The 72089-nt window shown below is 45.4% G+C and overlaps 1 long non-coding RNA gene across 1 annotated transcript; it reads right to left on the bottom strand.

Annotated features, from left to right (window-relative positions):
• Nucleotides 1–15480: 15480 nt before the first annotated feature.
• Nucleotides 15481–41772, bottom strand: LOC128350689 (uncharacterized). Its single transcript, XR_008319393.1, has 3 exons — nucleotides 41703–41772; nucleotides 26027–26095; nucleotides 15481–15556 (listed from the first exon to the last, which is right to left on the bottom strand). It is a non-coding gene; the product is annotated as an uncharacterized LOC128350689 (long non-coding RNA).
• Between the last annotated feature and the right edge of the window lie 30317 nt (nucleotides 41773–72089).

Below are 72089 nucleotides of genomic sequence, written 5' to 3'. Positions count from 1 at the left end.
CGCAGGGCCCTTGAGTCCAGTAGTAGCATCTGGGGGTGGGGTAAAAATTGCCCCTTGTTCATGTGAGCATCCACATTTGAGAAATGAGATCACTGCATGTGCACACCATTAGTGAAGATATCATCCTGACAAACTAAATAGATTTTACTATAAATGACACCTGATTGTCATAACTAGAGTTAAGAACCTGCCCTCCCATTTCCTTCTTAACTAGTGTTAGGGGAAAAGCGAAAGAATAATAGATGGCTTGAAAAGGGACAAAACTAGCTGAATCATTAAAAGATTAAATGGGCTGTTTAAGGACTAGAGGAACTGCAAGATAGAAGATGAGCTTGAGTAAGTGAAAAATGGAGCACCACTAGCACTTGAACCCCAAATGCCTTTGCAATCTATTAGCAGCTGCATTGGCCAAGGATGAGCAAACCAGGTGGTAGAGCACAGATGCTGAAAAATCAACTTATCTTCCTAAATAGCCCAACAGGGAAAGGTTAGAATGAAAATGTTTTCAATATTAATTGAATGGAAGGAATATCTGAACCAACAGGGGCATCACCACTGGGAAGAAAGGAAAATGTTTCCCGCTACAAAAAGCTATGGTACATCTGAAATTAAATCAATAACTCTTATTTATATGGGTCTTCACTATAGTGAACAAAAATAAGCAGTGCAACATATAGTATTCATTCAAAGCATTACGATAGCTCACTGTGTGAGGCTCCCAAATTCAGCAAACCACAAAGTGTCCAACTGTGCAATTTCCCTCTAGTGTCAAATTGCAACTATATTAAGCCATCATTTGGGTTAATTTGCAAAATAAAGATAGACACATTTCACCACCTTAGTGCATAGCTGCATCACTTGAGTGAACAATATTTATGCTATTGAGTTTCTCCTATTCTATTTATTTGCCACTGTTCAACCAATGCATAATAAGCAAAGATAGATCAGTGTGATTCTTTGTTCTTGATAAATAGCTGCAAAGGGTCAGCTTGGAACGGTGGCAATAACACACTGGGACCACAAATCAGAAAATAATTATTTTGTAAGCATTAAAAAAAAAAAGTTCAGCTGGTGAACTGACCATTGCAGTTTTGCTGGTGAACTGATACAGAACTAGGAAAGGAAACTGCCATGACACAGTGTTGTGGCCACAAGGATGGAGGTGAAAAGGATCCTGAAGGTTCTTTGAAGAAATGATGCTGTCCAAGAAAAATAGATTTCCCCCTATATCCCATATGCAGAACGCTGCTGTTAGGACAAAGATCCTCAACTATATGCACTTGTAGGAGACAGTTGTATGTACTTAGATTATATTGGAAGGGGGGGGGGATGAAATTTCGAGTTGAATGAAATTTCTACATGAAATTTTGCACATTTGTTTTTGCCTTAAAATGTTCTGGAACTCAAATTTGGAAGCAGTTTTAAGGGTTAATAGGCAAAACTAAAGGTAATTTAGTTCAGCTATTGGAACCATCAATAAGATGGTACCAAGAGCTGAATTTGTAGTCAAAACTGATGCATTTGATCGGTCTTCAAGATTTGCCATCACTTTGCCCATATTGGCCAATTCCTTATATTAAAGTAATGCCCCCCTCCCCTGGACTCGTGCTGAGGGGAGGGTGATTTGTCTCAGCCCCTAGCACAGGCCCCAGAAAGCCCCTGATTGGGCCACAGTGTTTGGTGGGGCGGAGCTAAGGTTTCTGCTTCTGTGGCTCTCCGCCCCAAGTGTTCAGTTTGGAACTGAGTTCCTTGATGGGAGGAGCTCACTCGAGCGGCTCCTCTAAAGATTGCCTGGGTGATCTTCAGGGCTCCAGCCTCTGGCTGCGGGCTCCAAGTGGAGCTGGTGCAGCGGTGGGCCACTGGCAAGGGAGTTGCTGCAGCCGACGTGGCAGCAAGGCCTGTCTGAGGGCTCGGAGGCAGCGGCGGCATCTTCGTCATCGATGGAGCCACCATGTCCAACGGCGGCATGTGGTTTGCTGTTTTTTCTGGCCTTTTTGGCCAGCAGAGAGGGGAGAGTTGTGCGGCTGCTTCAGCCGTGGGGTGGACCGGCGTCGGGTGGCCATGGGACATCGGGCGGCAGCAAAAGCAGGGAGGTTGGAGGCCTTGGCCCTAACCCTGCCCCACCTGGGTTCACTTTCAAACACATGTGTGGGGGGAACTGGTTCCCTCTGTAAGCGGCACGTATATGGCACTGCAAATGAGCTGTGCCCAACTTGGGAAGGACTCAGTTGCCAGGTCCACTTGCAAATGCACGCATGTACAGCATTCACATATGCACCCACAAAAGTGCATAGTAATTACGTGCATTTAACACCTGTACACATTTCAATCTCAGAGTTCCTTCTTCTATATTTATTCAGGAATAATGTTTGTAGAAATTTATCCATTTGGGGGGGGGGGGGGGCTTACATGGGAAGTTGCAGGGCAATAGCCAATGTCTGGACTTTCCAGCTCTGTAGAACATTTGTATAGTGGTTGGAGTGCTGGACTAGGGCTGGTGGGACCCGAGTTCAAGTCCCCATTCAGCCATGATACTTGCTTGGGGCCTCTGGGCTTGTAGTCACTTCTCTCTCAGCCTAGCCTGCTTCACAGGGTGGTTGTGCAGAGAGACTTTATTAACTTCTCTGCTAGCTACATGCTAAAAGTTCAGCCTTGGCTGTACAGATAAGACTGCGCCCGTTGTCTGAAAACAGGGTGTGGTTATCTGTTCTTTGCAAGTAGAGCTGATGCTGATGTGCCGAAACTGCTATCGCAAGAGCAAAGACTAGACCCCCACCCTTGGGGTTGGGGGCCGGTTGCAAACAGATTATAGACATGACCAGCACACTTTGGATGCAGTTGCTAAGGTCTACTGTCTTATCTGGGGCAACAGCTTGTATGCAATAGGGTTGTTTGTTGCTTGGTATTTAAGGGTCAGGCCCTCCCATGTTGGCGCGGCTGCCTGCCAGAGCTTCATTTGCAAACCCTCTCAATAAAGCTCTTTTTGAAACTCTGCTTCTGGTGTCCAGCAAATAACCTAACCGAGAGAATGAACCAGGGAAATTGGTTCCCTTCCATCAAGGGGGATATTATTGTTGTTGTTATTTATTTATTTATTTAAAAAATGGGTTTCCTGTATGTGTATATAGAGAGGACAGTTGTTAGTCGGTCAGTCATTTATTGTTACAGGCACAGCCCAGTGCCATATGAACAGTACATTAAATAAAAGATTAGGAGAAATTGAACTACAATTATATCTAAAAGTTGCAAGTAAGACAACGATAATTTTTATCGATCACTCACTGACGAGTATTGGTAGTGGCTGCACAGTATCTAGCAACTCTGTTTGTAACTGAGAGCTTAGAGTAGGACAGTTATAATGCCTTTTAATGAAGAATTAAGCACAACATATCTATACACACGTACATAGTCATGCGTGGAGCATCTTCTGGCCTTGTGCCTTTGTACCGGGGAGTACTGGGTGGAATTCGGGTGTGGAGAGCTGGTCTTGTGGTGGCGGGCATGGCTTGTCCCCTTCCCCTTGGCTACGCTGGGTCCGCCCTGGTTGCATATGAGTGGGAGACTAGAGGCATGAGCGCTGTGGGGTGTTCCCCCTTTGGTGGAGGGAGGTACTCCGGGAAAGGCAGACGGTTTCACAAATGCAGTGAGTGCTTATGAGTAAATCACTCCAACTCAATCCTAATTTTACAACTGGGGAGGGGAAAAGATGATTGTGACTTACTTTACAGGAGTGTTCCTACTGGGATGGGGTTGCATGGCCCACATAACACATGGTTGCAGCTCTCTGAGGACTGAGCAGCCACAGTGCTCACAGCAGCCAGGTGTCTTTAGCCATGGGAAACTGGTGCAGCCAGTTCCTAATGACTGGGACCCCCTTTCCCCTTGGTGTTGCAGCTTGCAACACAGGGGAATTCACACACAAAGCAGTTGTGGGCACTGCCAGTATTGCTCAATGGAGGAGAGCATGCGGAGTGGATAAGCCATGCTATAATGGGCATTTTCTACATTATATCCAACATGCTGCTATTGTGTTGCTTTAAGACCATCTAAACCACTTCCTAATGTCACACCACAGTATGCTCCAATTGTATAGAAGACATCTGGACCACGACACCGCCACACCTGCACCTTGGCAACTGAAGGGGATAGCTTCATCTACGGCATATTTGGTTGGTGTGCCCCAAGTTACATAGCGGAAGCTGGACCAGGACATCACCATGCCTGCACCTCAGCACCCAATGGGCATGGGCTCATCGCTGGCGCACCCAGTGAGCAAGTATCTCATGGGTTTCTGTTGCCGGGGACTCACCCCCCACCCCATGGGCTTCCTCCCACGTCCTTGATTTAGGGGTGCTGGGTTCCGGGGCAGTGTACTACATACGGAGTAACCGCAGCAACCTGGGATATGAAGGCCAAATTTGCCACCCTGTCCGGGGAACGCTGTACATAGGAATTAGGATATGCATAGCGGGTGGCGTTGCACCAGGCCTTAATCCAGTTGATGTGTTGCATGCTTCTGCCTGTCATGTAGTAAGGGGGACCGCTCACATTCTTAGGCCAGTGTAATCCCACAAATCAGAGCTTAGTTGACACTAACCCAGCATTTAAGTGGTTAGTATAGTTAGGAGACGGAACCTGAACAGGTTTTGCATGTGAAAAACATGCAGCCCCGGCCTGATGCCCCATGAAGGGACAAGGCATGAAAGAACATCAGCCTTTTTGTGCAGGATAGCCTTGTGTTTGCAAGGGATTTTCATGTGGCGCTAAGTATCGCTGCAGTGCGATGTTTAAACACAGGAGACTTTGTGTCCATTGTCTCAGTAACTCCACCTGGACCAATTGGGCAGCATGGGGTGACAGTAGGCATTCCGGGGGGTTGGGAGGCAGGTCTGCCACCTGCAGAAGTCAGATGCTTTGGGTAACTCGTCCATGCCTACACCGTTGAAGTGTGGTGTGGGGGGGCAAGGATGGGGGATATTAAGCTGTATCCATTATCAGCACTGCCAGCACTAAGCCCCGTTCGTGATTGAGCAGGCTACCCCTGCCCACTGGGTATCATTTCAGCGCTGGAAGGGCTACTTGTGGGTCAATTTGGGGGGCTGCTAAAAGGGTGGCCCATCCACCCTGCCCCTTGAGGCAAGGCTTGGGGTGCTCGTGCTTTCCACATGGGCTTATTTGCCCACCTTTGCAGTCACGGAAAGAACAAGTTCCTTTGACACAAGGGTTTCCGAGGGCGAATTGCTCCCATTGCAGTGGCAGTTAGAGGGTTCTCAGGAGCGACAGCTTTGATTTGGCGGTGCGCAATGATAGGAGAAGGCCTGTATCTCAATTCTGGGCTGAGGGTGACACAGAAGGGTGGGATGCCAGAGCGGTGTTAGAAGCATTTTTGTGTAAACAGCTGGGTGCAGGCTATCCCATGGAAGGCTTGAGGAATTTCCTTATGAAGGGGCCCATGAGGCAGGGATAGATAGGGCAGATGAGAAGCCCCTAGCTAGTATCCTGCCCAATGCCTCCCTTGGTCATCAGGGTCCCGGGAGAGCAGGAATTCAGCAGTTGGGATCCCTATGGGGCCCATCTTGAGGCGGAAAAGCTTTAAGCCATTTGGACTAATTTTGTTTCGGGTGCCCTTGCTCTTGGATATCTTCACTCAGCGACTAGGACCAAGGGTTGGGTTTTTGCTTGTGCAGGCTGTCCCTGGCCGTTCTTGATAGTGGGGGAGAGGGGTTATTGCCAGGCTGGTCAACAACATACAGAGGCTGGGGGACGAGCCCTTGATTGCTAAGACTGGCTGTGCTGCCTTATACCCAGTTGGAGTGCTGATGCAAGCTGTGCTCTGCCACCCTCTTGGGGGGCCTTTTTCGGGCAGGTGGCACCCAGCCTCTGGGGCATGTCAGTAGGAACGGCGTGGCACAAGATGTTTCTTAACAGGATGCGCCTGCTCGCTGCTTGGCTTGCCCTTGGCCCCATGGAGCCCTCAGGCTGTGGAGGTTGGGAGCGTATGAGGCAGCTGAGTCTGCGCATTTTTGAGGTGTGTAAGTACGCTGATTGGGGCACCCCCTGACCTGTTCCTGGGCATTACACTCCTTTTGTTCCTTAGCAGGTGCTGGCGGAGTGGCAGCTCTGGTGCAGATCCCGATCTGGGGCCATATCGTGGTCTTTGATGGGCCTGCATTCTGGACAGCTCCTAGCGATGCACCCTGACTCAGTTTGGGGGCAGTGGGCCAGCATGGCTGGATGGACAGCAGGGAGGTAAGCCTGCTGGTCCTGGGGAGGTGCTGGTGGAGCAGCGGCTTCAGTATGTTACTTATCGGCGGCCGTTTGGGTTGGTTGTTTGGGCATTTGAGCGGGCCAGCACCTCCCAGTTTGGCGCCTCATGGCAGATGTGCCCCCAACTTGGTTTGGGGGCAGTGGGCCAGTATGGCTGGATGGACAGCAGGGCAGGTAAGCCTGCTGGTCCTGGGGGAGGTGCTGGCAGAACAGCGGCTCCAGTATGTTACCTATCAGCGGCCAGCGTTGGGCGTTTGAGTGGGCCAGCTCCTCCCAGTTTGGCGCCTCATGGCGGATGTGCCCCCAACTTGTTTGGGGGCAGTGGGCCAGCATGTGCTGGACAGATGGCAGGGCAGGTAAACCAGCTGGTCCTGGGGAGGTGCTGGCAGAGTAGCAGCTCCTGTGTGTGTGCTGGTTGGAGGCCAGCGTTGGTCATCAGGGCGTTCGAGCAGGCCAGCACCTCCCATTTTCAGACCCAATGTTGGTTTGGAGGACCGGCCAAGGGTACTGGCTGGAAGGCGGGGTGTGCTCCGGAGTCAGCTGTTCTTGGCAGTCTGGGATTAGGTAGATAGACACAAGTGGACTGGGCTCTCCTTTGTGGAGGTGCTGGAGAGTGGTGGGGCAGGAAGGTCAAGCGAGGCTAACCTCCCTGTGTGGCAGGGACAGTGCAGGATGGGTGGTAAGTAGATGGGATGGAACATTGGTGAGCACCCTTGGACAGTTAAAATGGGTGATTGGTCAATCGCTCCCTTGTGGTTTGTGCGGCCCAGGGAGGATGATTCACCGTGAAACCTGCTTCAGGCACTTCACATACCCATGGGCTGTGCGGTCCAGAGTGTGCAAAGACCTAGAAGGATCCAGGCCCCCTTGGGGGTTGGCCATGAAGGGGAGGGAGCAGGTTTTCACCTGCTGCCTTCCTGAGCCAGGGTGTGTTGCCCAAGCAAGGCACGGGGGAGGACACTGTAGTCCAAACCCAGTCATTGCTAGGCCCCGCACTGTCTTGGGGAGGTGGGCTTAACTCTATCCAGTCCACTAATCCGATTATAGTTCATCAATAAAGCTGTGGCCCTTTTTACCCACTACATTGTTGTCTATGTCTTCTTGGGGCCGGGGTCTGGGGACAATAGCTGACATTACTGTGTTGAGGGCTGCTTTGTGCAGAAAATCAGGCATGGAGGGAGAGGAGGAACGGTTTTTACATCTCTTTCCTCCTCCAAAAGCTCTTTCTGCTTCTATAAATATGTTCCTGAGGATCGCACAGTACACTATCGAAATCAATGAGATAAATCAATGAGATAAGTTAGTTGTGAGGTTGAGATAGTATGACAATCTTGCTTTGGATAGCCCAGTATGGTTCACTATTAGTGTTAAAATTGTTAGTCCAGTGGGATATGAATAAAACCAATTTTATTTTATTTTTAACAAACTTGCCTGGCAATACTCTTTTTCTGTCTTTTTCATAGTAGGTTTTGTTAAAGGTAACTTAGTCCAATTCCAAAAGTCATGTAAGGCTGACAACAATGATTTCCGAGATTAGGCAACACATATCCATGCCATGATGAAGCAAGCAAATAAGTTAACAGTTCAAGATCTTCACTTAGTATTTAACATTAACCATATAATACAGTTTTGGGGAGGGTGTCTTAGGTTCAGACCGAGTATACCATTTATCCATGTCAGAATTTCTTGCCAAATTCTTTCAATAATTAGAGATGTCCAAAACACACAATAAATAGCAGCTTTGGAGTTGCTCACTTTCAACAACATAAGGTTTGCAAATCATGTACATGTCTTAATATATGGCAACTAGTATCATAGTTTAGAGAAGCTTTATGAGTTAACATTAATAATCTTTTGCCACATTTTCCCACACCCAGATTACATTGAGTCTCCTTTTTAAATTCATTACAACACCTAAAGAAGTCACAACATTTCTGTGCATCACTTCAACTAACATATACAATTATTTCACAGTTAATGATGAAGTCAAAAAGTTCCTCTGTTCAAAAGTATTGCTCCTGTCAAGCTGTTTCACAACTCACCTCAAAAGCAAAGGTCTCTAATTTTCCACCTGTGTTAATTTATCACAGTAAAAATACTATATTATCACATTTCAAATCACTTCAAAAGCTCATCACCAGAAAGAGATGGAATTCAAAGTAGTATGTAACAATAATAGTTTCCCAGTTAATTATAAATAGTAATGTAATTCATGATTAGGTAAGTTCCATGGTCTTACGTTAACATGAAAGCACCCATATTATCTTATTAATTGCATACAGTCACATTAATTTCACAGTTAAGACCAATTTTTCAAAACAACTAATTTAGAGCTTTGAGACTGTTCAACAGAAAAATAAATCTTTAAGACAGAAAGGTAATAGATGATAAAAGATGAATTCTAGCAAAACTAGACCCACAGAATTAATGCTTATAAGCCAAACCAGAAAGAAACTCTTTACCTGTGAGAATCATCATAAAAAAGAGACAATAACATAAACTCAGAAGCACCAAACAGTATATCTTCACAAGCAAGGCAGGATTCCACTGCCCAAAATGCAATGGGAGTAGAACATTATTCCAGTCCATCCAGCAAAAATTCCTACAGTTTCACCACGCAGGTGAAGACACTTTCACTTTTCTAGTGCTAGCACTGACAGGAGGGGAGGCTTCAGAATTATTTATTTATTTATTGTTTTATTGTTGCATTTATATACCACCTTTCGTTAAAAGACAACCCCAAGACGATTGACAAAAGTTAAAACATACAATAAAAAGACAATAAAAATATTAAGCTAAAAAATATAAAAACAAACCAAATTTAAAATCTATAAAATACAAGCATAAAAAACAATACAACAGGTAAAAACACACAGAAGCAGCGGTAAAAACAATTATGTAAAAGCCTGGATAAAAAGCCAAGTCTTTACAAGCTTTCTAAAAGTCGTGATGGAGTCCAAGGAACGAATGGCCACTGGGAGAGCATTCCAAAGTCTGGGGGCAGCAACAGAGAAGGCCCTGTCCCGAGTGCACGACAGCCGGGCCTCTCTCATTGTTGGCACCCAGAGCAGGGCCCCCTCAGATGTCCTCATCAAGCGGGCAGCAACCCTTGGGAACAGGCGGTCCCTCAAATACCCCGGGCCCAAACTGTTTAGGGCTTTAAAGGTCAAAACCAGCACCTTGAACTGGACCCAGAAACGAACCAGCAGCCAGTGCAATTTTTTCAGAATGGGTGTGATGTGCTCCCAACGGGCAGCTCCGGATAAAACCCTAGCTGCCACATTTTGCACTAGCTGCAGTTTCCAGATATTCTTCAAGAGCAGCCCCACGTAGAGCGCATTACAGTAATCCAGCCACAACGTGACTAAGGCATGGGTAACCATGACCAGATCTGCCTTCTCAAGAAAGGGACGCAGCTGGCGCACTAGCTGAAGCCATGCAAAGGCACCCCTAGCCACCCCCTCCACCTGAGCTTCGAAAAGCAGAGCCGGGTCCAGTAGTACCCCCAAGCTGCGTACTTGCTCCTTCAAGGGGAGTGCAACCCCATCCAGAACCAGTTGAATCGCCTCATCCCAATTGGCTCTCCTACTGACCAACAGTACCTCCATCTTATCCAGATTCAATTTCAGTTTGTTAGCCCACATCCAACCCATCACGGCCTCCAGCCCTCAATTCAGGTCATCCACCTACTCCCTAGGATGAGATGACAAGGAGAGATAGAGCTGAGTGTCATCCGCATATTGCTGACAACTCAGTCCAAGTCCCCGGATGACCTCTCCCAGCGGCTTCATGTAGATGCTAAACAGCATGGGGGACAAGACCGATCCCTGCAGGACCCCCACAGGCCAACGGCCATGGGGCCGAGCAGTAGTCCCCCAGCACCACCCTCTGGACCCTCCCGCCAAGAAAGGACCAGAACCACTGCAACGCAGTGCCTCCGATTCCCATACTCGAGAGGCGGCCCAGAAGGATACCATGGTCGATGGTATCGAAGGCCGCCAAGAGGTCCAGCAGAACCAACAGGGACGCACTCCCCCTGTCTAGTTCCCGGTGTAGGTCATCCACTAGAGCAACCAAGGCAGTCTCAGTCCCATACCCAGGGAGGAAGCCAGATTGAAAAGGGTCCAGATAATCCATATCATCCAAGACCCTCTGCAGCTGGGAAGCCACCACACGCTCCATCACCTTGCCCAAAAAGGAAAGGTTAGACACAGGTCTATAGTTATCCAGGTTGGAGGGATCAAGGGAGGGCTTTTTAAATAGTGGTCTTACCACCGCCTCCTTGAAGCACAATGGCATCCTGCCCTCCCTTAATGAAGTATTAACAATCACCTCCAGCCATCTGCCTGCCCCCTCTCTGGCAGCTTTTATTAGCCATGAAGGGCAAGGGTCAAGAGCGCATGAAGTCACCCACACACTGCCTAGGATCTTGTCCACATCCTCAGGCCGCACCAACCGAAAAGCATCCAACACAACAGGACCAGATGGTACCAAAGGCACATCTGCCGGAACTGCCAAAACTCTGGAGTCCAGGTCAGCACGGATGCGAGCAACTTTATCTGCAAAGTGACAGGAAAACTGATCACAAAGAGCTGTAGATGACTCCTCCCCCATTGTCTGGGGGGAATGTGTGGAGCAAGGTTTTTACCACATGAAACAGCTCTGTTTGTCTGCACTGAGCAGACGCAATGGAGGCGGAGAAAAAGCATTTCTTTGCCGCCCCCACCGCCACAGAGAAGTCCCTAAAATGGGCTCTAGCCCGTGCTCAATCGGATTCATCACGACTCTTCCTCCAGCATCGTTCCAGCCGTCGTCCGAGTTGCTTCATCGCCCTAAGCTCCAAGGAAAACCAAGGAGCAGATGAGGCTCCACGAAGCCGGAGAGGGCATTTAGGAGCAACCGTGTCAACAGCCCGGGCCGTCTCTCCATTCCAGAGATCAACCAGGGCCTCGACAGGGTCACCAGCTCTGGACACTGGAAACTCCCCAAGGGCCTTCTGGAATCCAAGTGGATCCATAAGCCTCTGGGGGCGGACCATCCTAATTGGCCCACCACCCCTGCAGAGGGCAGATGGAGCAGTCAAACTAAACCCCACCAGATGATGATCTGTCCATGACAAGGGAGTCATCTCAAATTCCCCCGCCTCCAGATCATTTATTTCCCGGTCGGCAAAACCCAGATCCAGAATGTGTCCCGCCACGTGGGTAGCACCCGATATCAATTGAGACAGGGCCCATGGTTGCCATGGAGGCCATGAAATCTTGAGCCGCACCCACTAGGGGGGTCTCAGCGTGGACATTGAAATCCCCCAAAGCAATAAGCCTGGGGGAACACAAGGCCACCTCCGAGACCACCCCCCGCCAGCTCAGGTAGGGAGACTGAAGTGCAGCGGGGTGGTCAGTACACCAGCAGAATCCCCAGCCTATCTCGGAGGCCCACCCTCAAGGACAAACACTCAAAATTCTGAGAATGCCTGACTGGGCAACTGGAAACTGGGAGGGTCTCTCGAAAGACGATTGCAAGATGATTGTCCCCGACGCTCAAGGCAGGGCTGCTGCACGAACTGGAAACCTGGAGGACCTGGAGGAAACTAAGGAGATCTTACACACCTGAGGAATTACTGCTTTTCTCCCTGAAATGTCTCAGTTCTTCTCAAATACTATCAGCCAAGTTGTGGCAGCATCATAATTTTCTCCCATGCTTTTGGGCCATATCCCCACCACCGTAACATCCAGAGGGAGGGTGCAGGCATGCAAGCAGGCAGAGAGCATTGCTTGTGGCAAGGAGCAGTGATCTCGTCCTCTTGCTTACTCACTTAGACTCTTATCTCTGTGATTCATACAGCTGTAGGGATTGGGCCCAGCAAGCATAACCCTCCTCATGCATTACTGAGAGAGAGCAAGCAAACCAGCAGATCTTGCAGGCACAGCTCTATAAGGGACATCTCTATAAGACATGGACCCCTTTCTCACAACTGTATTGTGAGAGGGCTTCAGGGCCAGTGGCGGCGAAGATAGTAGAAGCCCACCTTTCCAGCAGACATTCCGGCTTTCGGGTTTGGGAGGGTCAGGGCATGTAGATAGCGTGCCCAGATGCTCTGCTACTTCCCCCAGCAGCACAGAGATTGGGACACACCATCCTGGCCCCCAGGAATCCCATAATGCACCACACAAGTGTGTGGTGCATTGTAGATTCCCCCAGCACTGGCCGGAGCCTGCTCCTCTGTCGTAGCTCAGTGGCACTGACACACTAGCATTTAGCCTGGGTTAAGCGTGTGCTTGCGCCCATAACCCTGGCTAACAGGCAGGCCTCTTTGGCAGGTTTACCATCAAGGTGCTGCCGGCAGTTCTCACACGAAGCCAAGACCGGGCTTGGCTGCCTCAGCCGGTCTTGGCTGTGCATGAGAACAGTCTCATGGTCTCTACTCAGGTGACCGAATCCTCCCTTCCATACTGTCCAGAGAGAGAGAGCAAGCAGGGGAACCCTCAAAAGCTATTAAGAAAGTCACTGAGCCTAATCCTCAACAGCTGCACAGTTCAGGGTCGTATCTAGGGTAAGGCAGGCAGGGCACGTGCCCTGGGCACCACTTGAAGGGGGCGCCATTTTTAAAAATTATTTTTTTTAAATGGCCACCGAACACAAAATGACCACCATGCATGCTCAAATGGCCTCTGTGAGGCTCTAGGTCATGCCAGGCCTTGCAGAGGCCATTTGAGCATGCATGGTGGCCATTTTGTTTCAGTGGCCATTTTAAAAAATATATATAAATGGCCACCACACATGCTCAAATGGTCCCTGCGAGACCCTAGTGGCCAGTGGGGGGAAGGGGAACCTTTGCAGACCTCCCCCCCCCACATGGCCTTTAGGAAGCCCCCTGAAGGGGCTACAGGTAATTTTTTTAAATATAAGTCACTGTACACATATTTAGTTTGGCACTATGTACAGTGAATCAGGACTTGTGAATACTGAGCTGAAGCTTATGAGCTAGGATTGTATTCATTTGCTCTTACTTTGCTTCTTGTGATAAGTGAGATAAGTGAGTTAGATGTGATGTCTTAATAATATGGCTATTAATGGTGAGTTTGTCTTTGAATCAGTGTGAAATCCTTAGTATTAAGGCCCACTGGGAGTTTCTTGCTCTCTTTCTCTCATTTTAACTGTCTTTCTGAAATACTAGAATATATTCCAAGCAGTGACACAGTTTACTCTGCTTATCCTTTAATTATTTTCAGAGTATCTGGGAAAAGTCAAATTCTCCATTTATTTTTAAAACTTATGTAATAGTGATGCAACAATGCATAGCAGAGAATTAGACAGGCACTTCTGTTTAGTTTTCCAAGTACACCTCCACATAGTATTTGGGTATTTCATGAGCCCCAGCATACTGAAATTTGTAGTTTTCCAGCATTTTTTGGTCTGGCTATGTCCACTGCTAAATAGTTTTTGAAAAATTAAAAGATTAACGAGCTTGACTTGTATTTTTGAGCTGATATTATGGTAAAGTTATCTGAAAGATGGGTGTCAGATATTTGGACAGGGGGGCAATTTCAGCGCTTGCCCTAGGCACTATTTTCCCTAGATACACCTGACCCAAAGGCTAAACCAGGTGAGAGGAACAGGAAGCCTTCTTTGAGCAGCCATCTCTGCCCACTTGCATAGCTGCCTCTCCCTCCAGATGGGGGAGGACCTGCGGCCTAATTCACCCTGCTGTGCTACCCAATAGATTAGTGTGTGCACAGAGGCAGCTTTGGAGAGAATTTAGCTGACTGAGGGCAAGGATGAAGGTACACCAAAAACTCAGGGGCCACTCCATTACTTGGAACTGGACCTGCTTGCTAGATATCTCCACACAAGATGCAGTGGTGGGAGGAGCAGGTCTTTTCCACAGCCCATCCAGCAGCAAGATCCCACAAACACATCAGCCCTAGTGAAGAATGCTCCACATCTTTGCAGGGCAAACTCTAAAGGGTGTGGCTTGCTCCAAAAGAGCCTCTTCCTTCAGTGTCCCAGGTCTTTTTCATTTCAGAATCAAATCTTGCTGGTTTATATACCAATAAGTAGAGAACATGTGGCAACATTGCTTTTTAGAAACAGAACAGAATGCTGCCACTTTGGCAACAGCTAACTTGCTAACTTGCTAACAGCTAACAGCTAACTCCCCAATCTAACTTGGCAAAGAGGCACCTTTTAATGTGGTGATTCTCTTTATTTAGCAGGGGTAGAGTAACTGGCCCTATCCACCCCAGCACAGTACCTCCAGTGACAGTTGCTGGTGTCTATCTTATGTTTCTTTTTAGATTGTGAGCCCTTTGGGGACAGGGATCCATCTTATTTATTTATTATTTCTCTGTGTAAACTGCCCTGAGCCATTTTTGGAAGGGCAGTATAGAAATCGAATTAACAACAACAACAACTGTAGTCGAGAAGAAAGAAAAACAAGTCAAAATAATCGACATAGCAATACCAGGGGATAGCAGAATAGAAGAAAAAGAAATAGAAAAAATCACCAAATACAAAGATCTACAAATTGAAATTGAAAGGCTGTGGCAGAAAAAGATCAAAATAATCCCAGTGGTAATTGGCGCCCTGGGTGCAGTTCCAAAAGACCTTGAAGAGCACCTCATAATAATAACAGATTGTAAAGGTCATAAAGAAACATAAAATGCCACATTATAATGCCAAAAGGACAAGAAAATGAATATGGGGAGGCTAGGGGCACAGACAAATAACGGATATAGATGGTCAGTGAAGACTTTGGATATAGGTTAAGAGAATATTAGGTCTCTGCTTTTATATTTTCATTGAAAAGCATAGTCAGTTGAAAATGCAAACAGAGATAATGGGCACAAAACTGGCACAGCTCTCAGTCATTTAAATGGGACATCCACAGCAGAACTTCCTGGGGCTATTCATTGTTTCTCAGACTGAAGCAGTACTGGGGTAGATTCCAAGCAATTCAGGGGGCAAACCTAACCAAATGATCAGTAGGAGGCATCCTCAGAACCAAGATGACCAATGTGTGCTGTTCACTCCTAGTTCTCTTGCTCCTGCTGGAACAAATTACAGTAGAATCCTTCCAAAGCAGTAAAGTCAAAGCAACCAGTATTTGACAGCAAGGAACCAAAATCCATTCAGCTGGCAACATTCCAGAAGATAAAAGCAAACAATCAATGTTCCCACAGCTAGGATTCAATCAAAATGGACTAACCTGAGAAAGGAGAAGTTTTGAGAGAACTCATAATCAGCAGAATGCAATGCAGGCACTGGCATTTAAGCAATAGCAGAAATCCTATGAAAAAGAACAAATGAACAAACAAGAGAGTCTATACCAACTAGGGTTACCTTAATGCTGAAAATAAATATAGCAAGCATGCTGAAACCGGGGCCGATACACCTTCTGAACGTTGAGTTACACATACACTCACTGCCTTGTAGACACAATGGGAATTGACAAGGTTAACCATTTTTGAACCATTTTTAAACATAATATTTTGTTTACTGTAACTTCAGTTTCAAAAATATATTGATCCAGCACTTCAAGAATAATATACCTTTAAAACCACAGGGCCTACTAACAATGCACTGAATTGTTCCCCAGCTCTATACATGGAAGGTCTTGTAGAAATCAAGAAGATTTTCAGGTACGCCTCCTTGAGTCAACTGGACTCTTTCCTTCCTGGACATCCATAGATAGCCGAGTGGCAATAAACAGTATGGCTTCCTCCAACATAAGCATTCTATGCAACACAATCATAGGAAATAAATGTCCTATGTTGATTCCTATTGAATGTGATGAAAGGTGATGCAATCAAGATAGATGGATGGATGGATTTGTTTGCATTAGTCATGATTAGATCATAGCAAAACAAAAACTGGTAAAATATATTTTTTTAATTTATTTATTTATTTTTATTGTTAAATTTGTGTACCACCTTTCATTAAAACAATCCCAATACACAGCACAGGGAGAAAAATTACAATCCATCAGGCCATAGTAACAATAAATAATCAGTAGAAACATAACAATTAAACACAGCAGCAATAGTCACCAAAAACTGATAAAAATTTACAATATAGAAAAAAGTCATACCATCTATTCAACCATAGCAACAATAAAATAACTGTTACAAAATAGCAATCAAACATAGCTGCAAAAGTCACTAATAATATACAAGAACCAGTAAGGAAAAACACATACTATAGAAGTAATCCATGCAGATGGTGGGGATGGGGTAAACCAAACACACTAACATAAGAAATAACTACCCTAAATTAAAACCACAACTTAAACTCTATACAGAAATGGACAACTTCTTCAGTCTTGGGGAACATTATATTCATCAGTTTTGGAGAATGAAATAACTTCATTTAAAGAGATGAGTGAATTTCCCCTGTTTTGCTTGTTGATTATTTTGGAATTTTATTATGTGTTGCATTCCACCTCTCCTTCATTCTAGTTTACCCAAGAGAATTTCTAAAATTAAATTCCAGAACTGGCATGTACAATTTGCCACAACATTCAGTTTGCTTTATTCACAGTGCCACTTATTACATTTTGCATCCAAATATTTATAATGCTTTTACACCATGGAATCGTTATGTATGAATTATTTTCTATAATTATTCTATATGAATTATCAGGCTATACCTTTCTAGGAACTTTTGTGTGAAGTTGTTTTCTTTTAACAAGCGGTAAACTCTAACATTTCCCAACCTGATAAACTGTGGTTGTTACTGGTGTCTCCTTTGTGGGTTTTTAAAATTATGAACCTTTCTGGAACAAGGAACCAATTTCTCATTCCCTTTGCTGTGTAAACCAGTTTGAGAACATCTTTGTTGAAAAATGGTATACAAACACATTCACATCAGTTCTGTTTCCTTTAGACTACAGATTTTGCAACATCACCCACCTCCCACTTTTTGTAGGGATATATGTAAGTGGCGTAGCAGGGAAATGCTTGACTAACAAGCAGAAGGCTGCTGTTTCAAATCCCCGCTGGTATGTTTCCCAGACTATGAGAAACACCTATATCGCGCAGCAGCGATATAAGAAGATGCTGAAAGGCATGTTCTCACACTGCATAGGAGGAGGCAATAGTAAACCCCTCCTGTATTCTACCAAGAAAACCACAGAGCTTTGCGGGCACCAGGAGTAAAAATCGACTTGACGGCACACTTTACTTTTATGTAACAAATTATTTTGGTGCTGTGACTACATATGTCACAATGTAGAATGACCACTAGAGGCATTGTTTCATAGAATTTGCTTATTGTTTGTTTTGTCTGGTGTTTAGACTTCCTTAATTTGGTAAGAAGAGTACAACCTTACCCTGAGTCACCCCTCTTTGAACTCCTAACCTTCTCTTAGGCAAATAATTTTATTGGGGGAAATGTATGAAACAATCATCAAGGAATCTTTCCAATCCTGGGCAAAAAATCTCGTTCAAACACTGGATGAAGAAAACTTCACAAACATCCCTACTCATAAGTGCTCAGTTTCTATTATGGCATAACCAGTTAAGGGCTTCATGGGTACAGATGGTCTGGTAAAATGATTCTTCAGTGATGGTACTGAAGAATGAATATCCACCCCAAAAAATGACTCTCACTTCCCCTTGAGGCATCTTGACACTTTGTCTTTCCAGGATGCAAATGAGAAAGCAACACAACATTCATAGCAAGATATGCATATTCATTGATTCACTTCCTTAGAATCACTAGCAATAGTTTAACCGTACTGAGGCGAGTCTCATGATCAGTGAGACTCACCGGGAAGGGGTTTGCAGGGAGAGCGGGCTTAGCCCGCTCTCCCCGCAGACAAGCAGGGAAGCAGCCCTGGGTGGCTGGATCGGCTGCCCACACGACTACTGGCTCTGTAACAGAGCTGGTGGGGGCTGCGGGGATCAGGGGCCACGTGAGCGCATGGGGCATCTTGAAGAGACCCCCACGGCGGGAAGGCTTGTTTCAGCCTCATGGTGGGGGTCTCCTCATGTGTTGCTGCAGCGCGGCAACACACGATCAAATAGACAGGGTTAGCGGAGCACTTGCTCCGCTAACCTCGGCTAAGGGGAGGGGGAATTAAGAGGGTTTGCTGCCGGGAGCCACTCAGCACCCGTGGCAGCACACAATCCACCAAAAGAGGGCTAGGCTCCCTTAGCCTGCTTTTGGTGGATCGTGAGAATATCCTCACTGTCTATGATTAAGGGTGAGTTCAGACTACTCGTGGAATATAAGGAGGAGGGCAAGCAGCTACTTCTGGCCATTTCCATGTCATCTGAACCTGGAAATGCCAGGTACCCTCTATGACCTGACATCTGTAACCAAGAGTTGAACTTGGATGGAAGTTGTCTAGTGGTGAAAGGAACCCAACATTGACAAGCTGACATGTTGAGGTTTTGAGGAGACAAAATCACTGGAAGTAGCTGCTTGCACAGAGAACACACACATCCCGGTAACTGGTGGTTCCCTCCACCTTTCTTCCCATGGACCATCTGGACTCACCCTAAAACTGAACAGAGCCAGATAAAATTGCTTTGGTGTGTGGGGGTGGTGGTTCTGATTTAGCCATAGGCTTCAAGTTGGCTATCCCTATAATATTAATATTGGAATGTATCCTTGATCACCATGAAACCATCTCTACTGTAAACTAGGATAAACTATTTGTTATTTTGATATGAGCAGCAACATTTCAGAGATTACTGAATAACAGGTGTTTTAGTGAGATCACAAGGAATTTGACAGAAGTAGGGAAATCCTCATTTTATATTACTGTTCAAAGGCATCCTAACACATAGGAGGACTAAGACGTTTCTTTGTCTTCTAGAACTGAGAAGGAATAGTTTAACTTATGTTAACATAAGTCTGATAGTAACCTATTACCACTGTTTCAGTGCAAGTTATAACTGAAAGCCTAACTTGTGCTGAAGTGTACATGTGAACAGTTTATACTCTTTCTTAATAATTCAAACAATGTTAGATACTGTATTCCCATAACAGCATCAGGATTTTCTTTCTAAAAGTATAAGAAGTTCTAGACAGCATACAGAGTGCAAGGAAAAGGGATGTAATGGATTCACAGAAAATATATTTGTCACCCACATCACACCATGGAGCTATTCCCACAATCAGGCAAAATTGGGCTAGCGGAGCCGAGCCTGATTTTGCCTGATCGTGGGATCCACCGGGCTCACAGGCGAGCCCGGTGGCTTCCAGGAGGTTAACCCGCCAAACTACCCCTCCCCTTAAACTGGGTTTGCGGAGCAAGGACTCCGCAAACCCGGTTTTTAAAATTGTGAGTAGCTATGGCGTGGCTCTGCACCACGGCCACTCATGAGTAGACCCCCAGCCAGGAGGCTTAAAAGCAGCCTCCCAGCTCGGGGGTCTCTCCAGCATGCCCTGTGTGCTCATGCAGGGCATACTGGACCTTCCTGGGGCCATGCATGCAGTTGTGTGGGTGGCCACTGCGGCTGCCCAGAGCAGACTGGCTCGTCGTCCGCGGGGAGGGTGAGCTAAACCCACTCTCCCTGCAAACCCCCTAGAGGCTCTTCACATGAATCGTGTGAAGAGCCTCTATGTTTTATACAATCTAAATCCCTTCTTTATAGGAACTTAGGAAGCTGCCTTATACTGAGTCACATCATTGGTCCATCTAGTTCAGCAGCTTCTCCAAGGTTACAGGCAGGAATCTCTCTCAGTCCTATCTGGAGATGCCAAGGAATGAACCTGAAACCTTCTACATGCAAGCAGAAGCATGCAGGTTCTCTTCCCAAAAATCCCAGGGCAGCCCCATTACCTAAGGGGAATAACTTAACAGTGCTCAGAGGTAGTCTCCCATTGCAATACAAACCAGGGCAGACCCTGCTTACCAAATGGAGCAATTCATGCTTGCTACCACAAGACCAGCTCTTCTTCCATAGTTCAGGAGACTATTTAATGCTAACACATTAGCTACCCATCAGATTCTAAGAAAACCTCAGTCGTACTATCTGTCATGTACATAAAGGGTTCACACTGTTGAGGATTAAGGCAGAGTTTTTCTTACATTAGATAGCTACTATTGGGATAAAATAATCCCCTGAGAAAGGATGATATATCTTCAGATACATCGGGATTGGATGTGTCACTTGTGTTAGCAGTACATTTTTTGTACACTTATTACCATCTTTTTCTCCTTGCACATAATTTTTATGGTGCTGCCCTTTTTTTGTCTGGAAATGTGGTCTCTGATTAGGACATGCTAAGTGCATTAAAGCAGCAAAAGCTGCTTTTCTTTTTAAAAAAATGGCATGGACCAAAGCATTCAACTTGGGCATAAAAATTCCTTTTTGGTTACATACTCTAAAGGTGCTAATGGACTTCTGCCTCCGTGAGACTTTTAAACCTCTATCAAGTCTCCCAACATCATTTCATTAAGCATCCATACATAATAGGAGTTACCCAGCTGCAGAGGTTTCTGGATGAATCAAATTATCTTGGTCCTTTTCAATGTGACTTCAGGCCTTGCTTTGACAGAAAGATGTTGGCTGCCCTGATTGTCCTGCATTGGGACCAGACAGGTAGCGTGTCCCTGTTTATTCTGCTGGAGCTATTAACAGTATTCTATACCATTGAACATGGTGCCCCCCTGGGTCACTTCGCTAGAATGGGAACTGGAAGCACTATTTTGTGGCAGTTCTTGTTCTTTCTAGAAAGCACATCTCAGGGGGCAGTGCTGAGGACTGCTGCTCGATACTGCAGTCATACAGTTGGCCTATGATTTACTGAAAGGTTGAATCTATGCTATTCAACATGAAACTGCTAGGAGACATGAACTGGAGATCTAGAGGTTGATGATATGCTGAGGACACCCAACTCTCTCTCTCTCTCTCTCTCTCCCCTCACATTCCAGGGATGCTGTAGAAGTGCTGAGCCAATGCTTGGAGGCAGTGAGGGTCTGAATGGTAATGCATGTTTTGATCGCTTCTAGACTGGACTATTGTAACCTCTATTTGAAGCTGCCCTTGGAGAGCATCTGAAATCCTCAGATAGTGATGAATTTACCAGCTAGGCTCTTTGAACCACGTAAATCTGACACTGCTCCAACTGCACTGGTTTCCAATTTGGGCTCAACTCAAGATGTTGTTTATTACCTTTAAAGCTGTAAATGACTAGAGCCTCAAGTATCTGGAAAAACTGACTACCCCACCCCTGCTCCCATATGGACCTGCACACTCCTTAAAGTAACCTATGCAGACCCTCCTGCATGTTTCATCTTTAGCTGAAGGATAGTTGGTGGGGACATTAATATCACTAATATCACCCAGGCTATGGAAGCCAGCTTTGCCCTCTTAAATTCCCTTCTTCCTGCTTAAATTTGACTCTTTGACCAACTTGTGTAAAGCCACTTTTAACCTCTTAATGAGTTCATTAATGGAACTGCTCTGGGGTAATTGGCGAACACCCTTAAATGTGTACGGGCTTTGGGTGGGGAATTAGCGAGCTGAGATGGAGCAGCCCGACATCAGAATAATTTTGGGCAAAGTTCTGGTCCTGGGGAAATGAACTGATAGAGAAGTTGAAGTTCAAAATGAAATAAGGTTTTATTTGAGGCTTTGGTACAGCGGAATAAGAGAGTTGATTAAAGCATTATAGTTACTGAAATACATCACAAAGATTAACCAGATTTACCAATCACAAAGATTAACCAATTTAGCTTGGTATCCAAATTAAATAATTCTTATGCTGGCTAGAGAAAGAAGGCTCAGAGAAACAGGATTTTGGATTTAAGAAACAGCAGGGATAGGAACAGTCCAGAGGTGCACAACCAAAGGACCTCTTTCCTCAGGGAGGAATCAGGCAGCAGCCGAGAACCGAAAGCAGCTCGGGGGTTAGGCAGCAGGAGTATACCCAAAAGGGTCTGTTCTCATGTAGTCAGCTTCTCGTAGCAGCAAACAGTGCTGGACAAATCGGGCCAGCAAAGAATGCCAATCTGGAGGCTGAGAGAGTGAATGATTTGAAGATCAAGACATGGCCTGGTGTTATGGCTGGCATCCAGCCTATTGCCCAAACAGTGGGTGACTGCACGGTCTAGAGACCAAATGAAGCACATTGGTTCATGAGACCAGGGCTAGTTATAGCCCAAAATGTGCCCAGAGGTGAAATACTGGCCGCAGGAGTGTAAGGAGGCTGGCGGCCGCCCGTGTGTGGCTGCCATGGTAGCCTCCTGGCCCCACCCCCATGTCTGAGGTCAGACACAGGGGGTCGGCTATCCACACCCTCATGTCTGACATCACATGTGGGGGACGTGGTCTCCCTCCCAAATGGGGCCAAGCAGCCCCTTTCAGAAGGGAGATTGCCCTGAGCAGCATTGGGCAGCATGGGCCGGAGCGACTCTCCCTGCCTTAAAGGCAGGGAGACCCGTTCTGGCCATGCTGCCAATGCAGCACAGGCTGATCTCTCTCCGAAATGGGGCCACACAGCCCTGTTTGGGAGGGAGATCGATCGCCCCCCACTGCATTGGCAGCAAGACCAGGAGCAGCTCTCCCTGCCTTTAAGGCAGGGAGAGTCACTCCAGCCACGCAGCCCAATGCAGCGCAGTCTGATTTTGGCTCCAAATGGGGCTGCGCAGGCCCATATGGGACCGAAATAATGCCCCCGCATCTGACATCAGACACGGGGTGTGTGTGTCTGGGGCCCCACCTGCGGCCCCTGATTGGTGGTGGCCCGGGTTCTTTGAACCCGTTCGCCCAATGGTGGCTCCACCCCTGACCGGCTGCTCCTTCTTCCTGAGGAGGGAAATTCTAGTGGATCTCAAAAGGATCCATTGTCTTTGTTTGCTGTGCTTGAGTAAAACACAATGGCATGAATGGTCAAGAGCAACCTGTATGCAAATGGACTGAATGGCCGTGCAAGGACAGTATCTATCAGGTTGGAAGGACCCAGTAAACCAATCAATATTTTTAATGAGCGCACCTCCCGAGTTCCTATTGTCCACGTAGCTCTTTTTGTGGTGGGGAAGGGAATAGTGTTCACAGTACCTTAACTGCTTTTCCTGCTGAGGTTAATGGGATTAGCTTGTTTGAGGCAACCAAGGAGGAGGGGGAAGTAAAGGGTCAATCTTTGGACAGAGGTACCTTGAAAGTGGAGTTGACTCGAAAGCTAATTCAGGTCTGCTTAGACATTCCCAAGAGAGGGAATGGTGTGAGGCTAATCCCCTTCCAATTTGTTTGGCAGCTGGTGAATCTGGGGGCAACCATCCCACTGCCTGCTAAGCGACCTGTCCCCATATGTCAACAAATGAGGAGCCCATGATCCGGTGAGGTTCCTGAGCATATTAAGAGTGGGAACTACAAGCCTGTAGTCCAGGACATACTCAGGGAGGCTTCTGGGAGCCCGCAGAATGGCAATGCTGGCAACAAGCTTTAGAAATGATCTCTCCTATTCTTTATCTATAACATGACATTTAGAGTGTTTATTTTGTAGTTCTGTTTATTATATTTTAATGATTTTATTGTTTTTACTTCAATCTTAGAAGTAGGGGTGTGCACGGACTGGTTTGTACCCCTCTACTTGGGTACCTATTTAACCGAACTGGGCTGGTTTGAGTGGTTCGAGTAGCCCTGCTGTTTCATTTGACTGAACCAGTTTGGGAAGTGGTGGTTCAGTCTGGATTTGGATCGAACCAACAACAACAGTCCGTGCACACCCCTACTCAAAACATGTCTTGAGCATGTCAAAAAGATGGTATATAAATATTTTAAATAAATCATGTGAGCAGTCACTCAGAACCTAAATTCAAAACAAACAAAAAATCTGTAGTCAAAGCGCACATGAAAATAAAAATAAAAAGAGCTTAAGTTGAAAATATGCAAGTTTTGGGCAGCATAGAAATATTTTAAATAAAAATAAAATAAATAAAACCACAGTGTCCACAATGCTCAAAGAGCCTATTCTACTAGGAATTTCAGGTGTCAGGGCTGTGTGTGTGTGTGTGTGTGTGTGTGTGTGTGTGTGTGTGTGTGTGTGTACATACCTGCAATGGACAAAGCTACAATAGAATCTCCTTATATTTACAAATTATTTTAAAGCATATCTGAATAAATACATTGGCATATCTGTCCATGATACATTGGTCCCACTCTGAGCCAGAGGCTCAGAACAGGTAAAAGTAATATTTAAATACACAATAAGGCCATTCATACAACCACTGTTGGGACTAGGAGGCAGGGTGAGGTGAAGGCGGGGTTTACCTACCTTCCCCACAGATGATTCAGGACAGCCTGTGCAGTGCCACACTGCCTCATGCATGATTGCCGCCACAGTGACTGGTACAGCATTCCAGAGGCTGGAATGTGCTGATCATGGTGCACTGGGGGATTTCCCCATCAGACTGGAGGTCTGTGAGCCTGTTTCTGTGTCTCCTCAGGCTGAGTGCAGCCCAAGACACACAATCCCAGCAGATGGAATAAGGGCGCACTCACACCTTTAAGCTCAGCTAAGTGCTGGGCTTGACAATAAGGTTAGGCTTGTCGGGAGTGCTGGGATCCACACAGATCCCGACCCTCCATATGAGCAGCCTAACGGAGGTTGGCCTGCCCTAGCCTGGGTTCGACCGCTCGTGGGAACAGCCTTAATATATTTTAAAGTGAATCAAATGTTTAAACAACTTGAAATATAATCCTACATATCCCTAGCCACAAAATAAGGAGATCTTGGATGTGTGATAGAAGACATTCAGGCTAAGACTTCTGCAAGATCCTGCCCCACTCCAAAAGGTTGTGCTTCTTGGCATACTACAATACCCACACTTCCCATCACACTTCCCAGGAAAAATGGGACACAGAAAAGGAAAGGGATTGAGGCTGTTCTCATGAGCAGCCAAGACCAGGCTTGGCTGCCCAGAAGAATAGCCAGGAGCCATGCAGCTCCTGGTGGCACATTGATGGCAAACCCACCGGTTACCCAAGGTTAAGGGTGCAAGCGCACCCTTCACCCGGGCTAACTGCTTGTGTGTCAGTGCCAGGAGCAAGCTCCTAGCCATTGCCGGGGGGATTCCCACAATGCACCTCACACTGGTGTGGTGCATTGTTGGATATCTAGGGACCAGGACAACTCATCCTGTCCCCTGCACTCCACTCTGCCAGGAGCAGTAGCGGAGCATCTGGGCACACAATCGGTGCACCCAGTACCAACAGGATGATCGTCTGCAAGGGAGGTAAGCTTTCCAAGGCTTCCTCCACACCCTCCCACTTGATTGTGAAAAAGTTCTCTGAAATGGTACCAAAGCTATTTAGCATTCTGAATGTTCAAACCAAAATGCATGATACAAAGAAAATTGAGGAAAGCTTTTGAAACCATTGTGTTACTACATTATGGTTTGTTTGTTTTATTAAAAAGAATATAAATTCACTGTGGTTTTATTCTATTGTGATATGTTTGAGAGAGTATATTTTAAAGAGGACAACTTTGTATGAAAATACTTCACATACATTTCTGACAGAAATCGCCTGAAATACTATGAAAAAATAGTTGGCTTAAGCTGGTCAGTTGAACATACATTAAAAATAGAGGAATATGATGTGGAGTTCACACTGATCAAATTTTAAAATATAGATGAAGTGCTAGACACGTTATGATTCACACTTTGCAATTTTAGTGAGAAGCAAACCCTTCTCTGCTGGAAAGTTCAGACTAAACTTCTTTGCAAACTTGATATTTGACAAATAAATAATAATACAGCCAGATATGCCAAATCTGTCAGAAAGTAGAGCATTTTACTTACAGGAGAGACTGTTTCTATTTCCTTTCTGGCAACCTTTCATGAAAATAGAACTTTTTTTCTGACTTCAAACTGGAAAATAAAATGATATATTATTTTGACATTTATGGCTGAAATGCTCCCACCACTTACTTTTGAGTAGTCCCCCACTTTTTGTGTAGCTATTCCAAGGTAAATGGTTTCCAGTTTTTAAACTTTTTCTGCTTGCAGCACATGGATTGCCCTTTTGATTCTGCCACTAATATGCAGTATGATGCTGTTACAAGTGGAAAAAATACAACTTTGAGACCGCAAGGTGCCTGTGTGGCACACCTGCATCCCTTGCATGGTGCTGAACTGATGATCTGTGCAGTCAGCTCAAAGCATTGATCTGTCATGAGGGAAGGGACTTCATCCCGGCACCCTCTTCTCTCCAGGTGATCAGAAGTAATAGTTTGGTCATCTGTTCAGAAAGAAGATTTGGGGTCCCCTAATGAAATCCATAAGCCTGACTACCTGACCTACCCCCTGACAATTTATCCATGGTCATCCTGTAGCCATTTCTACTATTTAGAAATAGTAGCTAAGGGTAAAAGGTAAAGTGTGCCATCAAGTCAGTTTCGATGCCTGGTGCCCACAGAGCCCTGTGGTTTTCTTTGGTAGAATACAGGAAAGGTTTACCATTGCTTTCTCCTGCGCAGTATGAGATGATGCCTTTCAGCATCTTCCTATATTGCTGCTAGCTGATATAGTACCAGCGGGGATTCGAACCGGCAACCTTCTGCTTGTTAGTCAAGCATTTCCCCGCTGCACCTGCTGACATACAAATAATAGTTTCCCACCTTCATGAAATCTGAGTACTGAGAAAAGAGACAATTAGCTTGTTCATGCATTAAAGGAGCACTATACATTGAGGGCTTGCATCTTCCATGCAATGTCAGCTCAGCATGAAAAACACCCAAACCACATTCATGTTTCTCAAAGGGAATCAATTGGAAAAGACACAATTTTAGTTCCTTTCATAGATTTGAATACTGATGAAAGAAGAAAATCTTCAAAGCATCTCTCTTTCCTTACCAACTCAAGATATGATTAGCCTGATGCCAATGCTTGTAGTTAGCATAGGAATACTCAATAGCCAACCATCATGGCTAGTTTTAAAGTAATGTCTTGATAATAAAACTCTTAAGTCATTCTAGAATATACAAAACATGGATCCCAAGTCCCTTTTCATGTGTTGGGGCAGGGGACGTTAGAATATATTTTAAAGATGAGATGGTCGTCTAATTTGGAAATTTGATCTAGCAGAAAGAAAACTTTAGCTAACCCACCTAGAGATGCACATATTAAGTGGTATATAAATATGATGAACAAACAAACTAGACTACTAAAGCAGGGTAGCTCAGCACATTAGGGATGTACAAACTGGCTCGACATCAAGTCCCCCCCCCCGAATTTTTTTAAAGGCACTTACCCCCTCTGGAGGAGTTGTTGGAGGTGGGGGTTGGGTCTGCGGAGGTCCCCCCTCCCCCTGCCAGCGTCAATGCAGCCCAAACCGGCTGGCTCTTCAGGCCGGCCCCCTCGGCATGGTGGCCATTTTGGAAGCTGCTGCACCTGAGCAATTGGCCTCTGAGAGGCCTGGCATGAACCTCGTGAACTCCCCCAGACTGAACCAGACCAAGGAGGTTCGAGGGGGTGCTGGACCGAACTGGCCCAGTCTGGTTCAAGTCTGGTCCGGACTTGAACTGAACCAGGCCAGCCGGTTCTGTGCACATCCCTACAGTACATCCAGTATGCCATTGGGAAAGAACATATCTCCATTTTTTTTTGGTCTTTTCACATGCAGCAGGGAGGTATCAAAGGCTTTGAAGTCCAACATTATGCTAGAAGGAAGGCTAACCCATTGACCCATTGACCTATTTAATATTTTAAATAAATAATAAATTATTATTATTGTTGTTATTTATTTGATTTGTATACCGCCCTTCCAAAATGGCTCAGGGCGATTTACAATTAAAACAAACCACTAAAACAGTAAAGAGATAAAACAAATTTAAAAACAACAATTAACAATTTAAAAACATTTTAAAACAGCAATTAAACAATTACAATAATTTAAAAAACCCAAAATCAGGTTTTGTATTTTAAAATAAACCAGAAATTAAAACTCCCAAAATTTAGGAAGCTGAGAAAGCTTGGGTGAAAAGATAGGTTTTCACATATTTTTTTGAAAATTGCCAGAGATGGGGAGGGTCGTATCTCAGCAGAGAGCGTATTCCACAATCTCAGGGCAGCGACCGAGAAGGCCCGTCTCTGTGTAGCCACCAAATGAGTTGGCGGTAACTGGAGATGCACCTCCTCAGATGACCTCAATGGGTGGTGGGGCTCATAACGAAGAAGACGCTCCCACTGTGAGGACAATAAATGTCCTCCCACTTCCTTCCACGCCTACCCGCCCTTGGATGACTCACCCATCCAGCTGTTGGCAGTAGTGGCAGATCTCCCTGCCACTGGAAAAGAGGGATATCGATTTTCCCCTCCCTTCCGTTTCCAGAGCCTTGCTAGGACTAGGAGAGGAGAGCTGGTCTTGTGGTAGCAAGCATGACTTGTCCCCATAGCTAAGCAGAGTCTGCCCTGGTCGCATCTGAATGGGAGACTTGATGTGTGAGCACTGCAAGATATTCCCCTCAGGGGATGAAGCCGCTCTGGGAAGAGCAGAAGCTTTCAAGTTCCCTCCCTGGCTTCTCCAAGATAGGGCTGAGAAAGATTCCTGCCTGCAACCTTGGGGAAGCTGCTGCCAGTCTGTGCAGACAATACTGAGCTAGATAGATCAATGGTCTGACTCAGTACATGGCAGTTCCCTGTGTTCCGATGTTCCTAGTGCAGTCAGAGAGAGAAAGGGCTTGGTGACCAATGGGAAATGCAGTTTTCCTGCCTAAATGCCACTGCAGTAACCGTGGAGAAAACAATATTCCTCAGAAGTTTTGGAGATCTTTCTCCCTCTGCCATACTTGTGAAGCAAGCCAGAGAGGGGATTGCCTTTGCTCTCCCAGTGACAGGAGAGCCACCACCAATGGGAACCCTGCCAGATGGCTTTCCCTGAAAATAAAGAGGAGGGGGGGGGAAATCAGGAATGGGAGGGAGGGAAAATAACTCTGCTTATTTCCAGGACAGGGGCTAGCCAGGAAAAGCTCACTCATTGCTATATGGAATCAAGTCTTAAAAGATTCCTTCCCACACCACAATAAATGGCAGGACACAAGCCACTGATCCCTTCAAGGCTGCCAATACAGCAATGGCTATTGTGCTCCTGCAGCCATACACACACCCCAACTGTAGCCATAACATGCAAAACTGCAAGGAGGAATGATGTCTCTTGCTACCTCCTTATGTAGTATCTTATGGATCTTGAGAATAAGAATGTCCTTGGTAGTGAGTCAACAAAATGATCATGGACACTTCCACACTTTAAGTGGCAGACACAACTGTAGGTACACCGATGCTGCACATGATTTTCTCAGTGAACAAGTAAAGCAGAGATGACATACCTTTACCTTTAAACACCTGTATACACAGACCGGCACAAACCTAGAAACTTTAAATTGGACCAGAACACCACAACTCATGTCCATAGACATAGGATCACAGAAAAATTCATGGCACACATATCTATCGATAGGCTGTAGGCTACCTCCAGGTTCAGAGAAAGGATGCTTCTGAATACCAGTCGCAGGGGAGCAACAGCAGGAAAAGGGGCATGCCTTTACAGTAAATCCTGTTTGTGGGCTTCCCAGAGGCTTCTGGTGGGCCACTGTAGGGAACAGGGTGCTGGACTAGAAAGAAAGGCCTTAAGACTGATCCAGCAAGGCTCTTACTTCTTATGATCAGCTTTCCTAGGCAGCTGCTGAGCACCAAGGGCCCTTGGAAAGACTCACTGCTGATGCCTGAGACCACTCCTATGCCCATAGCTTGTATGTGGTAATGGAGAGGTGCTCTCACAGGGCGCCTCCAGGCAGGAGGAACCCGTAGAGGGTAGTTTGCCGGGCGGTGGGGGTGGGTGGGCTGTTGAAACTGGAATGCAGACCTTCATGGGTGTTCAAAAATGTACCAGCCACAGTCATATCTACCTCAAAGTGGGGTATTCTCTTCAGTCTGTGAGTCCCACTGCAAGAACTCCTGCTCTTATGACCCCAGTCTTCAGCATACTAACAGCACAATCCTCAATATATTAATTCCAAAGCAAGTCCTAAGTTACAGTATATGAAACTTTCTTCCTGGTAAATAGAATTGCAGCCTTACCTGGAAGCAAACCCTATTAAAATCAAAAGGAGTAAACATGAATAAAACTAGGCTGCAAGATAAAATCTGTTGATAAAATTATAGAGGGTTTAGTCACAAATAAATATAAAGCAATATCAGAGGACAGCTGTAAAAGTGCATTTGCCACATGTCAAATGCAATTGCCATATTCTGTTTCTAATCTATATCTTCTGCTGCTTTTTACTTCTTTTTTCCCTATGCACTGGGCTAAACCCTTAAAAGGGACTCACTAAAGAGTATTTGATCTTTACTGCGATCATTTGTGACAATAAGAAATTGAATTAAAATTATCAGCAAACTTGCTCTCCCTTAAAAAGGACAACTAAACAACCTGCAAAACATTTCGTTCAACTTCAGTCAAGACATATATTTTATAGCTTTAAGTAGTAAAGCTCCCAAGCAGGAAACAAGCTCAATTTCCAGATCAATTAAATACCCAGTAAAGCTCAGGAACATTTAGAGGCTGTCGCCCAGTATACATCCCAATGAAACTTAATGGAGGAGTCCTCTAGTGTGCTTCCAAGCTCTCAGTCAAAGAGTGCTTGGGGACTATATCAGTGGGTCTGCATCTGCCATATGGAGCCTGCCCTTTCTGTTGATTTGAGTTGCTTTGGTTGATTATGACATGCTGAATGAGCAGCAGGAAATGGAGAGCCTTCCACTGGGAATAACCTCTTGCATTTCCCAACCAGTGATCTTCAAGCATGACCTACTGAGGTCATTTCTTGGAGCCAGTGGATAAATCAGTTTTTATAGCTCATTTGCTCCATAACCTTCCTGCTCAAACTGCCTTTTAACTAGTGCAAAATGGAGGCACACAGTCACTGTGATATGGGACCACCAGTTGTTCAGATAGTGCAGATTTGAATTCTGCTCCAGAAACAGCAATGTTAGCTTCAATTACCACTATATTTAGTAATGCTTTGTCTGCTATGATAAGCCAAGTCACTGACCACCTACATTCAGTTTTCAGCAATAACATCTGACAGTGCAGATAAATTGTTGATGTTCATCCAGCATTCCGTTCATGACATCCTGCTACCTTGAGAGTCTTCAAATTTGTTTATATGTCACCTGAATACATAATTATTTGGAGTTAATCAGCTGTTCAGAAATAATTGATAGAAATAGGTACATGGGCTAGATTGTACAAGTTCCCTGTTAAACCTTTGGCTAGCCCAACATAAAGCTAGACACACTTTAAGCGTATTGATTCCAATGGGCTTAAGCATGCTTAACTCTGTGCTAGATTTTGACTGCTGTGTGAGAGAAAATTGTATATTTACTTTGAGCTATTCTTAAAATCTAAGCAATAAAGAGTAACACACTAGGAGGGCAAAACTGTGGAATTGTTAGAAAATCCAAAAGGTACTTCTCATGCTTCAGTCCGAAGACAAAGCTGCTTACATTTAGCACTTCAGCAATCTTCCATTGAGGCAGTGATGAGGTTCACACAGGATTGAGCAGAACCACACGATCCTGATATGCCAAGTGTTTACATAAGGCTGAATGGAATCCTTCTAATCTGCCCAAACTCTGACATCTCCTGAGTACTTTACTGATGGAGGGTTGATAAGAACAACACTTCTTTGCTGGATTGGAGGACTTTATTTGGAGATAGAATGTGGAGGAGGCTTTGCTTTCTCCCTACAAATTGAAGTTCACTAATCCAATGAGAGAAGCCATAAAGAAAACCATTCCTTCATTGAATCGGAGGGCATCTTTTGACCTTCCAAACCAGCAAGGGGTTATTGTAAGACACTGTCCCCTCACAGGACTGGAGGGTTTGGGAGAATAGAAAACAGGGATCTACCATGACCTGCGATGTCCCCAGGTTGTGGTAGACCCTCCACACCCTTGCACATTCCAAGCCTTCCAGAAGAGGAAGCAAAGATACCTCCCCTCCTTTCACAGAAAGATTCCTGTTATTTCTGGAAGAGACTGGCTCAGTACCTGCCAGAAAGCAAGGAGCAATGATTCTAGCTCAGATGTGCTTTTACCCTGCCACTGGATATGCTTTTTACCCTGCTAGCCAGTCTTCACCCTGCCTCTGGGAGCTCTGGTTGCAGATAGATTCTAGTGAGGAAGAACTCGACTATGTTCTTAGGTGCACATCTTCTACAACATTATGCTACAGCATTGCTCCAGCCAATGTCAAAGGTATCAACAGGAAGCAATGAGTGCAAACATATACTAGAATATGAATGCTATAGCCACACTTGCTGAAATGCATGTCATCTACCACAGTCTGCTACTATGCTTTCCCTCAAGTTGAGGGAATTAACTCTGAAACCAATTGGCAGGTGTTCGATAACAAAGAATAGTAAGTCTCAATAAAGGTGAGCCCAACATTAGAATACTTCTAAGGAAGTAATAGATTCAGAGCCAAGCTTGTGGAAACAATGAATCAAGTTTTTTAAAAAATAGCAGAAGCACAATGCAAAATGGAACTATTTGGCAACCAGTGCAAAGAATACAGACCCACTGTATGGGCAAAATGGTTAAGGACTCAAGTACAATTAGGAATAACTAATTGGGCAAACCATAAGGGAGAGGGAGCCATTAGATGGATAAGGAGGGGGCACAGAGAGAGATAGAGAAAAAGAGCACAAAGGTAGAAGAAGAGGGACAGGTTTGATCTTGTGTGTGATGCGTTAGAGGTGCTGAAAGACCCTCTTCAGGTCCTCCCAGCAGAGGACATGAACAAGAGGTGGGATGTTTTTGCAGCATCCAGGACTGTTGCTCTGTATGAGCTCACAGTCCCTAGCAGTTCAACCCCAGGTGAAAGACAGAATGGTGCAAGACACTTATTTGGTTAGTTAGTTAGTTAGTTATATTTTTATACTGCCTGATATGTTCACCTCTAGGCGATGTACAAAATTTAAAAAATATTTAAAAATCAGCACTGATTAAAATACATGAAACAAAACAGTAGCATAAAACAATTATTAAAATATTTAACAAATTATTATAATAACATAGCCAGTTCACTTCAGGAGAAACTCCTCCTCAGAAGGATTCTTTCTGGGTTTTCCACTCAGGGAGGCTTGGACTCTTCAGCCAGACAAAATACAAGATAAGATCTCATGTTAGTCCATTACTGAGAGGGCTCCTGGGTAGTCAAGGTAACAATAACGGCCAAGGCAGTACACAGGTATCCCACACAGGGTATGTTCCAAGACAGTGGTTCTCATAATTCTGGATCCCACAATCCAGAGTTCAAACAGTGGCTCAACAGCCTAGTGCTTTCAGCTCTGGTGGGAAGAATGGTGGTTGAGCAGAACTCTGGTGCAGAAGTTAGTAGGAGCTGCTGAAGCCACAGGAAGCAGGCCTAGAAGGCAATGTCCCAGAGGCAGTTTTCCCAGAGCTTCAAGTGACCAGCCAGTGTGTTCAGCTCCATTGACCCATCCAATCAATCACAAACAGGATCTTTTATAGGACTCGGGATTGGAAGTAAATACAATGATGAGAAAAACTTGAAGGTTGAAGCTCCCATCCAGTGGCAGAGGTGGGAAGACATGGGAACCTTGGAGCTTATTCAGTTGATGAATCAAAACAACAGGGCACTATTATTTCCAATATGCATACTCAAAAGGAGTTCTGACCAATTGCACTCTGAAGTACTCTGAATAGAAGGAGGTTCTTGTGCCTTGAATGCACTTAAGATATCAACATTTTCTGTTGTCTTGCAGGATGCAGCTTACTCAACACTAGGATGTCTCCCTTTCCCAGGTTGATTTTAAGCTACTCCTCTGGTGATCATTTAACCTTATGTGAGTCTGGATTGGCATTAAATACTAAGCCTGACTGCTAGCCCTGCTGCTATGGCAAGACTTTCGTTCCTGTAGAGAACAACAGAAAAGGGAAGGGGGGTGGGGCAGGCAGTCTGTTAAAAATGCAGGAAGGAAGGCAGGTAATGATCACATTGCTAAAAATGGGAAGATGTTGGAAATGAGCAAATAGTACAGACCCACAATCACAGCACAAAGGTTTTGGATGCATTTAAGCCAAGAATCTGTGCCAGGACCATGTCTGAAGCATCACAGAGTGTTGTGTATATGCCCTTCAAGAAAAAGAACTGTATGAAAATCCCAGTTCAGTGCTCAATGAAATCACTTTATGTCACTTTTCTATGTTTATGCTCCCAGGTAAGATTAATAGAATTTGACACCAATTTCACAATAGATGTTAATGTGTTCTCTAGTGCTTAGGACAGCCAAATGTTTTACCTACCACTTGATGGGTGTTTTGTTTGGGGTTTTTAACATTCTTTTCCAGTTCCCATTTTTGTTTTCTAATAATTCATTAGGCAGTATTGCATACTTGCTAATACAGTCTCAAAATTTGTCATATTTTTGACACACAGCCCAGATCTGCTTTCATTTTTCACTTCTACAGATTAACTAGGATGAATATGTTACAACTTTTCAGTGCTCCTAGTACTTCAGGGTGAAGAACCCAAGGCAAACCCTTCTGATTATCATACACGTACCTTTCCATGTCTTTTCTTGGCTGCACAGTGACTTTTTGTGCCAAATCACATGCTTCTGTCTGCTACAGAAACATGCAAGGAAAACAAAATGGGTTGCCTCATCAGAACAGAAGTAGCTTGGCTGAAGACCTCTTCCTGTCGTCCTCTATTAGAATTAGTGAACTAAAGTTATATAATTTTTCCCCCTAACTAGCTTGTTAAGGAACTGCTGTCTGTTGAAAATTGGTAATCTCTCTGTGTTTACTACCTGATCGGGCTTTTGTAGGGGAATTTTAGTGTTCTACATTCGTAGCACACCTTCTGCAAGGTTAATAACCAGAGTCTTAAAGCCTATTTTCACCTGCATTTTTATATCGGTGCACTATGTCCTATTTTTAGTGTTTCGTGAGGCTTGTTTAGTTTAGTTTGTTTATTCATGCATTGCATTTAAAATCTGTACCTCAGACTGATGCAGACTGATTCAAAGCATGTTTAATTGTTAGTTGTCCTACTGAGTTAAATGGAATTTACTCTCAGGTAAGTTTGCACAGAATTGCAGCCAGGGCTGGTTCAATGTTTCAGGGTGCCCTCAGCACAGTGCCCTCCATGGACCTACTTGGGCCTCCCTAAAATTCATGGTGGGGCTTACTTTGGTGGACAAGATAGAAGAGATATGGAGCTTTCCCAGACAGCAGGCTTTACCGCAGGTTTTCTGTGGAGCTTTACTGTGAGCTTGAAGTTGCTCCCCAAAAATGACACAAAAAGTTGATTATTTTTTTTACCCCTGGTTGTTACATTCTAATGCATGATGAAAAACTCAAATTGTGTGTGAAGTGCCTTCTGATAGCTCACAGGGACTTCATGGTAAATCTGGCCAATATGTGAACACACAACTCCATTCCAGAGGTAATGTGAACTAAAAGCTGGATGTGAAAAACTTCATGGTAAAAATAGATTAATTATCTTGGACAAGAAAGCTACTAATGCACAAAAGCTATGGGCACAGAGGTAGTTGTTTGGTACATTGGCAGTAGGCCCTTCTTTGGGACCTGGGTCCTCAGCAGTTGCCCAACAATGCTTTTGCCTGATACCAGCCCCAATTGCCGCCTTAATGTTTTATTAAAATATTCCCGGCAAAAACACTTCCAAACCCTTGATAGCCTGGACTAATAAAACAAAGATATTGTAACTGGATTTTATGAACCAGATTGGGCCTCTCCCAATAATACTCAGCATCTATAGGTCACATTTTTAAGTGGAAGTGTTTCATTGTAATCCTTACACTGATTCTGTAGTGTAGGTCATAGTTATTACCCCCTTAATACATTTGGCAGACGGAGGATGAGAGATAGTGAGTTCATGGCCAAGTGAGATGTGAAGATTGCCATTAGATGAATAAAGAGCTTTTCACTCTAGAAGGCTAAGATTTGAAATGGGGACTTCACAGCTTGCTCTCGTAGCCACTACACTTGGCGAACCCAGACCCGAATAAAGACAGAACATGTGTAGTTGGAAGAAACTAGGGCCACTTTATTGAATAAATTACAAACCTGCAATGAGTAATTAAGCTAAAGTGCAAGTATACCTATGTGGGTCAATCTCATAGGGGGTATGCAACAGGAGGGCGAAAGACCGGGCTTTGATTTGGCTCAGAACCAGTCTGAACCTTATCTCTACCATGAGGTTACCCCCAACAAGGAGATGCATGCCAGCCCACTTCAACCCAGGTACCGAGGCACTGAGCGGCATTCATTGACATGCATCCGAGTGAGAGCGGATCCAGCCCGAGAGTTGCGAGATCACCAAGCCTTCTTCCATATTCCCACTCACCATAACTGCCGTCCAGCCCAACACCAATACAAATTAGCCTACCTCAACCCGCACTCATAAGCAAAGTGACCAAATTTTATTTATTTTACATATTTTTATAGCGCCCAAAACCTATGTCTCTGGGCGGTTTACAACAAGATGAAAACAAAAGGAAAACATTAGTTAAAAACAAAAACAAGAAATTTAAAGCACAACAATTTAAAATTTTTAAAACAATATCCTAAAACAACATTAAAAACAATCAAAACAGTATCAGTTAAAAAGCCTGGGTGAACAGATGCATCTTTAAAGACTTTAAAAATTATCAGAGATGGGGAGTTACAACCCAGTGACAACCTTAACAATGTCAGACAGAAGTAGGTGAAAAAAGGCCCCAACCATAGCCAATCTGCCGAGACCCAACAAATTCCTACTTGGCCCCTAAAGGTGACCGGAATATCCCTCACTGAGTCAGGGATGGGTGTGAGGGTGCCTGTCCACAGAGCAACTGAGGAGGAATGAAACGGAGCCGGCTGCTTATGCAAGCACTCCTGTTCCCTGATAGGTCCACCCACAACACGTGACCGGGGACCAGAATGGCGGCCCACAAGCCTGCTTCCTGGACCAAGCCCGCAACTCCCCCCCCCCCCCGCTCACCCGATATCGCTGTAAATGTGGTGAAGGGGGTGAGGAGCGGCTATACCAGCTTTGGCATGTGCAACACATCTGCACTCACAAACTACATTAGCAGCTAACAGTAACATTGACATTAACAGTAGCAACTGCTAGTGTTGTCTGTGAATGTAGGTATGCTGCATGCGATTTCCAGTCCCCTGCCAACTGGGCAAAGAGATCTTCAAGAGAGGAGACACTCATATTTAGCAGCGGGTCCCTATTCACAGTAGGGAGAGTATAGCCGGTCCCTGTTTAGTGGCTGTTGCTGATGTCTTAGATTGTGAGCTCTTTGGGGAGAGGGGACCATATTCATCTTTTTTTCCCCCCCTGTAAATTGCTTTGAGAATTTTTTTGTTGAAAAATATATGTGTGCGAGGGTGGGGCGGGGGAGGAGAGAGAGAGCACAAGCTAGCGCTATGACCTTGGCAGCATCAACTCTCAGCTGCAATGTCTCATTGCACCACAGGCAGTGGGATGGGGAGTGGTGGTGGCTGGCTGAAGCTGCAGGGAGGGTGAAGAAATGTGGAAGGGAGAGTCACAGTGCCCCTTTTTCTCTTTTTTTACTTGTAAGTCCTCTATGCAGGTGGCAGAGGAGAGCTCCAGCTCCTTCCTCCTCCCCTCCTGCTCGCTGACTGAACAGCCGGGTTTTGCTATCTGCAGAACACTTCCAGCTTTTACGGCCCCATCCCACAGCTTTTTTTTTCTCTTGGGGGAAAAATCTTTTCTCTTGCCCCCACACCCTGAAGCTACTGTCACCACCACTCCTCAAATTTTGCCACCATAGGCAGACGCCTCCTCTGCCTCTACGTTAATCTGCACCTGAATATAGAATCAGATGAAACTGAGACGTGATCCAAAATGGCAGCACATGGAACCCTATATTGAACTTATAGCTCATTACATTTAAGGAATGCATGTTGTTTTTGCTTGCAAGTGAGAAGTAAAATACTGCTTTCCCCTCTGCCGATTAATGTATGTCTCCAGGTTAAATGCAAAATATTTTACAGAAATAAATTCACTCATTTGAAGTTATGAAAAAAACTGAAATTATGTTTCTTTGCTGTTAAAAGTGCACACCTATTTGAAATAGAGGAAATGCTGTATCTCAAGTACTTTGTTTTTAGAACAATAAACATGTACTTTGCCTCACAGGGAATTCTGTCTCCCACAGACGCAAAAGAGGCCTTGAAGCTGAATAATTATCAGTATTTTATTTATACACTTTTATAGATGCATCTGTCTCTCTATGGAATAAATGTTTTAAAAGTCTGCACTCTAATACAGACAGAATACTGCAAGGGATAATAATATGAAATGAAAGGAATAATCAGGAGGTATGGAATGGGGGAAAAAAATTCACTACAGCCATTAAGTCTGCATGTGTACCTTTCCACAGCACATGTCAGTTCGAATAAAAGTTGTGATTTATGGAAGATGGCCTCTCAGTCCTTAAACACAAGTGTTTATGAATATTTCCCATGATATCAATTGTCCTTAAAGGGAAGTATGTTTAGGAAAGAGGCCATGAATTCTAGTCTGAATGATACTACTGACTCTTGGTTTTGAAATTATGAAAGTTTGTTGTTGATGATGATGATGATGGTGATGAAAAAGAATCAGGGCAAACATTCAACATAAACCAACAGAAGGTGCTTCAGGTAATAATGGGCTGCATAAATGAGAAGGCCTCAGAGATGACTCCTAGGTCATCCCCTCCCAAGTTCTCCCCTCCCAAATATGTCCCATGTCCTCATCCTTCAGACTGGAATTTTACAACTAAGTTTCAGACAATACAATCATAGTATATTATGATCCCAACGTCTGAATTAATTTTAAAAGGCCTCCATTGTTTTAATAAACGTCATCCACTTATTCCTTTACCCCATAACAAGCAGCAGTGCTGCCAGGAAAGCAGGGGACTCCTCCAACCTCCCAAGAGCCAGGCCAACACCTTAACTTTCTTCTTGGCCAAAAGATGGGCTGGGTGAGACCATGTGAAAAGGGGGATACAAGGTAACCCTCCCCCCTGCATATTTCAGCTGGCCAGGTACTGACCTCTCTCCCCACTTCAGTCTTTCCTGATTGTGGACAGAAATAGAAAACTAGCCTGGAAAGCAGACTGGGGTGTTTGGCCTAATCCAAAAAGACTTTAAGGTGCTTCGCATGAGAAGTGTGAAGTTTTGAAAGGAGGTCTGCGAGGAGAGCAGGTTTGACCCGCTCTCCCCTCAAATGAGCGCTTACCCTTCCCCGGGGGGGGGAGTGTGTGGATCACCCACCCTGATGAGCAGCAGCTTCCCTGCAGCATTCTCTCTCCTCACTCGGGTGCTCCAGGAGTCAGGCACAGGGAAGCACCACCGCATGGTGCCCCACCCTCTGGAGCCCCAGTAATGCACCATGTGAGTGCACGGTGCATTACTGGGAGCAATCCTCCCCTCGAGTGTGTCTGCCACAGCTGCAAGCAGCCACAGCACACATGATTACTCAGCCCGGTTAATCTGGGTTAAGTGGTGGGCTACTTAGGAGGGATTGCCGCCATGGCTCCCAGTGGTTCTCACATGCAGCAAAAAACGGTTTTCGCTGCGTGCGAGAATAGCTTCAATATTTTCTAATAGGAATTTGGGTCATGACCTGGCCATGCAGGGTCCCACTGCACAGGCATGGCTGCCTCTAAAAGGGCCACCACACCTGGGAATAGGCCTGGAAAGGGCCAAAGACACTGCCTAACCATGTAAACCTAGCCAGAAAGGCAACCCATCCCTGGTGGCACCACAAGGATGGTGTTAGCAGCAGGAGAGGCAGCATGCAGGGAGACAGAAGGTGCTGTTGGACGTTCTTGCTACTCTCTAGTGGAAGATTGAAGAGCTTGTGGTGGTGGTGGCGGCATGTAGAGGGGACAGGATCCTTACATTTTTGTTTCCGTCAACTGTGATTGGTTGGTTGAGGCATGGTCTTTCTCCCTTCCAATCATATGCCACTTCCTTTTTCTTTTTCCAAGTATGGAACTTTTCCATGCCAGGGATTACTATGTTTTGGTGTAGGTATAGTCTTCACCATACCTATTACCTAAGTATTAATTCCAATTAAGTAGGCAGTATCTTCCTTAAATTAACTTGATGATGGTCTTCATAAGGTTACTTTGAGGAAGATAGTGTGCTTAATTGGAAATACTGGCCCACCTTGTCCACAGCTATACATGTCCCACAGGGACATATTCCTGGTGGTGAACAGGGATTTTGCAAGGTAGAGAGAGAAGCAAAAATAGATTCCTATTCCTCCTCCCCATCCGGCAAGGCAACCCTGCAACACAGCTAGTATTCTGGCTTCCTGCAAGGGTGGAACAAGAATGTGGGTCACTATTTTCTGACCTAGATAATTTTAATCAGTTTGAATAATCAATGAACATTCCAGTCCTACTTATAAGTAACTATGATGACATGTCAAGTGGCAGTCAACACCACTCGGGGCCAATCCACATGCATGTTGTTGTTGTTTTTAAGCATGTGTTATAGCACTTTTTGAATGTCCCACTTCAGAATGCAACTGGGAAATTATGGGGTTGAATGTTTTCCCTCATGCCAAAATTCCTTTCAGATGAAAAACTTGCATGTTACAGTTACAGCCCAAGGAGGTTTTGATCATTTGGGAGCATGCAAACAAGCAATCCACCATCACCAATCACATTGTGAAGTGGTTCAGTCCCACACAAGCAGACATCAACAAAATCCACTCATATTGTGTCATGAGTTATTAAAGTTACAATGAAATTACAAACCATTTATCTAGGCTTTCCTCTTTTGTTTTACAAGTAGCTCTCCCACATCATTGTGATCTTTCTAATTATGTGCACTGCTCTCTGCATATGATGTTTTCAGTTAGAACTATGTACCTTTTTTGTTTTATGTTTTTCAAATGATTCAAATGCTAAAGATTTTTTTTTTAAGTCACCAAAGTGAAGGACAATTAATTGCACATTTCAGAGGGAGAAATTCAAGTATAATTCTCTAAATCATGTATTGCAATTTCTCCCTAAATTGTCTTTCCTTTCTAGATAGAATGTTCCTTTTGTATGTGCCTTTATTAACAAATCGGTGAAAATTACTGATGCCATACAGTGAGGCTGTAGCAGTTATGCCATTATCCCACACAATAGGGCAGAGAATTTATTGGGTATACTATCTATAGTGGCAACTGTAGTTGTGACCCATCTCAGATGACTCATATTTTTTTCCCCTTGGGCTTCCTTAAATATACTAACTTGGCAGCAGCTCAGAACCTTATTAATCCCCCTCATCCCTTGATAGCTCGTAAACGATATAACCTAGCATTTCTCTTTTGCTTTTTACGGCCTTTGAAAATCCAAAAGACAAATATTTAGAGTCACTTCAAATATGGAGAAAAACCATTTGGTTTGTCTGTAGTACTTACAGAACTGGGGGTGTGCAGAACATCTCAAGCTCAGAATGACCTGTCTCAAAACGGGCCATTTGGAGTGTTCTGAGCCAAAATGGAACACCCTTCAAATGAAGGACTTGTTCAGTTGAAACAACTGTTCCATTCCACAGAACACAAATGCCCAAAATTCTCTTGGAACAACCAGTTGAGCCAGTTGTTCTGATGGAACAAGTTCAATTTTGACTCAGAATGCTCTAAATGGCCGGTATTGAGGCAGGCCATTCCAAGCTTGAAAGGTTCTGCACATCCCTATACAGTACTAGTAGGACTCTAACACTTCAAAATTCCTATAGGAAGAAAGCTAGTGCTTCAGGAAGAACTGGTATAACCTAGCTATCAGCTTGGAAGGACTTGTTTGGAGGGTTTTTTTTTTAATTTAAAATTTAGGAGAGCATACAGAAATTAGGAGAGCATCCAGGGCCTAAGCCCTAAACAGATTAGGCCCTGGGTATTTCAGAAAATGTCTTCTTCACCATGAGCCCCATTGCCCGTTGAGATCATCTGGAGCAGTTGGTCTACAATTGCCACTGGCTTGTCTGGTGGCTACTCAGGGACAGGCCTTCTCTATTGCTGCCCCTGGGCTTTGAAATGTGCTCCCTGTTGAAATAAGAGCCTCCCCATCTCTGGCAAATTTTTAAAAGGCATGGAAGACACATTTGTTCACCTAGGCTTTTAATTAGATTTACAGTTTTGCTGGGTTTTAAATGATTTTAATGTTTGGATCATTTTTAATTTTATTTAATTTGTGTTGTTTTTGTTGTACACTACCCAGAGATACAGGTTTTTGGGCAGTTTCTAAATATCAGAAATAAATAAATTAAATATATTATTTCTGATACAGCTGCTTGTAAAGGTCAACTCAATTATATTATTTTCCAACAAAATGATATAAATCCTAATAATGTGGAAAGTACTAATTGGCAATTGAGGCAGAAGGGGAGAGGAACCTATGTAGATCTTGTAGTATCTATAGATACTATTTTGTTGTAAAAATGCTTGAACAAATCTCATATACTATTAAAGTGAAATGGAAGCACATTTGATCACGTTCTCTGAAAGCATGAAAAATGAAGTTGGCTTAAGAAATTTAAGCCAAGTACAAACAGACTATTCAGTCAAAACTTTAACTGCTTAAATGTTTCTTGGAATATATGCTTAAGGTGAATGCATTTTACATTCACAAATAAACAGGAGTTTGAGCCCATACAGTAATCTAACAGTAAAACCAAGGGCTTGCTTTCTCACAAAAATTGTGAAAATATTTGGCTACAATTACTGCTGCCACCATCTTTGCTGGCATTGTCAACATTTTTCCCTGGCAAGACTCCTATGCCTTTTATAGCTGAAAAAGAGAATTTGACAAGTAGAGCTCTTCCTCGTGTGGAATGATGCCATGATTTTATAATTATAATAAACAGAAATTTTATAATTTCTGTTTTAATTGTTAACTGATTGTAATGGTGTCTTATAATTGTGAGCCATTTTGGAAGGGTGGTATAAAAAAATTGAATGAATGAATGAATACATAAATAATAAGAAACACTGTCCCTACTGAATGTCTGCTCATCATGCAGCTTTAGGGGCACAGGAGCCCTGCCTGAAAGGCCATGGCAACCCTATTTATTGTTGAGTCTCTCTGTAGGCAAAGATGCTAAACTGAAAGACTGCTGGCTATGATTAATTCTGATTGCAATCTTCTTGCATCCTTAACATTGCTGGCTGCTTGACCTTTCGTATTCTAACTTGCTGGTGAAACATGGTTGTAGCTGTAGCTACATTGCATGTCTGTGTTGCATTGGATTTCTCCATTTCAAGCACTGGCTGTTTTGCTGCTTTATAGCTGCCTGAGCCCCCTCCTGTGCTTTACTGACCTCTATTAAATTCAGTGACAACCTTCTAGCAGAAGGCCTCGCTGTTAACCCACCCTGTCAGCTGGGACTAGAAGCTCTTACATTTGCTGAGCTGTTGTGACAAACCCAAATCATAAGCTTCCGCAAGGCAGGAAGTGTGATGGGACTAGCTATTTGGATAGACTGGGATACAGAACAGGTTGTTGTTGTTGAGAAATTCTAGGCATAAACAAGCTTTGCTTAGTATTCACATACATGATGTTGACTTAGTTTCTGGGAAACGCGAATGCAGAGCATGTGTTCACAGTCTTCTTTTCTGGTTTCAAATTATGATATGCAGTTACCAAGATAAATAGTACAGCACAAGAACTGCTGCAAGATTCATACTGTCTAGTCCAGATTCCAGGGCTAAATGCTTCAAAGGAAGTAATAGCTAAGCTTATGATGTGATCCATTTTCTGTCAGTCACTTTACACACATTCAGGACATCTTAAAGGTACATATGCTTCTCAAGTTAACAGCTAGCTTTTAGGCTTGTGCACTACCAAAAATATCAGATCAATTGCAATTTTTTCAAAAGGAAAAAAAATGTTAGGACTGCAGCCCTAACATCAGATATTGGGGAGCAAAGGCAACCCCCTCTGGACCTGCCATGCCAGAAGATCTCCCAAGGTGGTTGCCTTTGCCCACACCTCCTGATTGTGGGGGTACAGTCCTTAAAAACTATCCCAGGAGCAGATTTGGAAAGACTGACTTTCCAAACCAGCTCCTAGGGTAGTTTTTAAGGACTTTATTGCACGCTCAGAATCGGGGGGTGGGGGACAAAAGCAACCCCCCACCTGGGATTCCCCAGGACCAGAAGGTCTCCCACAGGGTGTTACCTTTGCCCCCTATCCCTCCCCCATTTCAGGCATGCAGTCCTTAAGAAAAACCCCTGGAGCCGACTTGGAGATAAAGTCTTTGCAAGCCAGACTTAAGGCTGGACTTAAAGGATTGCACCCAAAAATCAGGGGTAGGGGCCAAATGTAACCCCCCATGGGGAACCCTCTAGTCCTGTGGGGGTTTTCCAAGTTGGATCCTGGGGTGGTTTAAGGACTGAACCCCAAATAAGTGGTGCAATGGCAACATGCTTTGTGGGACCCTCTGGGTTATTACCTTTGCCCCTCACCCCCAGTTTCAGGGGTACAGTCCTTAAAGACCAGCCCCGGAGCCAGTCTGGAAAGGCTTTCTCTCCAAGCCGGCTTGTGGACTGGTTTTGGTTTGATAGGAACATTGGAAGTAGAAGGATTTCAGACAGAACTGAGATTTTAGTTGCAATTCTGTCAGGGCTCCATGCTGTCATTTCTAAAATACCCCTGATAGTCTCCAATAGTGAGCATATTGCTCCAATAATCCTGATATGACTGCGCAGTCCTACTAGCTACTGCTCATGAAGAAGCTACCTCTGACAATGGATCCACTGCTTTTTGTTGGAAGATAATTGTTTTGTCATACAGCAGAAACCTAAATATATTTACTCAGATGTCCATGCAGCCAAATTCAAGAGGTCATGTTATTGAGGTACTGTGTTCAGGATTTCAGCATTAGTCCTGGGAACACGCCGTTTGTGCTCTGTTGATTCTTTGGCTTTTACTTGGTGAGCTTTCACCCTTTCCAGAGAGAAGGAAGAGAGGCAGGAATAGAGTCTAGTCTTCAAATGCAACTTTTCTATTTACACAATTGTGAGGAGTACTGCAGAAAGCTAATGCATTACTTATGGGCAATGAGCTTTAATTGGTTTAATTGTCAGGCGCCAGTTTTAATTAGTGAGAGGAAAACATTAACCAGTGAGAATTGAGGGCAGACTTGTTTCTTTTAAAGGCTATTTTGGTTCTGGTTGTTATGGTAATGGGGAATGAAAAGAAAATATTAAAAATGACCTTTCCCTCAAACACTCACTGGTAGCTTCTTGTATTCTATCTAGTAACCGTTTATGTTTTGTTGTTGAGAATTTTGTCCCAGAGGGCATCTTGTAGAGAGTTTGGGGTGGGTGGGATTGAAGTCGGGGGGGGGGGAGGAAAGGAGAAGGAGACAACTGAGTTGTTTCTGAATAAACCTTTAGTTAAATCTACATATCAATCAATCTTTATTTCAGTCTCAGATCAGCATAATACCAATAAGAACATAAAACAGAGTATGTGACTAAAGGTGTAAGAAGGCTAAAGGTGACACATTGCAAGCATATGGTATAATTCCTATTGAAAACTATAAAAAGCAACGTGGAAGTAAAATTTAGAGTAAAACTATGTCTGTTTAGTACAAAAAGCAAGACTGCAAATGAAGCGGCCCTTAATGGCCAAGATCTAAAAGCTGTAGTGAACAGTAGTTAATAATGCTAAATGGTAGTTAATAATGCTAAAAAGTGGGTACAAATGTTTAAAAGGTCATATAAGGCATAAAAGAAAAAAGAAAAATGCATTAAAAAGTGATATAAAAGGCACAAGGGAAACATAAAAAGACATAAAATCATACAAGGGTCATATCATACAAAATCATACAAAACTCGTTTTATATAGACATAAAAAAGAGTTTTGACAATTTAAGGCACAGACAGAGGCTGGAAAGCTATAGGATGGTAAACCTGTAGGAGCACAGGGCTGCTATGAAGTGCTCTGTGGCAGCAGGCTGAGGGCGCACTAAAGTTAGCCCATTAAGTTGGGTGCTGGACACAAGCTAGAGGTCATCATCCACTGGATTTTAATCACTGCCGCACAAAACCTGGCAACACTGTAAGTGGTGGTGGGTTGTTATCAGACAGCAGTAGAGAGGTGTAAAATTGGTCTGCATGATCTGGATACTTATGTAATAACAGTAGAATGAAAGTAGAATGAATATCCCTGTAATATGAGCACTGAAGGAGGACGTGTTCTGTTGTTTCTACTTGCCCAGAAATGCAAGGGCATTGATGTTCCAAGAGTGGGTTCTTCCTATAGCATTCCTCCAGCACGGCTGAGGGGAGAACATGGCATCATGCCAGTGTGAAAGCCCTCCTTTGCTTTGGGACTTAAAGTTGTGTTAGGTATCTACAGAAGAGGCAAAATACCTGAGTCCTTCACTGATGAGGAAGTTTGGGGCCCTGCCTATATCAGATTGGCACTCTATGCCTGTAATGTGCTGTTTGATGAGGGCCTTGGCCTGATTATATCCCATGTTAACTAGAACATCATATCCCATGTTAACTCGCGGGGTAGGGATGAGCCTAGAGAGAGTATTTTAGTCATGGTTGACTATTTCCAGCTAGATTGGAAGTCATTACCTAAAGTTTGAGGGGCAAGACCAAAGAAACAAAAATATCGTCTAAGCCAAGAGTTAATTATGGTAATCCAGACCCTGGCCTCCATTTTCATCATGCCTGTCCTCCAGTCACAGGGTACAGTTAGACAAACATCTTGGAACTTGAAGGGCTGCTCTTAGGAACTTTGATTGCACAAGCTCCAATAGGGTGAAGTTGGAGAAGGGACCCAGCTGGGCACCATAGAAAAACTGTGCTAGCGGCTTGTCCTCAAACAGTTTGAGCACTGTGGGTATATATTGGCCAACTCTTGTCCGAAGGAGCTTAAGGATGGCAGAGGTAGTCTTCTGTGCATTTGGGGCAACATAGTCCTCATGTGCCTTCCTAGTGCCAGTGGAGTGAAGGACTACCCCCAGGTATTTAAAGCAAGGAACCTGTTCAATATTGTGCCCATCTACAGACCAGGAACAGATCATGGACCTTTTGGCAAAGGCCATAACTTTGGTTTTATGATAATTAGTTCCAGCAGAACTTCTTTGCAACACTGTGCTTAGGCCCTCAATGCTCATTTAAGGCAAATGGGGGTCCTTGAGAGTATTGCTGCATCATCTGCATATAGGTGTGTGGAAATATGGGCTCCTGCAAGTTTTGGGAGATGAAAATCTAGGTTGTTGAGCTGGCCCACCATAGTGTTGATGTAGAAGCTGGATAAAAATTGGACCAGTATGCAGCCTTGCTTGATGCCCTTCTGTGTTTCAATGGCACTTATGAGATGTCCCTGTGGGTTGAAACTTACCTTGAGTGATGTGCCAGTGTTTAACATGTGTATTAAATATAACAGTAACTGATCAATCAAGGAGGCTTCCAGCTTCTCCCATAATTTGACTCGTGAGATAGAGTCAAAGGCCACTTTAAGGTCTATGAAAGCTACATAAAGAGAGGTTGTGTTGCAGGAAGAGTATTTTTCAATAAGGTGTGGGAGTGCTAAACACTGGTCAATGGTAGATTAGCCTTCTCTGAAGCCAGCCTGTATGTCTGCCAGTTGATTTTCCTGCTCCCACCAATCCAGATTGTTTCTAATGGACTCAGGTGGTATCGGGTTATCCCCTGGGGCCTTCCCCAGTCTCAGTTGGGCAACAAGGCTCTTATTCTCAGATGTTGTCACTGGCATCCACACAGCCGTGTCCTCTATAGCTTGCCCAGGGCATCCACTTTCTGAGAAAGTATCAGCATAGAGTTCATAAAAGTGTTTTTCCCAGACCCCTGGGGGTATGTGGCAGTCTAGATGGGTCAGGCCATTAGTGTAGCTACATATGGTGATGCACCAGAATGAGACTGAGTCATTGGATCAGGCTGCCTGGATAAGTTGTGCCCACTTGTCTTTCATGGCTTCTTTTTTCTTATGTGCTAGCAGCTGTTTGTATTTCCTCTTCTGCTGAAGGAGGTCCTGTGCAGCCATTGCTAAACTGCTGGCTTTGTAGACATGGTAGGAGGTGATGAGAGCTTTTTTGGCATTAACATAGACCTTATCGAACTAAGGCTTGGAATGGTGTTGACGCTGCCAGAGACTTGCGGATTAAGTGCCTTTGAAGCTCTCAGAAAACCCGTGGGTGACAATACAAGGGCTGAAAGGGAACATCCTAATGGGGACGTGCTATCTCTCTCCAGATCAAAATGCTGACAGTGACTTGGGAGTTGCACTTGGAAATCAGGGTGGTGACAAGGAGATGCAGGGCTGTAATAATGGGTAACTTCAATTACCCACGAATAGACTGGGTAAATTCACAGTCAGGTAATGAAAAAGAGGTCAAATTTCTAGACAGTCTGAATGACTATGCCCTAGAAAAGTTGGTCTTGGAACCAACCAGAATGAAGGCGATCTTGGACTTAATCCTGAGTGGCACCCAGGACCTGTTGCATGATGTCAGTGTCATCGACCCTTTAGGGAACAGTGACCATAGTGAGATCAAATCCAGCATACATGTGGGGAGAGAATCAGCAAGGAAGTCTAACTAGGGATGGGTCCGGACCGGTCCGGAGGCCATTGTAAAGGCCTCTGGACCGTCTGGACCGGTTCGGACCTGGCCAGTTAGGTCCGGGTGGAGGGGGTTCCTTTAAGGGCGGGGAGAGTTTACTTACCCCTCCCGCCACTTGTCCCCCTCCAGCGCTCGTATTTATTGTAAGAATTGGGGCGGCAGGATACCCAGTTTTAAAACAGTTTTAAAACATGTGAATTCATAAATATGTTTAAACTAATCAGAAGCTCATTTTTAAAAATTAAAGAAATAGATTAAAGATAAAAGGAAGATATCCTAAGGATGAGCAACCCTTGTGAAGTTTATACATATGTTACAGTTTATGTTTAAGTTCAGCATTGATGAACTCCTAAACAATAGTTGTAAATAATTTACTTGTAATAAATCCAATTTTCTACAGAGGGACTTACATTCAGGTAATATGTTTAGAAGGATTGTAAGATTATAGCATCTGGATTTCTTCTTGTCTAAACACAGAGGGCTTAATCCAGACAAAGTTAAGCAATTTTAAGAAGCATTTATTTCAAAGGGAGAGAATTAAGAACATGCTAAGTCACCTCACCATACTAAATTTAAATAACTCAAAACTGCTTCATTTTGCCTAGACCCAGTTTGCCCCTAATGCTGCAATGGACACTTTTTTTTAATGCTGCATCCAAACATGTAGGATTCAGCATTCCACTAAGCTGACACACACAGAGAGAAACCACAACTTCATGAGCAACCCAATCCTGTCCCTGTCAACTCAGAAGTAAGTGCCACTGGGTTCAAGGGGATTACTTCCAAGTCAGGGAGCATAGAATTGCAGGCTTACAGTAGACAGTCACAGCCCTATCAATGGCTACTAGTCTGAGGGCTTTAGGCCACCTTCAGCCTCAGAAGCAAGGAAGGTACAGTTATAGTTTTCACGTAGTGCCATAATTTGTTAATTAAAAGAGTAACGAGCTTGACTTGTATTTCTGAGCTGATATTATGGTAAAGTTATCTGAAAGATTGATATCAGATGTGGACAGGGGCACAATTTCAGTGCGTGCCCTAGGTGCTATTTTCCCTAGATACACCTCTGCCTGGACTTCAAAATGCTACCTATCAGCCTAAATTTGGCTTCCAGGACCTCCCAACTACATTTCCCCACATCGTTGGTGCCGATGTGCACCACGACAGCTGTCTCTTCCCCAGCACTGCCTAACAGCCTATCTAGATGATGCGTGATGTCCACAACCTTCGCACCAGGCTGGCAAGTCACCATGTGGTCAACACACGGCTCACAAACCCATCTCTCTATACCTCTAATGATCAAATCACCCACTACAAGGAGGCCCCCACACCACGGAGGAGTATCCCCTGTGTGAGTGGATATGGACTCATCTTCCACGGAAGTGGTCCCTTCTAAAGAAAAGGAGCATTTCCCTCTTCCTCAGACTGATGTCCTTCCCCGAGACCTTCATTCTCCCTGACAGCAGAGGAGCTGTCAGCCTGGAGTGGGATGCCTCTATGTCACCCTGGAGTGGGTGGGATGCCTCTATCACGTCCCTGAAGGACATCAGGGACATCCTCATCCCTCTACCACATCCTTCTACCATGTCCCTTAAACTACTGGCATGTTGTGCCACTCTGAATAATGTGTAATGATTCCATTGTGGAAAAGACCAGAGTCTACAGAATATCCTAGAGAACTTTGCATAGACATCCTGCTTTGTATAATGGAATCTAAAAAGGGTGGTCCACATCAAGGCTGTTCTCATGAGCAGCCAAAACCAGGCTAGGGCAACTAAGCCCAGGCTTGGCTGCCTGTGGCAACTGATGGGAGCCACATGGCTCTCGGTGGCAAACCTGGCTAAGAAACTGGGCTGTTAGAGTTAAGGGAGTGAGAACTTTCTTAACCCCCTTTAATTGTGTCATTAAATATGTCAGCACTGGCTGCTTTCAGCCAATGCCGAAACACTGACAGGTGCCCACCTGTTGCTGGGGGGATCCCTGCAATGCACTATGCTCTTGTGGGATTGGGGGGGGGAGGGGCGGTCAGGACAACATGTCCCAACCCCCACATCTCCGTCCTGCCTGTGGCAGCCACAGACCATCTTGGCGCGCAATTCATGCGCCCAGCAACTCTACATGGATAATCTGCAGAGAAGGTGAGCATCTACTGCCTTCCTTGTTGCCCACCCTCAAGCCCTCTCACTCAATTATCTGAAGCATTAGGAGGGCAGAAGGAGGACTTCACCTTCACAGATCAGCTGCAGCCTAGCATGGAAGGCAGGGGAAACTATTTTTGCTTCCATCTCCTCCCTCCAGAAGCCCTTTCAATTGCCAGGAATATGTCCCTGAGGGTTGCGCACCTCTCCACCTGTATTGATTTGCAGAGCAAGACTCCAACACAGCTAGGCTTCAATACAACTAGATGCTAGCTGCTCTGTAAAGGCAGAGCCCTTCTTCACCCTCATAGTGCTTGGAAGATGTGGGCTAATGTCTGTCTTAACCAAATTTATAATACTACAATCTATTGCTAAGAACACTTATAGTAATGATGCTGTTCAGTTACTATGTCTGCACATACATCTGTAGTAAGTGCAATGTCTACTTTGACAAGACTGTCAAGTGATGACCAAATAGCTTGCCAGTCTTCATTTATCTAATCTTATCTTATCTATATTTGTATACCACCTTTCTTTCATCTTTCAGTTTTTATTACAGCCGTTGGCCAGCCAAGAGATAAAAATCAGAATAACAAATATAACTAATATACACAAATAAAGACTAATAATTACACACAATAAAAGAGTATACAAGCATCCAGGATAGATTACTTTAAAAACAGTAAAACTCCTCCTAAAATCTCATAGCAGTATGGCCGCCACTTTTGTGATCTCACAGCTTGTATCCGCAAGGCAGTATTGAGGTATACCACCTGAGCTGTGTATCTCTAGATGAGTCACTTGATAGATGAAGTATCAATGAGAACTTCAGTGTCTGAGTTCTCTCCTAAATCTGTTTCCGAAGCACAGGAAGCAAAGCACTGATACTTCATGTTTATTCTATGGTCAGCAACAGCTGTCACAGTGATTGTGTTATATGTAATATATATATTACACACACACTTTTCTGATTTAAAAAATTTGTTTTAAAAAATGATCATTTTGTCAGGCTCAAATGATGATTTACTATGTTATCATTTTATGTGCTTGTTATTAATTTAGAACTTTATTATTAAACTTCACTACTTGTTGTGATATGATGATTTATTTATTTTTAAAGAAATACTTCCAGAAATTTTAATTGACTTTTCTTCTCTGGGGATTATTACAGCACACTGGGTAAGATTCAGCTGCAGCCTAACCACAATAATTTTAGGGCTCATTTTGCCAGGTGGGTTTTACAAATATTGAGGTTCTTATTTTGTTACAATCAAATCCTTAGGCCTGTTTTGAGAGTCAGTATTCACAAGCGAAATAATCAGAGAGCATCTATTATGCATGAGCTTTGAAAGAACCAAGACAACTAGTGAAATCAATAAGATGCACTTCCCCCCCCAGCTGATAAATAATGGCACTACTTCAACCTTTGCAAGGAAAAATAAACTTTAAACAGACTGAGTTGTCTTCCAAATTGCACACCCTTGTTTAATGCAGAATCATAAACCAAATGTAAGTCATTAATGCAGAACTAAATGATGAAATAACTGCAGGTAACTCTTTGGAAGAGAGATTGCAGATCCTTTTAGTGATCTTTAGGCTGTAGCATAGAGAGAGGAAAATGCCATAAACATCCATTTACACCCAGAGTACTGACCACAGGTAGGCTGCGGTTAACAAGTCACTCTGCTGGTAGTAAATCTTTGTAAACTTATACTTTCACCACCACCACAAATGGAGGAGGAGAAAGGACAGGTGTATCAAAGATCTCATCTGTGTGTGAGCTCCTAGAGGAGTAAGTGAGGGAGGAAAAGGAGTTCATTTGTCAGCTGAGCCCTTTTCCTCTGATCTGCTTCACCTGCTTGGCTCCTCTCCAGGAAACCTAGCTGGCAGCTGCCTCTGCTCCTCGGCTTCTTTTTCTGTACCTACCATCCCCTCCCATTCTTGTGAGACCTCACCCCATACCTGGGCTTGTTAAAACATTCCTGCTTTGACTCCCATTGGAGCCTGACTTGTTGCCCAGGAGACCAGCTGTACACAACCAGCTGCTCTCTTCCACTGGCTCCTGCCCCGTAGAGCATTGGGTGTTGTTGTTAGGCTTCTTGGCCTGATAGAGAGAGAGAGAGAGAGAGAGAGAGTGAGTGTTGGAGGTGGGGGTTGTCAGCCATGTTTGCAGACAGTCTTTTCTTCCCCTCTCCCTTGATGGGAAACTCAGGCCACACCTAGACAAGCAGCTTGGCATAGGCAGCCCTTGGTGCCATAGAGGTAGCTAGCTCCTAGTTAGATCAAGCAACAATGTCATACACGTGAGCTAAAGTAGTGGGGAAATTACTTGGGTAAATAGGAAGGCACCCTTACTGGGTTTTGTATAGCTTTAAGTGAATCTGAGCTCCTGTCAAAGAAATAGATGATGAAAATCATGTATGCCTGAAGGATACATTAACCTGTTAAGACACTCTGGAATGCAATCAAGGTCAGGAACTCAAAACAGTTATGTTGTGCATGCACAACAGAGTATTTTGTTCTGTGCTCCCTCTGAATAGACACAGCCTCACTCACACCCTCCACGCATTCATGGAGTCTGGAACTGGGCTGCCACCAGTCTGCGCTGCTGGGGGGGTGTACCAGCAAGGCTTAGAGGAACCACCACTGTGCCACTGCAGAAGTGGTAAGCCACCACCGCCACGCCATTGCCTTAAAACACTCTTAATGGATTCCCCCAAGGGAATCCTCACTGGATTCCCCTTTACAACACAAAGGATTCCCCTTTTACACAGAGGAATAATAAATAAGAAAGAAAGAAAGAAAGAAAGAAAGAAAGAAAGAAAGAAAGAAAGAAAGAAAGAAAGAAAGAAAGAAAGAAAGATGGATGGATCCCTGTCCCCAAAGGGCTCACAATCTAAAAAGAAACATAAAATAGATACCAGCAAGAGTCACTGGAGGTACTATGCTGGGGGTGGATAGGGCCTGTTACTCTCCCCCGCTAAATATATAAACTTCCCTCTTCACTCAGATAGCAGGGGTATGCATTACAAGCATAGCCATCAAACCAGGTCAAACCACTTCGTCCGAATGGACCACCAGCCAGTTCGATCAAACCGGCTCATGGACCAGCTGTTTAGTTCAAATTTTGTGCACACCCCTATTCTGCTCTACCCAGAACATTCTTGGAACCCTGAGTATTTAGGACACTTTCTGTGTGGACTTCCCCAGGATTATTCTCCTACTTGACTGCCTAGAATTCCCATAGTCTCTTGAGTAGAAATCCCAGAGAGATCTCCAAGCATAACCCCTAGTTAGAAACCTTTGAGGCTGGATTTTCCCTGTATAGGCTTGCTGTGGGCTAATTCCTGTACCTGTCAGCCTAGAAATCCCATGCTACCCTTTGCTAGTTATGGGCACACACAGTGCCATAAATCCAAATTTCATGCCAACACTCCACTGCCTTGTCTTGCCTTTCTTGGCAAATCTTTGTGAGGGATTCTAAAACTACCCAAGGAGTAGGAAGTCCTCTATTTTAGGGATATGCAGAGCGTTTCAATGTCAAAATAGTTTCAACTTGAAACTGGTCATTTTCAGTGTTTCAAGCTCAAAACAGAATACTCTTTAAATAAAGGGCCAGTTTCAAGCTTGGAACAGAACCACCCCATTTCGATCAAAAGGTTTCGAGTGCCATTTTGGAGGCCCATTTCCCGCTTGCTTACTGGTTTTCTGGCACTGGCTTCTGATTGGCTTGCAATCTCCTTGCTTCCTGGTTGGCTTGTTATCATACAAATCAAGGGTTGTCATGGGCAACTGTTCCCCCATTGCCGGGGGGGGGGAGGGAATGAGGGAATTTCAAACTGTATTCAAAAGGGACTGGGATGTATAGAGAGCCCTTATATTTGGCCTCTTAAAGAAAATGATATTTCAGGAGTGTTCTTTCTAACAGGGATTCCCAGATGTGGTTGACTACAACTCCCAACATCCCCAGCTGCAGCAGCCTTTGATTGGGGATTATAGAAGTTGTAGTCAATAATGCCTGGGAATCTCTGTTAAAGGGAACCCTGGAAGGAAGGTTTGATTTTGTGGTTTTATTTTATCAGCACTGAGTATAATATGCTGTGCTATTGCTGCTATAACTACCTAGTTTTGCTGGATCTCAGAACTTGGATGCCTGCTAGGGATATGCATGAACCAGTTTGGAAGCCCTTTTATGGGCACTTCCGACCACTTCCAGTCCAAGGAGGAACCAGGGCAGCAAGGAGGTACACTGCTACTCCACCAGACCGTTTTAAAAGACAACACTAGTGGGGGGAACGTGGTAGGTGGGGTAAGAGCACCCTCCCCCATCCTTAAAGATATCCTCTCCACCTTCAAACCAGCAGGTGCCAGTTCCATGCACATCACTAGTGCCTGCCTTCATTGAGTTGTGGTTTGTTTTGTTTGAGAGATAGAGCCAAGTCTCATGATCAGTGAGACCCGGTTTAGAAGGGTGAGCGGGGAGGGAGCCCTGGGTGGCCAGATCAGCCGCCCACACAACTGCCGGCCCCGTGACGGAGCCAGCGGAGGCTGGGGAGCTCTGGGGCCGCACAGCCCCCAGAAGCTCCAGTATTATATTTCATTCATTCATTCAATCAATCATTCATTCATTCATTCGATTTCTATACTGCCCTTCCAAAAATGGCTCAGGGCAGTTTACACAGAGAAATAACAAACAAATAAGATGGAACCCTGTCCCCAAAGGGCTCACATTCTAAAAAGAAACATAAGACAGACACCAGCAACAGTCACTGGAAGTACTGTGCTGGGGGTGGATATGGCCAGTTACTCCCCCCCTGCTAAATAAAGGGAATCGCCACAGTAAAAGGTGCCTCTTTGCCCAGTTAGCAGGGAGTCCCCAGTATGCCCTGCGAGTGCTTTTCGCCTCCCCTCTGGGGGTCTACTAGCAAGTAACCACGGCACGGAGCCGCGCCGCAGCTACTCACAATCTTTAAAACCAGGTTTGCAGAGCGCTTGCTCTGCAAACCTGGTTTTAGGGGAGGGGTACTTAGGCAGGTTACCCGCCTAGGAACCACCAGGCTCGCAGTCAAGCCCAGTGGTTCACACGATGGGGGAAAATCGGGCTAGCCTCTGCTAGCCCGATTTCACCCCATCGTGTGAATAACCTCAACGTGTTGCGGCAAGAAGTAGACAGTGGTGTGCTCTCGCTCCCTCTCCCCCCCCCCCCATATGTCTTGGTGACTGCTGTGATGAGCTCCATCTCTGTCCTTGAGAGTAACTTGTGCTTCACTCACTGCTCTGCTCTACAATCTGCATTGCAAGGTGTACTCAGTCAAAATGTGGCTGAAGTTGCTCTAGTTTTGCTTATGGATATGCTTGCTGCTAAGTAAAGGAGCTGCTGTGGCAGCTGTTGCAATGCTAGGAAGTAACATAAGGAGTCATAATTGTGTGATAGAGCACAAGTTGTGCCAATGATGTCACTGCAGCACAGGCACTGTGGCTGGAAGTGGATTCTGGGTCAGTATGCTGCCGCTCCGCCAGACCCTTTTACACTGCAGCACCAGTGGTGGAAACGCGGGGCGGGGGGGGGGCGTGCACCCTTCCCAGCCCTTAAAAGTATTCCCCCCACTGTTGAACCAGTCAAACAGCCAGTCTTTCGAACCTGTTCGGAGGCCCACAAAAGGACCTTCAAACAGGTTCATGCATATTATTATTATTATTATTATTATTATTATTATTAATTCAATTTCTATACTGCCCTTCCAGAAATGGCTCAGGGCAGTATACAAAGAGAAGTAAAGCAAATAAGATGACTCCCTGTCCTCCAAGGGCTCACATTCTAAAAAGAAACCTGGGACACACACCAGCAACAGTCACTGCAAGTACTGTGCTGGGGGTAGATAGGGCCAGTTACTCTCCCCCTGCTAAATAAAGAGAATCACCACATTAAAAGGTGCCTCTTTGCCCAGTTAGCAGGGGTAACTGGGCAAACATCCCTATTCTACACTTTTGGACATGCATATGAAAGGTTCCTCATTCACATATCTAAGTCAACACCCACCATGGCAACAGGAGAAGGGGATCTGTATATCAAGGAATACATACTTCTAGGTCAGATATACATCATGAGAACGAAATAGGAAGGTACCTTAACAACTACTCACTTTTCATTTTCAAATATTTGGATGTGTTCCTCCTTTGTCATGGTCAGGAGCAAGAGCTGAGAGCATGCCCTCTCTCCTACTGCTACTCCCCTATAATTGGTATTTAAAGTAATTTTGCCTCTGAGACTGGAGGGAACCTATAGCCATTGGACTAGTAGCCATTGATAGACCTGTCCTCCATGAATTCATCTAAACTGCTCTTAAAGCAATCCTGGCTGTTGGCTGTCAGTACATCTTGTGGCAGAGAATTCCATAGGTTGATTATGCATTGTGTGAAAAAGTACTTCCTTTTGTTGGTAGAAAACCTGGGTAGAAGAGATTGTATGGAAGCAGGAGGAAAACCCTGGGTAGCTTTTCCTTCTACCTTGCTTCCACACAACTGAAAATTGGGACCACATACAGCTCCCAAACCCGGGTATTCTCACAATCAGTAGAAACTGGGCTAAGGGAGCCCAGCCCATTTTCTACTCATCATGAGAACCAGTAGCTGGATTGGCAGCAAGCCTGCTTACAGAGCCCACCACTTAACCTGGGTTTGGGGTGCATGTGCACACTCCCAAAATGGATTATCCGATCATGTGTCTGTCACGGCTGCTTGCAGCCATGGTGGGTACACTTGAGGAGGGGTGAGATGGCTCCCAGAAATGCATCGCACACTCACATGATGCGTTACTGGGGCTCCAGGGGGTGGGGTGCCACACAGCAGCACTTCACTTCACCCAACCCCCAGATCTGCAGGGCGAGGCACGGGTGGAGAGCAGGAGAGCCAATGCTCATCCGTGCCACTGATCCACCTCACAGGGAACCTCTTCTGATTATCTGCAGGGAAGGGAAGGTTAACCCTCCTTCCCCACAATTAGCCCTGAAAGCTCTTCTTACTGATCGTGAGAAGAGCTTCAATAAGTATAAAAGGCTACACAAATTGTCTGATCTAGTAAGATCAAGGTGAGCAATTGATCAGGAGAACCAACTGTGCAAGCTGATACAAATTCATGACCCTTTGCAAAAGTCACCATGGAAAGACTGGATGTGTCAGTCAGCTCACAGTCATGTACTAGCAAACCACTTTCTCAGACATCTACCCACAAAAATAGAAAAGAAGCATTAAAATAAAGACATGTGGGCTATATTCCAAAGTGTAAATAATAAATATGGTAGTGCAATTGAGAGAGCATATAAAACAATTACTGATTTACGGCTCACTGCCACTGCATAAAGGATTTTAAAGAATTTAAACATATTTTATTCATAGGAATTTATGTTAAAATGACAAATATAGCCATTTGATCTCCAGAGGCAGAGGTTTTTCTTTTACACTATAATTCAGTTTAAAGCACTTTCCTCCTAAAGTTAATTTTGACAAAATCAGATCAATCATAACTATGGACTAGTGTCTACTACTTTTGGCCTTGAACATTGGAACACTTGTAATAGATGTCTAGAAAATGCCCTAAAGTGAGGTGAGGTGAAGCAGTCACCATAGGTGGTGGATTAATGGGGCATCGGCCTTCCTCACACTGGCTTCGAAAAGAGCTCTTTAAAGCCGTGCCTCTTCCAAAGCTTGGAAGAGTGGGCACAAGAGTGTATGTATATTGCACTAAGGTGGGCAATATACATACATTAAGGATGGCATAACATATAAACATCACTAATCAATTGGCTATTAGCATATCTTATGCAATGCATTATATAAATTAACTATGCATCAACTGAGGAAGTACTTTTCCTTGTCTTTCTGGAACCTGCCAATTAATTTCATTGAGGGGGCAATGTCTTACTTGATGTCTCAGTGTGTGCGGTCATCGGGCAGGAGCATGGGAGGTGAAAATATGGAACAGCATTAGTCTGATACCAAGTTCCACTTCCTGGGTGTGTGTTGTGTCTAAGGATGTGCACGAATTGATTTTGTTCATTTTGATTTGTACCTGAATTTTTTAAAAAACAACTTGATTTGTTTGGGGTCCAAATCTAACACACACACAGCTCAAATCAACCCAGATTTGATTTGTGCCTGAATTTCCCAAATCCAAATCAATTTGGATTTTTAAAAAGGGTCCCAGGGCCAAAAGAGTGGGGTGGGTGGTAGCTCCCAATGGGTGGAAGCTACCACCCAAATTTCAAAGAAATTGGGCAAAGGAGTGATATTTAAAGCATTTTTGAAGTTTACACTTCTTTAAGTTTTTCCCCATAGGGAATAATGGGGATTTCAGCAGCCTTAGTTATAACTCCCTGGTGGAGTGGCACCAGGGTGGCCGAGAGTGGGGTGTGGTGGGTGCTAGTGCACAATGGGTGCACAGAAGCTACCACCCAGATTTCAAAGGAATTTGGCAAAGGGCTGATTTTAAAATGATTTTTTAAGTTAGCATGTCTTTGTTGCAGATTCAGGGCAGAAAGGGAGTTGGGGGGGCAGAAGAGTGGGTCGGGTGGTAGTTTCCCCAATGGGTGCCTGCTACCTTCCAGATTTTAAAGGAATTGGTGAAAGGGGTGATTTTTAAAGAATTTCTGAAGTTTGTGCATCTTTAAGCTTTTTTCCCCCACAGGGAATAATGGGGATTTCAGCAGCCCCATAACTCAACTTGGGGGGCACCGGGGTGGCCTACAGTGAGTGGTGGTGTAGTGCACATAGGGTGCCAACCACCCCCATACCCAGAAGCCCATGGGGTACTGGGTTTGTTGTTTTTTAGTGTAGATTCTCTGGTAGCAAATGAGAGTGGATTCATTTTCAATGTCAAACAATGAATCCACTCTCAATTGCTACCAGAGAATCTACTCTCAGAACACCTCAGAAAGCATTTCAAGCGTTTCATCCAGAAGAACAGACACAGCTACATCTGTGGCACTGAGCCATAAAAGGGGGTTAAGTAAGGATGCAAAACAACATTCTGCAAGTGTGACAGCGAGGTTTGGCTCCCCTCCCACCTACACAAGTAGAAGAGTGATGATGATAACAATAGCACACAATTTTTTGGTGCATTTTTTTGACATTTCTGCAACAGATCGGAGTACAACCTATTGTAGATGCAAGCAATCTAGTTTGAATAAAAATGCTGATAGAGCTAGAAGTCACAATATGACCCAATCTTCATTGCAAAGAAGTCCACAGAGAGAGAGAGAGAACCTGTCCTGTGCACATCCATGAGGTCCCCGAAATACACAGGCACAACAACAAACCAGATTATGTAGGGGGAAACATAGTATACCTGTGCATGCATGCTCTGCACAAGGGTTAGTAGGTTTAGCGTTAGAATTTTGGCCAGGGCCTCAGAATACTATGTGCACTCTAAGTCTGTGTGACAGACATGTATGAGGGCACCAGCAGCAAGCTCATCCCTGGCCATGGCTGGTGGGGGTAGGTGGGTGCATGTGTCTATGTGCTGCTGCTTCAGTCACAGTCCTTCCATGGATGGAAAAAAGCAAAGCAAAGTCTCAGACAACACACATTAAAGAGACAAGTGAAAGCTGCATTACACAACAGAAATGCATGAACAACAACTCGTCATCACATCATCAGCATCAGCATCATATTATCACATTGACTTTCATCAATTTTATTTTGGCATCAATTCAGCGGGCTGCGCACTACCTTCATATCCCTTTCTGCCCCGAAACTGTAGGCACTGGCAGGGAATAATAGGCTGCTGCTGGAATGGGGTGGTGGCTGAAGGTTTTCCTTGTTTAAGGCTGCAGTTTGAGGTGGTAAGCTAAATGCACAATGAGGAGGCTTGAGTGTGTGCCCACTCAGAGCCTGTAGGCTGCTGGGCAGAAAATATTAATACTGACCTATATTATGGGCACAGAGGGCTGGAGGACAGGATTCTGTTTTTTAATAATGCAAAAAAAAATTCTTTGGAATGGAAAAAAAGCCAGAATTGTTTTTTAAAAACACGAGGCTATGCTATCCTTCTAACCACCTACTAGTACTAGCTAATGGGGATCCCTCCCACAGAGAGAGCCCCTATTTAAACAACTTCTAAACTAAACACACAACTTTTTAAATTCAATTGCAACCCAAAACCTCTCTCCAAACAGTGGCTGGTCAGGTGGCCAGTGGCCACAGGGGCCCTGCAGCTGGTGGCTGCCTGGCACAGACAGCAGGCACAGACAGGCAGTGATTATCTCAGCAGCAGGAAGGGGGTGAAAAAAGAATTTTATTTTCTTGAATCAGCAGCAGGAACAAAAATGCAATGCAGCAGAGAATCCATTCCAGGCTGGCACACAGCAGGGGCAGACAGGCTGGGCTCAGGCTGTCAAGGCAGAAGGCAATAGGCAAGGCAAGGCAAAGCTAACTCTCTCTCTCAGGGGCATATCCAGGGTGGGGCAGGCAGGGCACGTGCCCCAGGCGCCACTTGAAGGGGGGCGCAATTTTTTAAAATGAACATTTTTTAAAAAAAAAGGCTGCCAAAAACAAAATGGCCACTGCGCATGCTCAAATGGCCTCTATGAGGCCATGGGCCATGCCAGGCCTCGCAGAGGCCATTTGAGCATGTGCAGTGGCCATTTTATTTTTGGCGGCCTTTTAAAAAAAAACACACACACATTATTTTAAAAAATGGCCACCAAACATGCTCCAATGGTCCCTGTGAGACCCTAGGCCTTGCAGAGGCCATTTGAGCATGCCAGGCCTCGCAGAGGCCATTTGAGCATATGTGGTGGCCATTTTATTTTTGGCGGCCTTTTTTAAAAAAAAAACCACATTATTTTAAAAAATGGCCACCGAACATGCTCCAATGGTCCCTGTGAGGCCCTAGGCCTTGCTAGGCTTTGCAGAGGCCATTTGAGCATGCATGGCGGCCTCCAAAATGGCCACCACGCCGATCTTTGTAGTCCCAAACAGGCCCAAATATCAGCCCGGGTCAGGCTGCAGCAGTGAATTAAGAGGCCGGCAGGGGGATGGGGGTCCTTTGCAGCCCCCCACTATGGCCTTTAGGAAGCCCCCCAAAGGGGCTACAGGTAATTTTTTAAAATTTAATATAAGTCACTGTACACATATTCAGTTTGGCACTATGTACAGTGGGCTTGTGAATACTGAGCTGAAGCTTATGAGCTAGGATTGTATTCATTTGCTCTTACTTTGCTTCTTGTGATGTGAGTTAAATGTGATGTCTTAATAATATGGCTATTAATGGTGAGTTTGTCTTTGAATCAGTGTGAAATCCTTAGTATTAAAGCCCACTGGGAGTTTCTTGCTCTCTTTCTCTCATTTTAACTGTCTTTCTGAAAGACTAGAATATATTTCAAGCAATGACACAGTTTACTCTGCATATCCTTTAATTATTTTCAGAGTATCTGGGAAAGGCAAATTCTCCATTTATTTTTAATACTTTTAATAGTAATGCTACAATGCATAGTAGAGAATTAGACAGGCACTTCTGTTTAGTTTTCCAAGTACACCTTCACATAGTATTTGGGTATTTCATGAGCCCCAGCATACTGAAATTGGTAATTTTCCAGCATTTTTTGGTCTGGCTATGTCCACTGCTAAATAGTTTTTGAAATATTAAAAGATTAACGAGCTTGATTTGTATTTTTGAGCTGATATTATGGTAAAGTTATCTGAAAGATGGGTGTCAGATGTTTGGCCAGGGGGCGCAATTTCAGTGCTTGCCCTAGGCGCTATTTTCCCTAGATACGCCTCTGCTCTCTCTCTCTCCTCCCATGAGGCAGAAAGGCAGAATGGTGGCTGCTGCCTCTTTAAATCTAATTGAAAATCCCTCCTTGAACTCCCTCCCACCCTTGTCCCTTCTTTGACCCTTCTCCTGGCTAATGTGGGGTCAGTCAGCAGTGGCAAGAGCCAAAGGAGCCAATCTGGAACCAGGAGGGAATCGTCAGCAGATCAGCCCATGCTTTTGTTCATCGATCTGAAGCTTGGAAGGGCGAAAAATTCAAATAGACGTCAAAATACAAAATGGAGACTACATGGAGATCGCCACAGAATGGAGGTCCGAAACAACAAAACATTTGGCTCCAAAATCCAGGTGATTTGTTTTGGAGCCAAATCTTGCTGGGCTTGCAGAGGGGCTATTTGTTTTGTGTACAAATCACCGAGGTAGATTTGGGTACAGGTAGATTTGGGTACAGATCATTCTGTACCCAAAATATTTCACATATCCCTAATTGTGTCAATAGTCAATCCATATTTGGCCAATAGGCGAGAAGATTTCCCTCATAGCTCTTCTGAGGGCTCAAACGCTTCCATGAGGCTTTCAGTGGGAAACTGTTGGCAATGCTAGCTTGCATTTCAGAGCAGTGATAGGATGGCCAAGTGGGAGAGTGGAGGCAAAGCAAAGAGACAGAAATTGGCCACCCAGGGGCCTGTAAAAAGACAAAGCCCCACAAGGAGTAGGGGATGAATCAAGTGGAGGTACTGAAGCCAAAGGGGGAGACCAAAAACAGACAGGTCCAGATACGGACCCACAACAAAATTTTGCAACATATCCCTGTTGTGCTTGTGTTCTTTGAGCCTCTGGCTGAGCATAACAGAACAAACATTAGAAACAAAGACAGGAGCTCCTACTCTTACTTGGGTCCTACTTCATATTTATTATTTATTATTTATTTTACTCATTATTAAAAATTTCATACCACCCTTCCAAAAGGCTCAGGGCGGTTTACATTAAAACACCATTAAAATCATCCAACAATTAAAACAAAAATTATAAAGCTACATAAAATAATAAGTAACAATTAAAACATCATAAAACAGCAGCCTACACCCTTTAGGCACTACCATCCCACCCCACTCTTTTGGGGCAGATACACTTTCTGCCCCCCCATCTGCCCCAAAGACACAAAACCCTCAGAAATTCACAAAAAATCAGCCCTCTGTCCCACCCCCCTGAAATTTGGGTGGTAGCCTACACCCATTAGGCACTACCACCCCACCCCACTCTTTTGGGGCAGATATGCTTTCTGCCCCCAATCTGCCCCAAAGACACAAAAACTTCAAAAAATCACAAAAAATCAGCCCTTTGTCCCATCCCCCTGAAATTTGGGTGGTAGCCTACACCCATTAGGCACTACCACCCCACCCCACTCTTTTGGGGCAGATACACTTTCTGTCCCCCCCATCTGCCCCAAAGACACAAAAACTTCAGTAATTCACAAAAAATCAGCCCTCTGTCCCTCCCACCCCCCTGAAATTGGGGTGGCAGCCTACACCCATTAGGCACTACCACCCCACCCCACTCTTTTGGGGCAGATACACTTTCTGTCCCCCCCCATCTGCCCCAAAGACACAAAAACTTCAGTAATTCACAAAAAATCAGCCCTCTGTCCCTCCCACCCCCCTGAAATTGGGGTGGCAGCCTACACCCATTAGGCACTACCACCCCACCCCACCCCACTCTGCTGCCCCATATCCCACTCTAAGTCCAGCAACAGTGCCCTGCCCTGAACCTCACCTCATCCAAACTTCTTTCGCCCACTACAGTCAACAGACAGGCAGGCACAGCTAGGAGGGAACACGCATAGCATGTGGAGGACGCACGCAAGACAACAACACTCCGCAAGTGGAGCAGCAAGTCTTGGCATGTTGTTGTTGCCCCCTCCTCGCCCACACAGCTTTGAAGAGTAACGGATGATGATGGCAGATAAGAAGAGAATGGCAGCACGCACGTGTCTCTGGACATTTCTTTTCCTGTCTGACTCTGTGGCATGAGATCGCCGCATCTATGTATCGGCAAGCACAATCTTCAAATAAAATGCTGTCAATCAACTCGCAAACATGACCCGATCTTCATTTGGAAACATAATGCAATGATGCATCTCCACACACACATGCACAGGCACAGTGAATTGCACCTGTCCTGTCCTTTACCGGGCCCCACACGGACACACCACTCCACACCACATCACACAACAACACCACATACCACGAAGAGGTCTCTGCAACAAAGCAAGCTAGAATTTTTGCAGGCTTTTTCGGATTGCATCCCAATGCATGCCGCAGATACTGGGCAGAAAGACTGTGCAATCACATGATATGACATTACCACTAGTTCGGAGTCTAGAAGATGCCTTTATTCCCCTGTGTGTGTGCACTGTGCGGGTTTGCTGCTCAAGTCACTCACTCTGCAAGAGGGTTAGGGCTGAAAAGGGCTGTGTCGCCTCAGGTTGCAATGTGTGCTCTCTCTGTCTGCGTGAGACAGACATTTGTGTGAGGGCTGCACCAGCATCAAGCTCATCATTGGCAACACAGCTTTTTGGGGGGAGGGGAGGGGAGGGGAGGGTGGGTGCATGTGTGTGTGTGTGCCACTTCAGGCACAGCAGTAGTACTACTCCCATTGTGGCCAGAAAAAGCAGGCAGCAGCAGAGCAGACCATCTCACTCAGCGGCGGCGGCGACAACCTAATAGCTCAGTAGACCAAGGCAAACCACATATTTGGATTTGAACAGAGGAGAGCATGAAGATTAAGAAAGAAGTAAACTAGACATCACCTGACAAGCAAGCCGAAATCAGAAATAATTACATCGCATTGAGAAAAGCAGCAGACAGACCTTTTTTAGATTACAGCTTCAATGCAATTGTTCATGGGAGGAAGCAATGATGACAGTTTTAGCAGGCAAGCAGGCTAGCAATTAGCGGCAAGCCCACTCAGTGACAGTGTGTGTGCCCCCCTCGCCAGGAGGCACAGGCCCATTGCACAGAGCCACTACTCTCCCCCAGGGATGTCCCTTCCAATCCTGACTGTGCCCCCCCCACGCACACGCAGCAGCCTGTCTCTGAGGTTGTGGATGGATGGTGCGCTGCCCTACGGCCCAGCCTTCAGCACTGGGCAAGTGGGTGCTCCCAGCATCGGGGGGGGGGCCCACCACAGATTTCTTCTGCAGAGACAGCAACTACAGCTCCCATTGTCCCTAGTCTTGATGGTGGCCAGCCATCAGGACAGTGGGAAATGGGAGTTGTCATCTCTCTCTGCCACATCTGTGGTAACCCCTCCCTCATGCTGGGAGCACTCACCTGGCAGTCCACCATCCCAGGCTGACAGTGCAGCGGTGCCTGTGTATGCATGCGTGTCTGGATGTGCCAGCAGCACGGGGCATGTTTTAGTGGCAGGGTGGGCTTAGAGAGATGGACTGTGACACATCTTCTGGCCGGGATGAACTGCCGTGGCGTGGGAGGCGCTACATAGGGGGGGTGACGCGAGTCACTCGCCCTCCACGGCCAGTTCGGGGTAGCCCAGCAGGGGGAGGTTGGCCTTCAAGAAGATGAGCTGCTCGACCAAATCAGCATCCAGGCGTGAGCGCAGAGGAGTCACCACGTCCCCGGCCATGGAGAACAACCTCTCGCTCGAGACGCTGGTTGGCGGGCAAGAGAGAAACCGGACAGCAACGGATGCCAAGTCCGGCCAGACTTTGCGACGCGTTGCCCAAAAGGGGAACGGCTCACTCTCCTCGTCTTCCGTCGCCTCCTCCAGGTACTGCAGAACAGTCTGCTCAGCACGGCTGGGGCGAGGGACAGGCTCCTCCCGTCTCCCAGGCATGAGACTAGCATAGCCCCTGAGCCACCGGGTGGTGGTTCGAGGTCGCACTGGCTGCTCTGCTGGTCCCACTGCCGGAGAAACCACGCCGCTGGACTGGGAAGAAGTGGGGGTGGTGGCAGTGCTGCTGTTGCTGCTGCTGCTGGGGGTGGGATGCGCAGTGCCAGCCTGCGACCAAGACCCCTCCTCCTGGTCGTCTGCTGCACCTATCCCTAGCCTCCTTTCCTCTTCACGCTTCACGTGTTCGACCAGGAGGCCCCTCCACCTGGGCAGCTCGCCAGGAGGCACAGCGCTGCCCTTCATCCTTGGGTCACAAATGCATGCCAGGACATGCCATGCAGATGCGGCCCATGGTGTCTTGAGCCGCTCAACTACCCCAGTCCTCAACCGACCTGCCAGGGCAATCGCAACCCCAGTGGTCAGAGTGGTCTGGAGATCGCTCATTGCCTTCTCCAGGAGAATAGCAGTGGGCAAAGCCAGGCTCAGCGTGGCGGTCTGAGTACACAAGTCGTTCATTGCAGAATAGAACGGCTCTAGTACTAAGACCAGCTCGCGGATCACCGGCCAGTCATCATAGAGAGACTTGCACAGATCCAAGCAACCACACGTCCCCAGGCTGTTGAGTGCTCCCTCTTGCTCATGCATGCGCCGGAGCAAGAGAAAGGTGGAGTTCCACCAGGTAGGAACATCCTGGGGGATTTGGTGTTCGGGCAGGCCCAGCTCGATCTGTCTGGCCTTGAGCTGGTGCCTTGCCTTTTCACTCCGGTGGAAGTGGCCCGCTACCTGGCGGCAACGCTCCACCAGGGCGGCCACGGGAGCAGCAGGATCCTGACCTAAACTACTGGAAGAGCCCCGAACACGCTGGTGCTCCTTGGCCTTCTTCGGCGCCTCCTTGAGGCCAAGCGCACCCTTCACTACGAGGTTCAAGGTGTGCGCAGCGCAAGCGATGTTCACACCGTAAACCCGCCTAGCAGCCTTGGTGATGTTGGCTGCGTTGTCCATCACCATGAAGCCCTGGCGGAGGGTTGGCTCCCCGGCCAGCCACGCCCCCACCTGCCGCTCCATGACGGCAGCCAACTCATCTGAAGTGTGGTCTGTGTCCATCGCCTCCACATGCAACACTGCCCAAGAAGGCGTGCATGCATGGGAGGAGCTGGATACAGCACCAGCAGCGCCAGATGTCCCCTCACCCCCATGCCCCCACCAATGGGCTGTCAGGGACATGAAGGCAGTGTGCAGCCCACTGCGGCTAGTCCAGATATCCGCAGTGAAATGCACACTGGTGTTTGGCCCAGCTGCACGCAGCTTGGCCAACACGGCCCCCCTGCACGCACGGTACAGGGAGGGGACCACCCTCCTGCTGAAAGTGGTCCTTGAGGGGATCTTGTACTCCGGAGAAAGCAGCTGGAGCAGATGCCGGAAGCCGACATTGTCGACAATGGAGAACGGCTGGTCATCAAGAGCGATCATCTCACCAATGGCCCGAGTCACGAGATGAGGCTTTGGACGATCAGACCGCTTCCCAAGAGATTGCACCCACTGATGATCGGTCAGCTTTTCCTGCCTGTGGGCAGGAGCCGCTGGCCGCTTGCTACTGCTGCCACTACTACTGCTTCTGCTACCAGGTGAGGCACCGGGCCTACTGCCAGTGCCAGCAGAGGTCTCCACACCTGGGTGCCGCCGACGCATGTGCGACCACAGCCCCGAGGTTGTGAAGTGCATAGGGTCCTTGCCTCTGCTGACCAGTGCCTTGCAGTGGGTGCACACAGCATGGGTGGGATCACCAGGGCTAAGCTCAAAGTGATCCCAGACCACACTGCCAGACTCCCCAGCGACACGAGGTCGCTTTGTTGGTGGAACTTTTGCTGGTTCCTTCTCGGGCATACCACCACCAATGCCCTCAGCGCTGGCATGGGAAGGCCCAGGGGCAGGAGAAGATCTTCCCTCCTCCTGAGCCCCCTCAGATGCCAGACTGAGCCCCCCACCAACCCCCATAGTGACCGTTTGGGGGGTCCGCAAGGTGGATCTGGCTGGACTGCCAACCTCCTCCACCAGCACCACCTCCTCAGCTGCCACAGGAAGATCTTCTTCCCTGGCAATCTGGGAGGCCCCCCCCCCCAAATCCTGCCTGGACGCAGGCCCTGGCATAGGGCCAGGCTGACCCAAGAAGAAGTCAAGCCTGCGCGCCGAAGCAGGGCCGGGGGTGACTTGGGGAGTAGGCCCCTCTTGCCGCCCCCTGCCACGACCAGCTGTAGGGAAGACAAGCCTCCCACTTACTTGTGCCCTCCCTTTTCCTGCTGTCCTCCCAACCATTGCTTTTTAAAACTTTTTTAAAAATTTCAAAATGTGAAGAAGGGGTAGTTGTCTCAGGGGGCAGCAGGTACTAGAGGGCCAGAAAAACAGTGGATGTGCTGCGGTGCCGGTGACTGCCTCCTTGCTTAGGGCTTGTTGTTGTTGGCACAAATGCTGCTGCTGCAAGATCCCAGTCAGAAGTTGCTTACGCCGTGCAATGAATGTGTATCACACGACACAGTCAGTCAGCCACAGAGGGACTGGGAGACAGTGGGAGTTACTTGATGCGCGATACAACAGAAGCAGGCTGTGCAACAAAAAAATGTAAAAATTAAAAATTAAGATACTAGCTCAGCTGCTGTGCTGTGCACAGGTGCAGGAGGAGTTATTTAAGGCTGGAGCCTTGCGCACACAGTGTGCAGTGCACTTAGTCAGTAGAAGTGAAAGTAAGTTTAGTTATATTATCTTTCTCTGACTGCTGGTCACTTTGAATGGAATAGACTGGAGAATTTATTTGTTGCAAGTAACTTGTGTTGTTGCTACTAATGTATCGAACGCACTCCACCACAGGGGAAAGTTACTCTCTCTGTGGTCTGAAAGTAGCACACAGTTACAAAAATGTTTCAAAAAATTATCTCTGTGTCAATTACACAGGCAAACAAGATGGAAAAGTAACTGTGGGCAGACTAGGCCCTTAAAAAATATTTCTGCAAAATACACAAAAGCAGCAACAGAAATATAAAGTTGCAGCACTACTAGGCCAGGCCACTCTTACAGTCTACTGCTACTCTACAGTTGAACCTCCTCCTAATAGCTAGCTACCGGGGAAGGTTACACACAATCCCTAGTTATTTAGAACCCTATTTATTTAAAACACTATTTAAAACCCAATCTTACAACTATCACAACACTTTAAAACCCTATTTATTTGAAACACTATTTATTTAAAACCCAATCTTACAACTATCACAACACTTTGAAACCCTATTTATTTAAAACACTATTTATTTAAAACCCAATCTTACAACAACTATCACACAACACTTATAGAGAAAAGTGAAAACCCCAAAAACCTAAAAACAGGGAAAAATTAATAAACCCCAAGCGCACAGTTAAAGAATGGAACACTACAGATTAGAACGCCGTGTGTGACGTGCGTGTGTCTGTGTGTTGTGTGCGTGTGTAAAATATAAAATGGCTGGGCCAATCTCACTCAGGTGTAGGCTTCTCCAACGCCGGGTCTCTGGCGTCCACCTCTGAGGGTCTGGTCTGGTGGCTGGTCACACAGGTGGGCCTGGAGTGCAGGCAGGCAGGCAGGCAGGCAGGCAGCAGGCACAGGCAGCAGTGACTCTCCGCAGAAAAAAATTGCCCAAAAAAGTGGTTTGGCAAAAAATAGGGTGGGGGGATTCAAAAGGAGAAAAAACACCCTCCTTTCCCACCAAGGGCTGCAGGCTGGCAATGCTTGCAGGCAGTCAGATGTTTTTAAAAAAATCTAAAATCTATTCCTCTTCTTCTCTTCACAAAAAAGGATTAAAAAAAAAATGGGAAGAGGAGGTTTGCTCTGCAAGGAAGAGGTTTCCTTCCAATCCTTTCCTTAAAAAAAATCTCCCCCTCTTCTAGCCCCAACAAGGATTAAAAAATGAGCAGAGGGTTTGCCTCTGCAAGGCAGAGGTTTCTTTAAAAAAAAAAAAAATCTCACCCTCTTTTAATCCAGAAAAGGATTTTAAAAAATGGGAAGAGGAGGTTTGCTCTGCAAGGAAGAGGTTTCCTTAGAAAAAAAAAATTCTCCCCCTCTTCTAGCCCCAACAAGGATTTAAAAATGAGCAGTGGGAAACCTCTGCAAGGCAGAGGTTTCTTTAAAAAAAATTTCCACCCTCTTCTCTCTTTATTTTAAAAATTGCTTAAATAAAGCAGAAAACCAACCAACAAGGCAGAGCACTGGCGTAAATGCAGAAAAACAGCACCCACAAAAATCCAAAATCAAAATGGAGGCAAGACTTACTAAGCAAGGCAGCAGATCTCTCTCTTGTGTCTCTTCTCCCACGCAAGGCAGCAGAAAGGAAGAAAATGGCTACTGGTGGCCCCTTAAATACCCTCCTGCAAAGCCCTCCAAAAATCACCCCCACCCTTGACCCTACCTCCACCTGTACCTGGCCAATGGGAGGGTGTGATTTACTATCCAAACCTTATTTGGTCATTTTCCTCTGCAGGTAGGAACTTTTATTTTCAATGGAGGTGAATGGGAAAATTTTTCTGCATTGAAGTCAATGGAGAAAAAAGGCGGGAAATTCAAAGAGCTGTCAGAATTAAAATGGAGGGGGAAGAAGAAGGCAATTCTGCAGCCACAAAATGGAGGCTGCAGACATGCCCACGGAGGTCCGAATCACCCGAATTTTTTTTCACGAAATCGGGGTGATTCGGATCGGGCACAGAAATTTTCGGAGGTGCGCAGTGGTGATTCGGATCGGCTCCGAATCACCCGAAATTCGTTGTTTCGGGCACAGAACGATCTGTGCCCGAAACGAAATGCACATCCCTAAAAATCATCTCTAGAGTTCTGACCCCACACAATAAGTATCTCCATCTTATCTGGATTCAGCATCAGTTTATTCTCCCTCATCCAGCCCATTACTGCTTCCAGGCAGGCATTTAGGGAGGATATGCCAACTCCTGAAGAGGTTGACATGGAGTAGTAGATCTGGGTGTCATCAGCGTTCTGGTAACACCCAGTTCCAAATCCCCAGATGATCCCCAGAGGCCCTGATGATCTCTCCCAGTGGTTTCATGTAGATGTTGAAAAGCATTGGAGAAAGCATGGAGCCTTGAGGGACACCATCCTTAAGCTCACATATATAATTAGAGTTTCCCCCCTTTCCCGCGTGTGTGTGTGTGTGTGTGTGTGTGTGTGTACGCGCGTGTGCACGTGCACATGCAAACAGTGATCAGCTGATTAACAGATTCAGTTCACAACTCCTCACTCTGGTCCTTCAAGAGAGTTCACATACAAACAGTTGTATTAATGCTATTTGCAGGAGAGGGTTAACCTCCCATACCAAAAGCTTAAGTGTGCAAAACTCCTTCCCTTTCTGAAACACAAGGAGGTGCAACAGCTGGTGAGAAAAATAAAGAATTTTAGACATCTTTTCCCCTCATC

Source organism: Hemicordylus capensis, chromosome 3 (assembly GCF_027244095.1).
Source record: "Hemicordylus capensis ecotype Gifberg chromosome 3, rHemCap1.1.pri, whole genome shotgun sequence".
In the NCBI taxonomy this organism is placed as follows: Eukaryota; Metazoa; Chordata; class Lepidosauria; order Squamata; family Cordylidae; genus Hemicordylus; species Hemicordylus capensis.
Note: the sequence above shows the minus strand (reverse complement) of the source record. Positions and strands in the feature narration are given on the sequence as shown.